The sequence below is a fragment of the Phoenix dactylifera genome, chromosome 9 (assembly GCF_051530095.1).
Source record: "Phoenix dactylifera cultivar Ajwa chromosome 9, Ajwa_hap1_PhDact_Kaust_v1.1, whole genome shotgun sequence".
Lineage (NCBI taxonomy): Eukaryota > Viridiplantae > Streptophyta > Magnoliopsida > Arecales > Arecaceae > Phoenix > Phoenix dactylifera.
Window position 1 is genome coordinate 29,611,262 of NC_143198.1, and position 72,089 is coordinate 29,683,350.

At 43.0% G+C, this 72,089-nt stretch overlaps 2 protein-coding genes and 1 long non-coding RNA gene across 4 annotated transcripts in view; 2 read left to right on the forward strand and 1 right to left on the reverse strand.

The window, feature by feature from the left end:
• The first annotated feature begins 33,469 nt into the window (after positions 1–33,469).
• On the forward strand, positions 33,470–38,186 carry LOC103700016 (uncharacterized). The gene is made up of 4 exons (XR_015969029.2): positions 33,470–33,706; positions 37,011–37,143; positions 37,356–37,778; positions 37,864–38,186. It is a non-coding gene; the product is annotated as an uncharacterized LOC103700016 (long non-coding RNA).
• Positions 38,187–45,709: 7,523 nt separating this feature from the next.
• Positions 45,710–60,136, forward strand: LOC103708933 (vesicle-fusing ATPase-like). 2 transcript variants are annotated; one of them, XM_008794047.6, is made up of 22 exons: positions 45,710–46,043; positions 46,486–46,581; positions 46,664–46,748; positions 46,837–46,887; positions 48,555–48,725; positions 48,901–49,055; positions 49,162–49,270; positions 49,369–49,468; positions 49,540–49,595; positions 51,902–51,967; positions 52,041–52,123; positions 52,683–52,816; positions 55,528–55,738; positions 56,293–56,424; positions 56,504–56,564; positions 56,651–56,710; positions 56,955–57,013; positions 57,280–57,367; positions 57,671–57,793; positions 59,158–59,223; positions 59,647–59,823; positions 59,901–60,136. In XM_008794047.6, the coding sequence occupies exons 1-21, from the start codon at positions 45,856–45,858 to the stop codon at positions 59,794–59,796; spliced, it is 2,244 nt and encodes a 747-aa protein (XP_008792269.3). In that variant the 5' UTR covers positions 45,710–45,855; the 3' UTR covers positions 59,797–59,823; positions 59,901–60,136. The 2 variants fall into 2 exon arrangements, 1 of the variants encoding a protein (XP_008792269.3); XR_015969030.2 differs by having other exon boundaries at positions 45,711–46,043; positions 56,955–57,149.
• A 6,672-nt stretch (positions 60,137–66,808) lies between these two features.
• The window catches only part of LOC120112295 (putative hexosyltransferase MUCI70), a 10,597-nt gene continuing 5,316 nt past the window's right edge, over positions 66,809–72,089 (reverse strand). The window contains exons 6-9 of the mRNA XM_039131136.3: positions 70,536–70,639; positions 67,968–68,155; positions 67,684–67,883; positions 66,809–67,234 (exon numbers count right to left, since the gene is read on the reverse strand). Of these exons, the coding sequence (XP_038987064.3) occupies positions 67,004–67,234; positions 67,684–67,883; positions 67,968–68,155; positions 70,536–70,639 (723 nt within the window). The 3' untranslated portion in view covers positions 66,809–67,003. The remainder of the gene's footprint in view (positions 67,235–67,683; positions 67,884–67,967; positions 68,156–70,535; positions 70,640–72,089) is intronic.

The following is a 72,089-nucleotide window of genomic DNA, read 5'->3' on the forward strand; positions in this document are numbered from 1 at the left end:
AGGACAATGGGTCGAAGACCTATACAATGTCCTGTGGGCTTACCGGACTACGTTCCGCGTCCCCACCGGCGAGACTCCCTTCAACCTAACATATGGGACGGAGGCCGTCATTCCACTAGAGATTGGGCTCCCCTCTCCAAGAGTCGAGCACCACGATGCCAGCTCCAACTCTTCGCAGCTCAGAGGCAACCTCGACCTGATCGAGGAAACAAGGGAGGTCGCCCGAGTGCGTATGGCGAGGTACCAGCAAAAGACAGCTCAGTACTACAACGCCAGGGTCAAAGTCAAATCTTTCAGACCAGGGGACCTTGTCCTAAGAAGAGCTGAAACCTCCCGACCAACTGAGCGAGGGAAGCTGGCCCCGAATTGGGAAGGACCATACCGAGTCACGCGCATTCGCCGACCCGGAACTTATCAATTGGAGTCTCTAGATGGGACTCCCATTCCGCGGAGCTGGAGCTCTGAAAATCTCCGCGTGTACCACCAGTAGAGCCCTAAGGGGTTCCTCATTATTCAACCATTGAATTTCATTCTGTGAATTTCATTTCACAATAAACTGATGGTTTGCGAACTTATTCCGAGCTCACCAATTTTTCTGATTATCTCATGGCATCAGGTTTATTCTTCTTTCCTGACCACGGTTGGGATGCTCCGATGCCTCGGGATGATGGAGTACCTGCGTGGACTCCCTGAAGATGTCCGTGAGTTCGTGGTGCGCTCTCCATCAACCAACGAGCTCGGCTCGTTCTCCTACCTGGCCACGGTCAGGATGCCCCGAGACGTCGGGATGCCCCGGTTACCGGGAAGCTCGAGACGTCGAGATATGAGTAGCGGTCCTCTCTGACCGGACGAGCTCGGCTCGTGCTCCATCAACTATGAGTAGCGGTCCTCTCTGACCGGACGAGCTCGGCTCGTGCTCCATCGACTATTGAGTAGCGGTCCTCTCTGACCGGACGAGCTCGGCTCGTGCTCCATCTACTGAGTAGCGGTCCTCTCTGACCGGACGAGCTCGGCTCGTGCTCCATCGATTATTGAGTAGCGGTCCTCTCTGACCGGACGAGCTCGGCTCGTGCTCCATCGATTATTGAGTAGCGGTCCTCTCTGACCGGACGAGCTCGGCTCGTGCTCCATCGACTATTGAGTAGCGGTCCTCTCTGACCGGACGAGCTCGGCTCGTGCTCCATCTACTGAGTAGCGGTCCTCTCTGACCGGACGAGCTCGGCTCGTGCTCCATCGATTATTGAGTAGCGGTCTTCTCTGACCGGACGAGCTCGGCTCGTGCTCCATCGACTATTGAGTAGCGGTCCTCTCTGACCGGACGAGCTCGGCTCGTGCTCCATCGACTACTGAGTAGCGGTCCTCTCTGACCGGACGAGCTCGGCTCGTGCTCCATCAATTATTGAGTAGCGGTCCTCTCTGACCGGACGAGCTCGGCTCGTGCTCCATCAATTATTGAGTAGCGGTCCTCTCTGACCGGACGAGCTCGGCTCGTGCTCCATCGATTATTGAGTAGCGGTCCTCTCTGATCGGACGAGCTCGGCTCGTGCTCCATCTATTGAGTAGCGGTCCTCTGACCGGACGAGCTCGGCTCGTGCTCCATCTATTGAGTAGCGGTGCTCTGACCGGACGAGCTCGGCTCGTGCTCCTACCCCGACCTCGGCCGGGATGCCTCGAGACGTCGAGATTCCCCGGTTCATCGGGATGCCCCGATACGTTGGGATGTGGTCTTTATTGGCCAAACGAGCTCGGCTCGTTCTCTACCAGCTTCAGCCAACGAGCTCGGCTCGTTCTCCATCGCCGGATTTCTCTGCCGACATCCCCAAAGAATGGAGTCCGAGCAGAGAAGCGTCTTTAGTCGCCTCGGCGCCAGGACGCACACAGTACAAGGTACCCATTTGCTTAATGTTTCTACATTAATGTCTATATTGTCTATTCTATTCTTGGATTTCTCTGCCGACATCCCCAAAGAACGGAGTCCGAGCAGAGAAGCGTCTTCAGTCGCCTAGGCGCAAGGACGCACACGGTACAAGGTACCCATTTATTTAATGTTTCTATATTGTCTATTCTATTCTTGGATTTCTCTGCCGACATCCCCAAAGAATGGAGTCCGAGCAGAGAAGCGTCTTTAGTCGCCTCGGCGCCAGGACGCACACGGTACAAGATACCCATTTGCTTAATGTTTCTACATTAATGTCTATATTGTCTATTTTATTTTTGGATTTCTCTGCCGACATCCTCAAAGAACGGAGTCTGAGTAGAGAAGCGTCTTTAGTCGCCTCGGCGCCAGGACGCACACGGTACAAGGTATCCATTTGCTTAATGTTTCTACATTAATATCTATATTGTCTATTCTATTTTTGGATTTCTCTGCCGACGTCCCCAAAGAACGGAGTCCGAGCAGAAAAGCGTCTTTAGTCGCCTCGGCGCCAGGACGCACACGGTACAAGGTACCCATTTGCTTAATGTTTCTACATTAATGTCTATATTGTCTATTCTATTTTTGGATTTCTCTGCCGACGTCTCCAAAGAACGGAGTCCGAGCAGAGAAGCGTCTTCAGTCGCCTAGGCGCAAGGACGCACACGGTACAAGATACCCATTTATTTAATGTTTCTACATTATCTATTCTGTTCCTGGATTTTTCTCTGCCGATGTCCTCAAAGAACGGACACCGAGCAGAGGAGCGTCTTCAATCGCCTCGGCAAAGGAGTGCTCATGACACCAGTACATTATTATACTAAGTCCGGTGAATTCCCGTCACGAGCTGACGAGCATTCGACCCATTCGTTGGAAACGAATCTGGTCCGCCCCGGCAACGCGAGGATCGAAGTTCACTAACTTCGCAAAAATTTTAAGTCCTAGAGACCGCCTTAGGGCTCGGTCGAATTCTGGACTGAGCTCGGGAAGACTCTCCGAGCCCAAATCCTTGGTATAAGTACAAGCGTTGCTATACCACTGGTTGAAGGACCAAGCAATGGAGCTCGGCAAGCCAAACTTAAACTCAAACCCTATGGCGGGTAAAGCTCAGGCCCTAGAGCCCATATCCTCGGAACCTAAAACGGATCCGAGCAGAGAAACTTAGACTACGATAGACGAGTTTCCAGAAAAAAAAAATGTATATTCATTTCAAAAAGGCCCGTAGGCTAAGTACAAAATTCGAGTTCGGCCCTTACAAGTACGGGAGGCCATCCCGACTTTACAAAACAAAATAAAATTACACTCTAAAGCCCGAGCCCGACCACTTCGGCTTCGGCAGTGTCGGGAGCGGCGGGCTCAGCAGTCGGGACCTCCTCGGCCTCGGCAGCGATGGGAGTAGCCTCGGGGGCGGCTTCGGTCGCCTCGGCCTCCGGAGCATCCGCCTCCGCATCCGGCCTTTCGACCCCTGCTCCCGGTTGGAGCAAGTTCACGTCAAAATCCGGGAGGAGCCGCCGCAATTGATTGCGGAAATTCCGGAAGCCCTGGATCAGCCCATTCACGCCCTCCTCTTCTAGGAGGTCGCGGAACTCCTTCGACTCGCGAAAGAGCGCCACCGCGCTCTGAGCTTGCTCCCGAGCCTCGTGGTAGGTGGCCTTCTTCTCGAGGGTTTTTATTTCCCGCTCGAGCTCCGAATGTCGGAGGCGGGCATTCCCCACCTCCTGCTCGCGGGAGGCCAGCGCCTGCTCGACTTCGGCCAATCGAGCCTCAGCAGCGCGCAGCTCGGACCTCGCCAACGCATGCGCGCCCTTTTCCTCATCGAGCTCGGCAGTAAGAGCTCGAATTCTTCCCTCGGATGCTCCGACCTTTTCTTGGAGCACCTGTCGTTCGGCCTCAGAGGCCTGGTACTTCGCTTCGGAGGCCTGGTACTTCACCTCGGTGGCCGTGTACCTCGTCTGGGCCTCGTCATACCCGCGCTGGCACCTCCGGGCCTTCTCCCGGTATTCTTGTACTAGGTGCATCAGCATCTCCGTCTCGTGCAAATGCTGTAAAAGAGACGAAAAGAAAAACATAAGGCGCCACTAGTAGAAAATCTATACAGATTACACAGGTGGAGAATTTTACTTACCCGGACGGCGTTGCAGCGGGTGAAGTCCATGAAAGCATTATAGCTCATGGACTACATCATGGCCCGGTCGGCTGGGAGCAGCGCGACCCGGAATATCTCAAGCGCTACTCGAGGGTTTTCGAGGGCTGAATCACCCTCGAACACCGACCAGGTGGGTGCAAGGGGCACCCGTTCCACCGAGCCCGATGGGCCCGGGAGGCCAGCATCGACTGGCCTAGGCGGAGCCGACCCCGAGGCTCCCTGACTGCTCCCCGGCTCGGAGCTAGGGGGCTGGGGTCGCACAAGCGGCCGATCTGACCGCCGCACAACTATAGCGGGGCGTGCAAGCACGGGACCCGCGGAACTCCTCCCCTGGTCGGCAACTGAAGCGTCCTGCCGACCAGGAATCTGCGCTAAAGGCGCTGGGCATGGGGGCGCCACCGAGGCTCCTCTGGAGCCCGAGCCCCCGGAATCCGCGCCCTCCCTCCGACCAGCTTCGTGGCGCGCGGGCTGAGAAGGGCCCGCCTCGGAGTGAGCGGGGCGAGAAGGACCCGCCTCGGCCACCGCTGCCGCCGGGGGCGCTGAGGTCGCCGAGACCTTCTGTTTCTTCCTCGGCTCGGTGGGCTCGCCCGAGAGCTCGGCTGCCCTCTTTTGGAAGCGGGCGTAGAGGACTTCGCTTTTCGTCACCATCCTTGCGATATCTGCAAAGGCAAAAAGGATTAGAACATTAGAACAGTAAGGAAATAAATACACCTTGAAATTACTCTTACCATGGGGACGCGCCGAGCTCAAGCCCACGTTTACCAAAGCGTCCTCACATATGAGGCCGTTCAGTAAGATGCCGTCCCCGAGGCTGCGGATGGCGTCGAAGATCCCCTGCTCACGCGGAGAAAGTCTGGGGGGTTTGTTGATGGACTTGAGCTGAGCCGGTCCCCACCGGGGGTCAAACCCCCAGGACTGTGCAGAACCAAGGAAGAAGAATTTCTCCTTCCAGCCATGAATGGACGAGGGGGCACCATGAAAGAGTGGCCGACCCGCCCGAAGGGCGATGTAAAGCCACTCTCCGTCTCCCGGATTCGACTTAAAAATAAAAAGTCGCCGGAAGACGTTGACAGAAGTCGGAATCCCCTGCAGTAAACACAGGGATAGAAAACCGACCACCGTCCTCCAGGCGTTCGGAGTGAGTTGCGCCGGAACCAACTGGCACACCGTTAGCAACTCATTCACGAAGCCGTGAAGAGGAAATCGGAGGCCGGCCCAGAGCGATTCCAGATGCACTCCAATCCGGCCTACCGGAGGATCGGTTATCCGGTCCCTCCGCCTGGCGGGCTCCAAACGGAACCCGTGAAGAGGGAAGAACCACTCTTCGGTCATCTCGACCTCCAGGACGCTCATGGTGGACTCAACTTCGCTAGGGAGTGAACCCATTGCAAGCGAGAAAAAGAAATCAAAAAGAAGAGGGACCTGAGGGAAATGCCGGAGAGAAGGAACTTCGGCCTGAGGAAGACTGAAGGAAAGCTGGAAGCAGAAGGCAATAGAAAGAGGACAAGGGGCCAGGGGAGAGTTTAAATAGACCTCCCCAACGGCCCAGATCAGCGAGAAAAATGCTGTATCCTGTTTAGATGGCGACGCGTGTCGGTCCAAAAGACAGAACGACGCATTTAATTAGGGCTAGCGCTTCGGACGCCGAAGCGCCCCATCGGATCGTCCGGCCCCATCATGAGCCCACGACGAGAGGACGCTTCGCAAAAAGTGTCCCAATAATGAGACTCTTCGGGAAAAGAGAGACGCCGCCTATTAAAGGCACCTCAAAGCGCTCGATAATTCAAAACGCGCAACAAATTAAAATTTTCGGAATCCGTAATGCCCCAACTAAAGCTACTTCCCACGCTCCAGCTGGTAGCCAACTGAAACTCGGAAGTCGGGGGGTAGTGTTGGGGGAAAAACTCCAAGTCATACCGCCACGGAGGCGCTCGGCTAGAGAGCGCCGACCGGAAAGGCGCTCGGCCAAAGAATGCCGACCAAGAAGACGCTCGACTAAAGGGCGCCGACCAGAGAGAGCGCCAAGAGGCGCCCAATCAAAATAACCAAGTAGAGATGCTCGGATAGGAACAGCCGACCAGCGGACGCCGACCAGAGAAGCGCTCAACTAGAAAGCGCTGACTAGAGACAGCGCCAAATAGAGGCGCTCGGCTAGAAGGTGTTCGCCCAAAGGGCGCCGACCAGGAGTACTCGAAGCAACCCCGCCACAGGGCACCCCTATGGGCAACCGGCTCGGCTCGGCACCCTTGCCGAGCCGATGCCTTCACTAATACTCCTCCCCGCCTAACTTTCTCGAAAGGCCTGGCGGCTATACACGCGACTCTACTACAACCTGCCACTATCTCCCAACCATCAAGGCATAAGATCTCCGCAGGTATTCGGCACGACCTGCCATTAATGCATGAGACTCCCTCAAGTCTCCGATGCACTCAGTCATTTAATGAGCACGGCCCAAGACGATCTCCGGATCACTGAACCATCAGAGCGTATGGCTCTTCCTGACCGCCGGTTCATTCGGTAATAAATGCACTTACCATCTACGGACCCCAGGCCCACCACAGCCGGCGGTTCAACCACTCCAACAGGTCCGATCGACCGTGACAACTCCCTGATTCCGGTCCGATTCGGTCCCGTTCTCTACTACGCCATTAATGGGCCAAATCGTGCCCAATTATTACGAAAGAGGACAAACCTCCTGTCACCTCCCAGGTAACAAAAATTCTTCTATAAAAGGAAACCTGGGGGAAAAAGGAGGGGGCCGGGGACAGAACCCTCCTGGACCGGGTAAAAAGAAGCAAACAGCACAGACACAAGGGAGGACATCATCCTCTTCATCTTCTTCATCTTATCCAAATATTCCTGCTGTCTTCTCCAGATACTCTCTTCCTTGCTCTCTCCACATATCTGCCCCCCTCTGACTTAAGCATCGGAGGGCCGGCGCCGGGAAGCCCGGCCACCGGCTTTTTGCAGGACTTACACCCCTCCAGGAGGACGTCACCAGTCGGCGCGCCGCCGACCACCACCCTTCCGGCAGCAGAGCTCCTCCTTCCCCGGCTTCGCGGCAGCCCCCGGGTCCAATTTCCAGCAACACAAACTGTAGATGCTTTAAAATTCTTTTTTTTTTTTTGGTCTTCTACCGCTTAGGTTTCACGATTCTAGCATAATAAACGGAATGGATGGATATCTGGACGGTGTACCCAAAGTCTTCGTTCATTACCTTGTTTTTTCAAGAGTCACAGAGGTAAAGAGATATTATTTGACATTATCTTTTAAACTCATATTCGGATCGTTAGTTAGATGCGTCTGAAGGTGGAAATTCCATAACCAGTATAGTGTTTGTTGGGGGAAAAACCCCAAGTCATACCGCCACGGAGGCGCTCGGCCAAAAAGCGCCGACCGGAAAGGCGCTCGGCCAAAGAGTGCCGACCAGAGAGCACCAACCAGAGGGGTGCTCGGCTAGAGAGCGCCGATCCGAAAAGATGCTCGGCCCAAGAGTGCCGACCGGAGCGCCAAGAGGCGCTCGGACGAACCAACACGACCAAGTAGGGATGCTCGGCTAGAAAGAGCCGACCAGAGAACGCCGACCAGAAAAGCGCTCGATTGGAGGGCGCAGACCAGAGAGGAAAGAGCGCGAAATAAAGGCGCTCGGCTAGGAGGCGCTCGATCAAAGGGCGTCGACCAGAGGCATTAGAAGCGACCCCGCCACAGGGCGCCCCGTTGGGCGACCAGCTCGGCTCGGCACCCCTGCCGAGCCGATTGCCTTGACCAAATGTTCAACCCCTATCTAACCCCCTGAGGGACTTGACAACTCCACTACAACCTGCCGCTATCTCCAAGCCGTCAAGGCATAAGATCTCCGCAGGTATTTGGCACGACCTGCCATTAATGCATGAGACCCTCTCAAGTCTCCGATGCGCTCAGTCATTTAATGAACACGGCTCAAGACGATCTCCGGATCACTGAACCATCAAAGCGTATGGCTCTCCCTGACCGCCGGTTCATTCGGTAATAAATGCGCTTACCATCCATGGACCCCGGGCCTACCACGGCCGGCGGTTCAACCACTCCAACAGGTCCGATCGACCGTGACAACTCCCTGGTTCCGGTCTGAGTCGGCCTTATTTTCCACTACGCCATTAATGGGCCAAATCGTGCCCAATTATTACAAAAGAGAACAAACTCCCTGTCACCTCCCGGGCAACATAAAATCCCTCTATAAAAGGGACCCGGGGAGGAAAGAAGGGGAGGCCCGGACTAAGACCGAAACACAAGTAAACAGCACAGACACAATTAAGCACAATATCCTCTTCATCTACTTCACTCTCTGGCTTGCTCTCTCCACATATTTGCCCCCTCTGACTTAAGCATTGGAGGGCCGGCGCCGGGGAGCCCGGCCACCGGCTTTTTTGCAGGACGGGACAGGACAGGACGCACTCTCCTCTCCGCTCTCTCACACCCCCCAGGAGGGCACAGGAGGACGCAGCCGGCCGGCGCACCGCCGTCCGCCCTCCCCGCGGCGGAGCTCCTCCTTCCCCGGCTTCGCGGCGGCCCCCGGGTCCAATTTCCAGCAACAGTTGGCGCTAGAGGAAGGGCCCGAGTTCGCTGCCATGAAGCTAAGAAGCAAAGGGGCTTCCAACGCCTCTCGACGTCCTCCACCCAGCCCTGAGCATTCCGTCCGAAACTCACCACCTCCGGCTGAGCCAGTTCATCAAGTTCGGCCGGAGCAGTTTGATGCCCTGGTGCAACAGGTGCAGGCCCTGGCTACCGCTGTCCAAAGCCTGCAGCCCAGGGGCATCCCAACGGCACCGCCTCCTCCGGCTCCAGTTCAACCGGAGCCCCCTACAAGCGGACTTCCCCTTCGAGGTCAGGACTCTCAAGTCCAGGCCTCCCTATGGAGAGAGCACCCAGCCAGGGGCTACGGAGGCTGGCCACAGCCTTCAGAAGCTGAGTCGGTTCCAGGGCAACCTGCGCTCGAACGAACCGCTGCAGCGATCTTCCAGAATGACGAACTCGACAAGAAGGTCGAGAAGCTGGAGCGCCAAATCCAGGCACTCCACGGGAGAAAATCAGGACGTGACGGCGACTTCGAGTTCACTACGAAGTCACCCTTCTCCCCGGAGATCGAAGATGAACCGGTTCCGCTACGGTTCAAGATGCCCCAGGTGGAGCCCTACAACGGCAAGGCTGATCCCCTTGACCACCTGGAAAGCTACCGGGTCTTGATGGCCCTACAAGGAGCCTCGGAGGCCATGATGTGCAAGGCTTTTCCGGCGACACTCCGAGGGCCAGCCCGGCTGTGGTTTACCGGGCTGAAGCCGAGTACTGTCTCCTCCTTTGAGCAGCTCGGCAGACAGTTTGCCGGCAACTTTGCCGCCAGCCAGCCCCAGCGACGGACGTCCGACTCCCTCCTAGACATTAAGCAAAAGGAGGGAGAGTCCTTCAGGGAGTATTTGGACCGGTTTACCGCCGCAACCTGGGAGGTCCGGGAGCTTGACCAATCAATCGCCATGTCAGCGCTAAAGACTGGATCCCGGTCTTACAGGTTCCTCTTCTCAATCGAGAAGAGTTTCCCCTCGAACCTCACCGAAATGTTCGCTCGGGCGCGGAAGTACGCCAAGACGGAAGAGGCCATGGCAGTTAGGCTGGGCGGGACCGAGCAGAACCCCAAGAAGAGACACCGCGAGGAGCGCGGCCAGCCCAGAAGCCCGTCTCCGCGACAAGCTAAGAATCCGCCCCGCCCGAAGAGTCCACCCCGACTGAGGGGACCGCCACAGCAGAGGTCACCACTCCGCCCAAGGTTCCCACTACGGGCCCGTGCACCCGAGGAGAGGTATGAAAAATACACATCCCTTAACGCTCCTCGGGCTGAAATCCTCATGGAGATTGAGAGTCGGGATTGCATCCGGCTCCCACCTCCGAAGCCAGACACCAGAATCCGGCGTGATCTCCGGAAGTATTGCCGTTTCCACCGGGATCACGGCCATGTTACCGAGGAGTGTTACCAGCTCCGAAATGAGATCGAAGCACTCATCCGCCGAGGGGTGCTCGATCGGTTTGTGCAAGGCCGGCGTGAAGGAAAGAAGCCCGCCGAAGGAGCAGCACAGCCTGAAGGTTCAAATGCCAACAGGCCCATCGCCGGCGTCATCAACACTATCCGAGGCGGGACCTCGGCTGGGGAAGCCTCAGGGGAAGAAGCCTCCTCGAAGCGCCCGCGCACCTCTGAAGCCGTCTCCTTCTCAGATGATGATCTAGAGGGAGTCGAAACTCCCCATGATGATGCCGTGGTCATCTCCATGATCATAAATAAATTCGATGTAAAACGCATCCTGGTTGATAATGGAAGCTCGGCGAATGTTTTGTATTTTGGTGCTTATTGTAAAATGGGGATGACAAAAGAGCAACTACGGAGGATGAATGCTCCGTTGGTTGGATTCACTGGGGATTCAGTCCCAGTAGAGGGCGAGATCGACCTTCTGGTCACAGCCGGGCTCGCCCCTCGTGAAAGTACCGTGGGTATGAGCTTCCTTGTAATACGCCTGCCCTCGGTTTACAACGCCATCCTCGGAAGGCCAGGACTCAACGCCCTCCGAGCAGTGGTCTCGACTCACCACCTGCTGATGCGATTCCCTACCAGCCAGGAAATCGGTGAAGTTCGAGGGGACCAAATGGTGGCAAGGCGATGCTACCTAGCGACCCACGAGGCAAAACGACCAGCCGAGGTACCTGCCCCAACAACTGACCAGCCCTCAACGGAAGTTATGGAGGCACGGGTCAACCCCCAGAAAGAGCGGGTAAAGCCTGGTGAGTTGTTAATTCAAGTTCCCTTACGAGAGAACTTTCCCGAGCTAACCGTGCAGGTCGGCTCTGGCCTTGGCGAACACGAGAGGAGTCGCCTCGTCAACTTCCTACGGGACAATATGGATGTCTTCGCATGGTCGCCTGTAGACATGCCGGGGATAGATCCGGAGGTCATGGTCCACCGGCTTCAGGTGAAGCCGACCTACAAGCCCGTGCGACAAAAGAAGCGAGGCGCCGCCCCTGAACGACAACGAGCAGCAGCCGAGGAGGTCGGCAAGCTCCTTGAAGCCGGCTTCATCCGGGAGATATCCTACCCGGAATGGCTCGCCAATGTGGTCCTCGTCAAGAAAGCCAGCGGAAAGTGGCGTATGTGCGTGGACTACACCGACCTGAATAAAGCCTGCCCGAAGGACAGCTTTCCACTCCCCAGCATCGACCAGCTCGTGGACTCCACCTCGGGTCACGAGCTGCTGGCATTCATGGACGCCTTTTCCAGATACAACCAGATCCGCATGGCGCCAGAAGATGAGGAAAAAACAGCCTTCATCACCGACGGAGGAACCTACTGCTACAAGGTAATGCCATTCGGCTTGAAAAATGCCGGGGCAACTTATCAAAGGCTGGTCAGCCGAATCTTCAAAGACCAGATAGGCCGGAACATGGAGGTCTACGTGGATGACATGCTAGTGAAAAGCAAGGTGGCGCAAGACCACATAGCCGACCTCAATGAAGCATTCTCCGCACTCCGAAAGTACCAGATGAAGCTCAATCCAGCTAAATGTGCATTCGGGGTCACCTCCAGCAAATTTCTCGGCTTCATCATTACACAACGAGGAATTGAGGCCAATCCAGAGAAGATCCGAGCCCTCCAAGAGATGACGCCTCCCAGGACGGTCAAAGAGGTACAACGGCTCACAGGCCGAGTCGCAGCCCTCGGGAGATTCATCTCCCGCTCGGCCGAGCGCCGCCTTCCATTCTTTGCAACCCTCAAGAAGCCGAAGAACTTTTTGTGGTCGGACGAGTGCCAGCAATCTTTTGAGAAGCTCAAGCATCTACTGGCTTCCCCTCCCCTGCTCACAAAGCCTCAACAGGGAGAGCTTCTTTATCTATATCTAGCTGTCTCCCCTATAGCAGTAAGCTCGGTCTTGGTCCGAGAGGAGGGTAAACTCCAAAAGCCAGTATATTATACCAGCCGGGTCTTGAGGGACGCCGAGACCCGATACTCCAAGCTTGAGAAGACTGCCTATGCTTTGGTCATCTCGGCTCGGAGGCTCCGACCCTACTTCCAAGCTCATACAGTGGCTGTGCTGACCGACCAGCCGGTCAAGCAGATCCTGCAGAGATCAGATCGTGCGGGTCGGATCACCAAATGGGCCATTGAGCTCGGGGAATTCGACATTGAGTACCGGCCCAGACCGGCGATCAAAGCACAAGCGCTCGCAGACTTTATAGTCGAATGCATCATATCGGACGAGGCCGAGCCCGAGCCTGAGCCACCAACGGAGCCGACCCCGAGTTTGACATGGACTCTGCATGTCGATGGCTCTTCAAACTCGGGGGGTAGTGGAGCGGGACTTATCCTCACCAGCCCGGAGGGGGTGGTCGCCGAGCAAGCCTTGCGCCTCGAGTTTTCCGCTTCCAATAATATGGCGGAGTACGAAGCGCTTGTCGCCGGGCTCAAGCTAGCCAAGGAGTTAGGAGTGAAGGACTTGAAAGCCTTCAGTGATTCTCAGCTCGTCGTCAACCAAATTATGGGCGACTTCGAAGCCAGAGACCCAACCATGCAGAAATATCTTCAGAAGGTACGGGATCTCGCCTCGACCTTGGACTCTTTTCACATTCAACATGTTGCCAGGTCGGAGAATCTCAGGGCCGACCAGCTATCAAAGCTAGCGTTCTCTCGCATGAGCGAGCTTCCCAAAGAGGCAGTACTGGAATATCTCCAAAAGCCCAGCACAGACAAGCCCGAGCAGACCCTCTGCACTGAGTTCGAGCCAAGCTGGATGGATGAATTCACCAGCTACCTGCAAGACGAAGTCCTCCCCATCGATGAACGAGAGGCTCGCCGAATCAAGCGCTCCGCCACCCGATACATATTGTATGAGGGAAGGCTCTATCGGAGATCTTTCACATCTCCCCTCCTCAGATGCCTCCGCCCAACGGAGGCTGATTACGCCATGCGCGAAGTCCATGAAGGAATTTGTGGAAATCATTTGGGAGGGCGAGCATTGGCCCACAAAATTCTACGCCAAGGATACTATTGGCCGACACTCCAGAAGGATGCTATGGGCTTCGTCCAAAGATGTGACCGGTGCCAAAGGAACGCCAATGTTCAGCGCCGGCCCTCGGCTCCTTTGACTTCTATCAGCTCCCCTTGGCCTTTTGCCCAGTGGGAAATTGACATCCTCGGGCCATTTCCACTGGCCACCGGGCAAAGAAAGTTCCTGGTCGTCTCCATCGACTATTTCACAAAGTGGGTGGAAGCTGAGCCCCTCGCCCGGATCACCGAGCAGAAGATGCGGGATTTCGTCTGGAAGTCCATTATCTGCAGATTCGGACTTTCCCGCATCCTTATCTCTGACAACGGTCGCCAGTTCGACAACATCCACTTCAGGAAGTTCTGCTCCGAGCTTGGCATTGACCATCGCTTCACCTCGGTCGCGCACCCTCAGACGAACGGAGAAACCGAGGTAACAAACCGTACTATTTTGCAGGGTCTCAAAGCCAGGCTCGACAAATCCAAAGGACAATGGGTCGAAGACCTATACAATGTCCTGTGGGCTTACCGGACCACGTTCCGCGTCCCCACCGGCGAGACTCCCTTCAACCTGACATACGGGACGGAGGCTGTCATCCCACTGGAGATTGGGATTCCTTCTCCAAGAGTCGAGCATCACAACGCCAGCTCCAACTCTTTGCAGCTCAGAAGTAACCTTGACTTAGTCGAGAAAACAAGGGAGGCCGCCCGAATTCGTATGGCGAGGTATCAGCAAAGGACAGCTCAGTACTACAACGCCAGGGTCAAAGTCAAATCTTTCAGACCAGGGGACCTTGTCCTCAGAAAAGCTGAAGCCTCCCGACCAACTGAGCAAGGGAAGCTGGCCCTAAACTGGGAAGGACCATACCGAGTCACGCGCATCCGCCGACCCGGAACTTATAAATTGGAGTCTCTAGATGGGACTCCCATTCCGCGGAGCTGGAGTTCTGAAAATCTCCGCGTGTACCACCAGTAGAACCCCAAGGGGTCCCTCATTATTCAACTATGGAATTTCATTCTATGAATTTCATTTCATAATAAACTTATGGTCTGCATACTCATTTCAAGCTCACCGATTTTCCTGGTTATCTCATGATCCCAGGTTTATTTCTCCTCCCCTGACCACGGTTGGGATGCCCCGATGCCTCGGGATGATGGAGTACCTGCGTGGACTCCCTGAAGATGTTCGTGAGTTCGTGATGCGCTCTCCATCGACCAACGAGCTCGGCTCGTTCTTCTATCCTGACCACGGTCAGGATACCCCGCCACAACGGGATGCCCCGATCCGTCGGGATGGCCCGAGACGTCGGGGTGCGGTCTTAAGTGACCAGACGAGCTCGGCTCGTTCTCCATCGACTTCCACCGACGAGCTCGGCTCGTGCTCCATCGACTATGAGTTGCGGTCCTCTCTGACCAGACGAGCTCGGCTCGTTCTCCTACCCTGACCACGGTCAGGATGCCCCGAGACGTCGGGATGCCCCGAACTTCGGGATGCCCTGAGACGTCAGGATGCCCCAATATATTGGGATGCCCTGCCACAACGGGATGCCCCGATCCGTCGGGATGGCCCGAGACGTCGGGGTGCGGTCTTAAGTGACCAGACGAGCTCGGCTCGTTCTCCATCGACTTCCACCGACGAGCTCGGCTCGTGCTCCATCGACTATGAGTTGCGGTCCTCTCTGACCAGACGAGCTCGGCTCGTTCTCCTACCCTGACCACGGTCAGGAAGCCTCGAGACGTCGAGATGCCCCGATCCGTCGGGATGCCCCGAGACGTCGGGATACCCCGGCTATAGGAAAGCTCGAGACGTCGAGATATGAGTTGCGGTCCTCTCTGACCAGACGAGCTCGGCTCGTTCTCCATCGACTTCCACCGACGAGCTCGGCTCGTGCTCCATCAGCCAACGAGCTCGGCTCGTTCTCCTACCCTGGCCACGGTCAGGATGCCCCGAGACGTCGGGATGCCCCGAGACGTCGGGATGGCTCGAGACGTCGAGATACGGTCTTAAGTGACCGATGAGCTCGGCTCGTCCTCCATCGACTTCCACCGACGAGCTCGGCTCGTGCTCCATCGGCCAACGAGCTCGGCTCGTTCTCCTACCCTGACCACGGTCAGGATGCCCCGAGATGTCGGGATGCCCCGATCCGTCGGGATGGCTCGAGACGTCGAGATACGGTCTTAAGTGACCGACGAGCTCGGCTCGTCCTCCATCGACTTCCACCGACGAGCTCGGCTCGTGCTCCATCGACCAACGAGCTCGGCTCGTTCTCCTACCCCGACCTAGGCCGGGATGCCTCGAGACGTCGAGATGCCCCGATTCTTCGGGATGCCCCGATACGTTGGGATGCGGTCTTCACTGACCAAGACGAGCTCGGCTCGTTCTCCACCGGCTTCAACCAATGAGCTCGGCTCGTTCTCCATCGCTGGATTTCTCTGCCGACGTCCCCAAAAAACGGAGTCCGAGCAGAGAAGCGTCTTCAGTCGCCTCGGCGCCAGGACGCACACGGTACAAGGTACCCATTTACTTAATGTTTCTGCGTTAATGTCTCTATATTGTCTATTCTATTCTTGGATTTCTCTGCCGACGTCCCCAAAGAACGGAGTCCGAGCAGAGAAGCGTCTTTAGTCGCCTCGGCGCAAGGACGCACACGGTACAAGGTACCCATTTATTTAATGTTTTTACGTTATCTATTCTGCTTTTGGATTTCTCTCTGCCGACGTCCTCAAAGAACGGACACCGAGCAGAGGAGCATTTTCAATCGCCTCGGTGAAGGGGGTGCTCACGACACCAGTACAATTATACTAAGCCCGGTGAATCCCCGTCACGAGCTGACGAGTATTCAACCCATTCATTGGAAAAGAATCCGACCCCCCCCCCCCCGGCAATGTGGGGCTCGGACCCAAAGTTTACTAACTTTGCTAAAAAGTTTAAGTCCCAGTGACTGCTTTAGGGCTTGGTCGAAATCTGGGCTAGGCTCGGAAAGACTCTCCGAGCCCAAATCCCTTAAGCACAAGCGTTGCTATACCACTGGTCGAAGGACCGAGCAATGGAGCTCGGCTAACCAAACCTAAAACCAAACCCTGTGGCGGGTAAAGCTGAGGCCCTAGAGCCCATATCCTTGGAACCTAAAATGGATCCGAGTAGGGAAACTTGGACTGTAACAGACGAGTTTCCAAAAAAGTATATTCATTTCAAAAAGCCCATAGGCTGAGTACAAAAATTCGGGTTCGGCCCTTACAAGTATGGGGGGCCATCCCGACTTTACAAAATAACAAAAATTACATCAAGGCTCGAGTTCGACCACTTCGGCTTCGGCAGAATCGGGAGCGGCAGGCTCAGCAGTCGGGGCCTCAGTAGCCTCGGCAGCAATGGGAGTAGCCTCAGGGGCGGCTTCGGTCGCCTCGGCCGGGCCTCCCTGGTCGGCCCCCGGAGTTTCTGCCTCCGCCTCCGGCCTCTCGACCCCTGCTCCCGGTTGGAGCAGGTTTACATCGAAATCCGGGAGAAGCCGCCGCAGTTGGTTGCGGAAGTCCCGGAAGCCCTGAATTAGCCCGTTCACGCCCTCCTCTGCTAGGAGGTCGTGAAACTCCTCCGACTCACGGAAGAGCCTCACCGCGTTCTGGGCTTGCTCCCGAGCCTCGAGCTCCCGAGCCTCGTGGTATGCGGCCTTCCGCTCGAGGATTTTTATTTCCCGCTCGAGCTCTAAGTGTCGGAGGCGGGCGTTCCCCACCTCCTGCTCGCGGGAGGCCAACGCCAGCTCGGCTGCGGCCAAACGAGCCTCGACGGCGCGCACTTCGGACCTTGTTAGTGTGTGCGCGCCCTTCTCTTCATTGAGCTCGGCGGTCAGAGCTCGAATTCTTTCCTCGGATGCTCCAATTCTCTCTTGGAGCACCTGACGTTCGGCCTCGGAGGCCTAGTACCTCACCTCGGCGGCCAGGTACCTCGACTGGGCCTCCTCGTAACCGCGCTGGCACCTCCGGGCCCGCTCCCGGTAGTCTTGGACTATGTGCATCAGCATTTCCGTCTCGTGCAAGTGCTGTAAAAGAGACGAAAAGAAAAACATAAGGCGCTGCGAGTAAAAATTTTTTACAAATTACACAGATGAAAAATTTTACTTACCCGGACGGCGTTACAGCGGGTGGCGTCCATGAAGGCATTGTAGCTCATGGACTGTATCGTGGCCCGGTCGGCCGGGAGCAGCGCGACCCGAAATACTTCGTGCGCCACTCGAGGGTTTTCGAGGGCTGAATCGCCCTCGAATACCGACCAGGTGAGCGCAAGAGGCACTCGCTCCCCCGAGCCTGATGGGCCCGGAAGGCCAGCATCGGCTGGCCTCGACGGAGCCGACCCCGAGGCTCCCTGACTGCTCCCCGGCTCGGAGCTAGGGGGCTGGGGTCGGACAAGCGGCCGATCTGACTGCCGCACGACTGAGGCGGGGCGCGCAAGTGCGCAACCCGCAGGACTCCTCCCCTGGTCGGCAACTGGAGCGTCCTGCCGACCAGGAACTTGTGCCAGGGGCACCGGGCATGGGAGCACTGCTGAAGCTCCCCGGAAGCCCGAGCCCCTGAAATCCGTGCCCTCCCTCTGACCAGCACCGGGGTGCGCGGGGCGAGAAGGCCCCGCCTCGGAGTGCGCGGGGCGAGAAGGACCCGCCTCGGCCACTGCTGTCGCCGGGGTCACTGGGGTCGCCGAGACCTTCTGTTTCTTCCTCGGCTCGGTGGGCTCGCCCGAGAGCTCGGCGGCCCTCTTCTGGAAGCGAGCATAGAGGACTTCGCTTTTAGTCACCATCTTTGCGATATCTGCAAAGGCGAACAGGATTAGAACATTAGAACAGTAAGGAAATAAATACACCTTGTAATTACTCTTACCGTGGGGACGCGCCGAGCTCAAGCCCACGTTCACCAAAGCGTCCTCACATATGAGGCCGTTCAGTAAGATGCCGTCCCCGAGGCTGCGGATGGCGTCGAGGATCCCCTGCTCACGTGGAGAAAGTCTGGGGGGTTTGTTGATGTACTTGAGCTGAGCCGGTCCCCACCTGGGGTCAAACCCCCAGGACTGTGCAGAACCAAGGAAGAATTTCTCCTTCCAGCCATGAATGGATGAGGGGGCACCATGAAAAAGTGGCCGACCCGCCCGAAGGGCGATATACAGCCACTCTCCGTCTCCCGGATTCGACTTAAAGATAAAAAGTCGCCGGAAAACGTTGACAGAGGTCGGAATCCCCTGCAGTAAGCATAGTGACAGGAAACCGATCACTGTCCTCCAGGCATTCGGAGCGAGTTGCGCCGGAACCAGCCGGCATACCATCAGCAACTCATTCACGAAGCCGTGAAGAGGAAATCGGAGACCGGCCCAGAGTGACTCTAGGTACACTCCAATCCGGCCTACCGGAGGATCGGTTACCCGATCCCCACGCCTGGCGGGTTCCAAGCGGAACCCGTGAAGAGGGAAAAACCACTCTTCGGTCATTTCGACCTCCAGGACGCTCATGGTAGACTCGACCTCGCTGGGGAGAGAACCCATTGTAAGGGAAGAAAGGGATTAAGAAAGAAAAAAGGACGACCTGGGGAAGACGCCGGAGAATAGAACTTCGGACCGTGAAAGGCTGAAGGAAGAAAAGCTGGAAGAAGGTGATAAGAATGGGACAGAGGGCCAGGGGAGAGTTTATATAAACCTCCCCAACGGCCCCGATCGGCAAAAAGAAAAGCCGCACCCCGTTGAGATGACCACACGTGTCGGTCCAAAAGACAGAACGACGCACTTAATTAGGGCTAACGCTTCGAACATCGAAGCGCCCCATCGGATCGTGCGGCCCCATCATGAGCCCACGGCGCGGGGACGCCTCGCAAAAGGTGTCCCAATAATGAGGATTTTCGGGAAAGAAGAGACGCCGCCTATTAAAGGCATCTCGAGGCGTCCGATAATTCAAAATGCGCAATAAATTAAAATTTTCGGAATTCGTACGGCCCAATTGAAGCTACTTCCCGCGCTCCAGCTGGTAGCCAACTGGAACTCGGAAGTCGGGGGGTAGTGTTGGGGGAAAAACCCCAAGTCATACCGCCACGGAGGCGCTCGGCCAAAAAGCGCCGACCGGAAAGGCGCTCGGCCAAAGAGTGCCGACCAGAGAGCACCAACCAGAGGGGTGCTCGGCTAGAGAGCGCCGATCCGAAAAGATGCTCGGCCCAAGAGTGCCGACCGGAGCGCCAAGAGGCGCTCGGACCAACCAACACGACCAAGTAGGGATGCTCGGCTAGAAAGAGCCGACCAGAGGACGCCGACCAGAAAAGCGCTCGATTGGAGGGCACAGACCAGAGAGGAAAGAGCGCGAAATAAAGGCGCTCGGCTAGGAGGCGCTCGATCAAAGGGCGCCGACCAGAGGCATTAGAAGCGACCCCGCCACAGGGCGCCCCATTGGGCGACCAGCTCGGCTCGGCACCCCTGCCGAGCCGATTGCCTTGACCAAATGTTCAACCCCTACCTAACCCCCTGAGGGACTTGACAACTCCACTACAACCTGCCGCTATCTCAAAGCCGTCAAGGCATAAGATCTCCGCAGGTATTTGGCACGACCTGCCATTAATGCATGAGACCCCCTCAAGTCTCCGATGCGCTCAGTCATTTAATGAACACGGCTCAAGACGATCTCCGGATCACTGAACCATCAAAGCGTATGGCTCTCCCTGACCGCCGGTTCATTCGGTAATAAATGCGCTTACCATCCATGGACCCCGGGCCTACCACGGCCGGCGGTTCAACCACTCCAACAGGTCCGATCGACCGTGACAACTCCCTGGTTCCGGTCTGAGTCGGCCTTATTTTCCACTACGCCATTAATGGGCCAAATCGTGCCCAATTATTACAAAAGAGAACAAACTCCCTGTCACCTCCCGGGCAACATAAAATCCCTCTATAAAAGGGACCCGGGGAGGAAAGAAGGGGAGGCCCGGACTAAGACCGAAACACAAGTAAACAGCACAGACACAATTAAGCACAATATCCTCTTCATCTACTTCACTCTCTGGCTTGCTCTCTCCACATATTTGCCCCCTCTGACTTAAGCATCGGAGGGCCGGCGCCGGGGAGCCCGGCCACCGGCTTTTTTGCAGGACGGGACAGGACAGGACGCACTCTCCTCTCCGCTCTCTCACACCCCCCAGGAGGGCACAGGAGGACGCAGCCGGCCGGCGCACCGCCGTCCGCCCTCCCCGCGGCGGAGCTCCTCCTTCCCCGGCTTCGCGGCGGCCCCCGGGTCCAATTTCCAGCAACAGTGTTTTAGTATTTTCTAGGGTGTAAAACAGGTAAGGCATGTGTTTAGTATTAGTCTTTATTTTGTGAGAATTATGTAAAGGCAGAAGACGATGGAAGAAAATATGTCTACACCCCGAAAGAAAGTCATTTTAGAACAATTTTTTTCATGCTGGATTGACACTTGGCCCATGAGTCTTCCCACTTTGGAGAGGCTAAGAAAAACATCAAATTTGCAGCCCATTGCTTCACATCTTTTTATTTGTAATGACATGAATACTCATACATATACATTTCATATAAGGGTTAGAAAAAAGATAAAAGATGTATAGGGCAGAAACAATAGATTTCACGTATGTCTCTTGTGCATGGTCTTTTTGGCGCAACAGTATGGTTACTCTATTGTAACTTGGGTGATGAGTTTGAAACAAGGAAACAACCTCTCTGCATGTGGGGATAAGGCTGCTTACACCTAACCCCCTTCCAGACCTCATAGTGGCTAGAGCCTCATGCACATAGTTTCAATCTACTCTCCATTCGAGTTTATGCATTATTATATGTTAGACATTCCAATTCTCTCAGCAAATCGAGTCTCTTATTGCATGCAATGCACAGCCAGCAATATTTGCACGTTGCCATGGCTCGCTGCCCTTTTTGAATTCAAACTAATGCTAGAACAGTAGGAAGAGATGGATGTTTGGACCAGAACTCTTGGCCTTCTGGCTGGGTTAAAATTCTTGAGTGCATACATTCATAAAACCCAATGTTCTATTAAAAAGGATGATAATAACAACAAGAGGCTGCTACGTGAAATGTTATATAATCTTGAGTACCCTTAAATATAGTTGGATCATTTACTGCACACCCTTAAACATAATCCTGAGCACTGAACATTAACATTCTCTATTTCATATGCTCTACTACTTCCACTAGGTATTTGCATAAGAACAGCAGTAATTTTAAAATGCTTCATGAATTACCTGATGTTTTGTCCTGTCCCACATGGCAGTTGAACTAGGCCCAACAGGCTTGTGTTTGACCTGGCGTATATTGAATTATTTTATGGGACTATCCCCTAGTTACTTGGTCAAGACATGCTCCGTATCATTGGTCATTCAATGCAGTTTCTAGTCAAGACTTCACTTTGCCAGCAGTATGTGTAAGCTGATGTTTTCTGGTTTTCTGGTTTGCATATCCCAGTCCCCTCTAATTATTATTCGTCCAAACTTTATCCTGTGAAAGTTATTTTATTTTATTGGTACCTGTCTTTGTCTCCTCCATAATTCTTCCTAGAATAACAGCTTTTTAATAGTTCTTTTTGCCAGGATTATGTCCCTCAATTCTTTCAAGTCCATCAGGAGAATAGAAGACAGTCATGCATATTAGCTGATGCATCTTTTCTGAAATTTTCTTTTAAAGTAGAAAGAAATGAACCAGGGTCATATAGTTTCTGACTAGTTGCACGTCATACTATTTACTATTCCATCTGTCTGATCAAGAATATTTGCTATCTGTCTTACGCATGGAACTGGCCATGATGATGGAGCAGCAGGTCCATCTGGTGGCTTTACCTTCTATACATGTTTGGCTTTGTTGCATATCTTGGCAGTAATTATCCCATAATTAAGCTCAAATAATTCCCTTATTTTTTTGCGGGGGAATGGGGTGGGGAGGGACTCAGAGACTTTACAGTTGCTGTCACGTAACAGAGGTTGAGGATACTCATGATAGGCTGTCATTTTTGGATGGCAGTGCAATCTTGAATTTGCCAATGTTTTATCTTGAACGTATATTCTGCCTTAATTACTTATCAAAATACCATGTCTTGCTCTTCAAAGGCTAGCTTTCTAGTGGCATTATATTTCTCAGAATTCAGTCACTCCATCTGCTAACATGCCCTGACATTTAATCATAGTTTTCCTTCCAACAGTCACATGCAATATCCATCATATTGGTCAAGGAAAAAGGTGAATGTCACAACAACTTTGACAAAGGGAATCTCTCTCTCTCTATAGAAAGAAAACTAGGTTCAGTTTACTTGGAAATTCAAATATCATCCATTAAGATGCTTCCACTGGACCTATTATAAGATTAGCTGCATGATTTCCAATATTAATGACAACATAAACCATGAAATGGGCTTAATCAAATGCATCTGAAAAATGACATAAACTTGTTCAGCCAAGCAATTTCACTTGGTTTATTAATTTGTCTTAAATGATGCAAGGTTTAATGAATACAACGATACAAATCAATTACTTTATATAACTTGCATTTTAGTGCTAAACATGCATCCCTGGGGCTTGTCACACAGAACTTTGTATAGGCTGGACATGAGTCTAGCTGATGTCAAGATGAATTGGTCTGATCGATGCTTTTCGAAGTACCCTCTATAGAGATGTTGATAGTTGACCGCATGTTTACCGGAGATCATTTAGAGGTAGATTCTTGTTAAGTGCAGAATCAAGCAATGTAGGCACATGCTATGCATATGTACTTTGTTGAAGCATACTTAAGTTTAAAGGATATAACCATAAAGACACTTGAGATGTGTTACCATGTGCTATTCTTAAAGTACATTGTTTATACAAACTGGCAACTGGTAATGCTATTAAAGCTATCTTACATCTTGTATCAGCCTAGTTACAACGTCTCGAGCTAATAACAATTCAAATAATAATAACTACTGCAGTCATTAACCTGGAGGGTTGGCTAATAAAGGAGCTGTTTATTATATACTGACTAAGAAGGTGAACATCCACCTTGTTTTTTTCCCCTGCCTTTGTCCAGTCGTAATCTTGATTTATCTTTCCTTCGTTTTGGTCTATTCATATTTATGAAAGCCTAGCAAGTGTTTGAGTTCTGGAAACTATCTTATAGGACCCCTCGGGCATTTTTTCTTAAATATTGGGTACTGCTGTCACTCGATGTTCAAGCTGCACAACCTCAGGTGTCAATGATTGCTTTGTGGAGGCTGGTTTCAACAGTCTCATGGAAAAGTTTCTTCCACTTGGTAAGAGGAGATTCGATGATAGTATATAATAGTAAAATTGCTTTTCTGGTTATATACTGCATGCCTGCCATAGATATATTGATTAGATTGTCAAGAATGTGATAATCTTTGTGTAGCTTTGCTGTTGAATGATTGGTACGATGCATTTGGTTGTCGTTGTAAGATGAATGTTCTTATATGTACTTGGCACACATTCTCCATTTAAATTGCAGGTGTGCATGGATGATCACCTTGGGGATCCGTAGTTACAGATCAATGATGATCCATAATGAGAACTGAAACAAGGAATAAAGGAAAGATTTTTTGTTCCTTACTTTCTAGCCAAATGTAATCTGTATGTAAGTGCATTTTAATTACCAAGAACAGGATGTATGCTTATTCAAGCATGGTGTTTCAGGTGCGCATGTCAGGAGTGCTTGCTGCATATCAACCTCTGATGAAAATGCGTTATGTGTCTGAATGCATTGTGATATCAGAACCCAATAGTACTTTTTGTTGTTATGATAAGCTCGTTAGAGATTTGGTTTTCCTTTTTTAAGCCAAATAGGCAGTTCCTGACATTTGAACACCTCGATCATGTTGGATGGGAACTGTTCTCCATTTGTGAAACGGCAGGTAAGAGTTTCGGCATTCTTAGTTCAGGAATGCTTGCTGAATACTTACAGGGTTTCTATGTGCTTTTGTTACATGCGAATTTGTAGACTGAAGCTTGGAAACCAATTGGAAGTTGGCATTTCAGAGCTTGGCTTCGGGCAGTCTGAGGCCTGTTTTATCATTCAGAGAGATTTTGGGTTGAGTTTTTAATATTTTGAGAAATCAGCTTCCTTGCGGTTGTTCCCCCACCCTCATAAGAACACGGTAACAATCAATAGGGTCTAAATATCCCACCAAATTCTGAACCTCCTCCAAGACGAAGAGTCTCTCTATAAACATAGTCAAAAACAGATCTGCTGCTTCTATTATTGTTTGAGCTGATTCAAACTAAAATGCTTTTATTCTGTGCCGGATATCTCTAAATAAATTACTATTTGATTTGACTTATATTCTCAATGGCAGTATGGGAACAAAGATCATAGTAGAGAAATTTAGAAAAAAATAAAGAAAAAAAAAAAGAATTTTTTAGTTGCAAAAAAAATCGAGATTGGAACTTTCATTTTTTTCATTAAAATTTATTTTGTGTTACCTTAAAAAATTTAAGGAATAATCATGCAAAAAATTATAAATTATATGAGGTTTTCAATTTTCTCTTGGGCTTTATTGCAATCAGGTCATAAAATTTTTAAATTCGTTCAATTCGGTCATAAAATTATCATGTAATGTTATATGACCAGCTTATATGGTAGAGGAGGATGATTACTTATGTGACAATTTCGTCACGACAGCTAAACAGAATTTATAGCCTGGTTTTGAATTGAGCGAATTTAAAAGTTCGATGATCTGATTGTTCTGAATTGAATTTAGAAGAAAATTGAAAATTTTCAAATAGTTTGGAATTTTTATATATTATTTCAAATATAAAAGGAGAAAAAGGATGCGCTTGTCTAACACTATAAGAGCGGTTGAAGACCTACTCTGATTGCTAGCCTTTTATCGGCTTATGAGAGGCCCAATATTGGTGTATTAGAGGCGAGGCCATCCTGAGGGCATTTCTTTGGATCGAGTGAGTAGCATCCGAAGGCACAGCTATTGGCGTATGAGTTTGAGTGATTGCTATTTTCAATAGCAGATTCTTTTGATGGGGTTTTGGCCATAACTAAGAATCGCAAATGTTCTCCCATCCCACTTTTTCCTCTCTTGTTCGGATCAAAAGCGCAAAAGAAGGGGTTGTAGCGATGAGCGGCGGCCTATCTGACCCGTCGATGACCCTATGGCTAGCGATAAACACATCGAAATTTTTCTTCTTGTTTTTTCCATCAATTTCAAAACCTGTTTCTATCCTTTTACCCCATAGATTCATGGCAGAACAGCATGAAATTGAATTGGAGGTTAATACACCAAAATTAAAATCAAAGTATAAAATTGCACACAGAAGATTTTAACGAAGTTAGGTGGTGAAGGGGTTTTGACTCAAGCCGAATAAACTTTTTTACTCGGTTGATCTACCAAAAGCTAAATTGAAGTCCAAGTTCGAGTAGAAATATGGATTTGGGCCTTCACAAAATTAGACTCATTGTTTTAATCCAAAAATTAAAAGATAAAATTTTTAATTATCCAGTTCTTAATCTTGCAATGAGATTAGAATTTTCGTAGACACCATGGATTAATCTTTCCTCTAGTACCTAGTAGAAGTTGTTTTGGCCCTTTTTTAGGTGGTTAACCCAGCAAATGCTTTAACAAACTTCGGACACAAAAAGGAAAAGAACAATTTTTTTATATTATCAAAAAAAGTTGACCGATGATCTCGATGGATCTAACAAGAAGGACAAGAAAAATATAAACAAAATTATTTAATAAATATATTCTTTATAATATTTTTTGTTTTGCATCATGATGCCCAAATCAAAGTAGCTATATAAGAGCAAATTGAATAAAAACTTTTACATGATATATAACAACAGGCACTAGAGCATGCTGGAGGATATAACGGTGCACATCATATGCTCTTATTTATTGAAAAAGGACACCGCGTGCATAGCGATTGTAGAACTTGGTGATCAAGCCATCAAGTTGAGACCGGTCCCAAGGGCAAAGGTGAAGTATGAGATCGTCAGTGTAACCCACATGATGCGCTTCGTGAGTGGTTTCATGGTGCCAGTCAAAAGTTGCATGAGATGGACTATGAGAACCATAATGAGGGTGAAATTGATGAGGCTGACTAGAGCGTACAACTTGAAAGCCAGCTTGTGGGACTTGGATTCGGCGGGCACCAAGGTTGCTCCAGAGAGGCACATCTGGAGTATTGGTGGCAAGGCCATTTCAAGGAGGATCGTCTGGGCAGGAGGAGGTGGAGGTGGCAAGGCCGTTTCAAGGAGGATCGTTTGGGCAGGAGGAGGTGGGAGGAGGTTCGCACTGGTTTGGGCAGGAAGAGGTGGAGGTGGCAAGGCGGTTTCGAGTGCAGGAGGAGGTGGGAGGAGGTTCATGCTGGTTTGGGCAGGAAGAGGTGGAGGTGTCAAGGCCGTTTCGAGTGCAGGAGGAGGTGGGAGGAGGTTCATGCTGGTTTGGGCAGGAGGAGCTGCCGCTGACATGTTCGTTGAGGAAGTGTTCTGGGGTGGAGGAAGTGTTGCTGCCACCGGGATTAAATGGGCTTAATTGTCCGAGGGATAGGGGAGTGTTCATTGTCCTTGAACATTTGTTTATTCTTTGGTGCACGACTCTGGGATTTGTTTATACTTTGGCGATGTTCAAAAGAGGAATCAAGGAAAAAGGAAAACCATCCCCAAAGAATAAACAAATGTCCTTAAACTTTTTTTAGGTGAACATTTGTTTATTTTCTTTGGTGAATTATTCCCTTTTGTTTCCCTTTCTCCCTTTACCGCATGACAACACGAAGCTTCCTCGTTATTCCATAACAATATACGAACCTTTTGGTGCCCATTTTTGGTGGTGGCCTTTTCCATTCCCACAACGACTCTTCACGCGAAATTAACGGGGCAGTTACTAAATCAAGCAGGATCTCTTTTCTTACCCGATGCGGGACTATGACCTAGCCCCATTTATTTTTTTTAAAAAAATTCCAATATGCCTGATCTTTTATATAAAAATAATATTTTATATATTCTAACGGATCCTATAAATAGATCAGATTTTTGCTGGAGCACTACTGGTAAAATGGCCATCAAAACTAAAACCAGCAAATATGGTGCATAAAATTTGGTTTGGCGCCCATTATAAGCACTAGCTGGGTACGCAAAGGAGTTCTTCCTATACATTGGCGGACCAGGGACTTTCAAGCTCGTTCTGGCTTTAACAAAATAACCTTATGAGATCATCGGATGATGGATGAAAGTAGTGTTCTTATGACCATCACGGCTCTAGCAGCTGGCTCGAGAGTCATCGTCTATCTGGCTAACATAACCTTTGGCCAGGTGCTTCCAGTTTCTATTTCAACTTGTATACGAAGTTGAATGTCGCCCCAAAAACGTGCTACTTCTCTTTTTTTGTTCTTATTTCAAGCATACAGTACAACATGCAAAAAACCAAGCACAAATGCTGAGTTGTTTACATAGAAAAATTTACAAAAGACCTGCCGCTCAAATTCCATAAGAAGAAAAAAAAAAGATCTGCCGTTCGAATTCTATAGAAAGAAGAAAAACTTTAGATGATTCTTTTTTCTCCCTGTAAGATTCTGGCCAATCTACTCCAAAGTTATTTTTTGGTATTTATGAATATAATTTTTGAATTTTACTAGTTGTATTGGCTCAATCCATGAATTTAATAAAATTTTCAGCCCAATTATCTGAAGAAGCCTTAAATTACAGGGTAGGAACGCGGTCAATTTGGACTTTTAGGGAGCAGGAGGAAGTGGACGCGGAGAGATAAGGGATAGAAGGGATGTCCAAGCATTAAAACAGTGTTGGCGCAACCACTTGGATCTATGTCCATGAAGGCTCGCACTATTGTGTGGGAAACGACACCATTGGCACTCTCCGGGAATAGTAGCATTGCAATAACCTGCCTCTGTGAAAGTAATTTGTGCCTTACTGAGCTGCAATGCTAGTGTATTTAGGGACCGTTAGTCCTGTCTATAATCGTCGCAGGAAAAGAAATGAGCTCAATGGATCATGTAATATATAAATGAGGCATAGCATAGTGCATGTGATTATCACAGGATACTTGATTGAAGGTGCTAATTGCCGGCATGCTTGCAAGATCTATTGGAGTTTGTAGCATTTGCATATGACATTGAATCTTGACTTCATTGAGGCTGGAGAGGTTTAAGAGTACTGAGGGAGCCTTGGAGTGCTCTCGTTACTCAGCCCAATGTCAAAATATGGTGTTACATTGTACTTTTGGACTGTTGGCTTCCATCTTAATTGTTGCTCGGGACCACTCGTTGTCATTGTGTATTTAGTGTGAACCGATCAACATACTGTGCCCATGTTTTAGCAATCTCAATAGAAGATATTGTTGAACAAGGATAATGTAGACCGACGGAAAAAATGTTCATAGGATAATGTGGATTTGGCTATGCTACACTTGATTGCAGCATATAATTGAAACAAATTATATGTGATTATACTAAGATACCTAATTTTCTTTTCAGGCATTCGTAAGATACCTAACTGAAGGCGCCAACTAGTATGCTTATAAGATCTCTGTGGCTGGACTGACCCAACTATCCGTTAGAAGAAAAGGATGGCCAATTTAAACTTTTGGGCCTTGGGACTGAGTCCGAGTAGCTATGTAACTGTATATCGTTTACAGACAAGCTGATACCCAATCTTCTACTACTCTTTCATGTCAACAAAGGTTGCAAATAGACTGTTTAGCAATGAAGCCAATAAAACTTCATGATGTATCGGATTTGCGCATGAACATGATTAACAAGACCTAGGTTCCCATGCATGGATATCTAATAAGGCAAGGAAGAGAGAGAAGTTGAAATCACAATGTCCTTGGTTCCTCACTCCTTGCACCCATGTGCATTGGTACATGTAGAGATCATTGATGCACCCTAATCGGCATACCGATTGAGGTGATCAGGACCTAGTTTGTATCCTTAATATGTTGCCAATTACCTCTCAGAATAATTGCCAACTTCTCTCCAAGTACACTAGCATTTACAAAAGCATCAACATGACATGTCATGGAAAGAGCAAGGGACACTAGCCATCAGAAAGCTAGAGTTTCAGTACAAATTGGACATATTCATATTAGCCAGCTGCAGCCTCTGCCCATCTGCGATCCATATCAAACTCAGTCCTAACTTTTGTCAGATTAATCGATTGACTTTTTTCAAGCTAACTGGGGCCTAAATGATCTGAAGTGTACTGACAATATTCCACTAGATTCATTTCAACAGAAGCACTCTGATTCAGGCTACATGGCCCTGATATTTTCCTTTCCTCTCCTCTATAAATTTGTTGTTCAATTTTGGGAAGCTAGGCGAGCCCGCTAAGCTCAACCTCACATGGACATGGATTTGGCATAGTTGCTTACTGACCCGTGCATGTGATGATGTATTTGGGCCCACATCTCAAACCTACGCCAACAAGATTTATGGTAACATGGGCAGGCTATAAGGCCGATTCATGGCTCCATCAGACTTATAGCTCATCTGAAATGGCTATCTTAGGGTCAGAAATTTTTAAGGCAGGATCAGAGATTGTACTTGATAAATTGAGGTATATAAGGCCGATTCATGGCTCCATCAGACTTATAGCTCATCTGAAATGGCTATCTTAGGGTCAGAAATTTTTAAGGCAGGATCAGAGATTGTACTTGATAAATTGAAGTAGATAAGAAGAGAGAGTCTCTCCTAAATATATCCTATAAGTTAGAGGCATTATGCTCAAAATAATAAAGCAAATAGTTCTCCATATGATGTCTTCCATGCGGCTATTTGCAGCTTTGTTGGCTTGCTAAGAGGAGACTTGCAAGCGAAAATTTGTGAATCCGCTAATGATTTGCACTAAAATCTTCTATTATGATGTTGTGATAGCTTGGAATATCGTTTTTCGACCAGCGACGTATATATTGCACTAAATCTTTTCTTATAAATCACATCAAACCTCTCATGCCATGAGAAGCTTTTGTGTAATTAAGCAGCACCCTATAGCACTAGTCAAAGATGAGCATGAAATTTGGTAAATGTGTGATGTAAGAAGATAATCAACCAACCAATTTGTTGGATTAGAGCAGATTGGAGCACAGATAATAAGAAAAATAATTTGGAATAGCGAGTCTCTAGCTAGACTTGCAATTTCAAAAGTTTAACTCGGAGAGAAAAAAAAATGATTTAAGTTAGTTTCTAATTAGACTTGCAATTGCAAAAGTTTGAATAGAAGTGTATCTTTGTGCTAGGGTGTTGGTGCTAGGCTGAAGTCTCTAAATGATGAATGCTAATAAATTGATCCAATGTACATGTAATTAGGATCTTGCTATATGATAACCTCTAGATATATTTTAATGGTGAGTCAATGCAAACTTTTGGAACATATAAACATAAAGGAATATATGAAATGAATAACTGATAGACATAAGCATGCTGATCATGACACATGTGATGCAAGTGTACACCGAATGATTTAATCATAATCATTCACTTAACATTTTGGGGTTCACACATACATCACATATAAAGGTTGATGAATCTTATGTGAAACCCATCATGGATACTACTTTGTATAACGCATGAGGTAGATCTTACAATACTTTTTATCAAAACTTCTCCGGGTAGATCATAATGCTAAGAGATGAATTTCGTACGATTTTGACAAATCATGTACAAAAAGATTTATTGAAATAAAGAAGCCATCCGTCCAAACACACTCCCCACCGTTCATAAGGCTTAAGCTCTAGGACTTTTTAAGAAGATTTATTTCAAGATTATTACCTATAAACAAAGCAACAAAAAAAATTAAAATGACATAATGACATCAAAACCTTCATTTGTGTGATTTGGCATTTTAACTCAATCCATCATTTTTCTCTTTCACAAAAACAAAAATTTATGTGGCTGGACCTCAACACCCTCTCTTCAAGACGGTTGGTTTGGTCATGCTATGTAGCGAGAATAAGATGTAGAATGTCGGCACGCATAATGAATTCTAAGATCTGTGTTTATAAAAATCATATGTAAGTGATTATTTATAAGATGGATTTCAATTTGCTTCATCCATTAGTTCTTATTGTGGTAGAAATTCTTGAATCCTATTACCATTCAGCCAAAATTGGACTCCTCTTCACGCTTTTTTGCATGGGGGCTGACTCAATTTGAAATGCCACTAGGCTGGCCTCCAATGGAGCAATTACAAACAACTTCATGCGCCCATTTGATGATTGGAATAGACCCATGCCAAGGAAAAGTTAGTTTTGCATGAAATTATAAAACTGCTAACTTCATAAGCATTTTTTAGTGTGTGAGATTTTGTTGCGATAACATTTTGATTATTAGGCTAAATATTATATGAGCCGAGCTATTGATGCTTTCTAGCTGGAAAAGGATCTAAAGAAACCGACAAAACCGGCTAGGAGCCAGCTCCAATGAACAAAGTCGAGAAAAACTTGGCTTTTCGGTTTCCACCACGAGATCGTAATGCGACTTCTCTCGACAAAAATAAAATAAAAAACCACGGAGGGAGCAAAACAAATTTCCATCCAATTTGCTCGATTGGGTTATCTCCACGCATAGAATTTTGAACCCAATCTCCATCACTGTCACGACACACAAGGACGACGACCTGACGAGCCATGCACTCAGAATGTGAACGTATGAGCTTGCGTGTGCCAGCCGTATGATCTTTTTTATTTGGAAGAAGCAGAAGAAGATGTGGCTTGAGAGGTTTGTAGGAAGCCACGTCCCATTATAAATGCCAACCCAGTCCGCCATCCCCCAGCAGCATATAGCGTGACCAAAACCATCCGAGTTACAAACATCCCCTTTGGTTGCTCAACTTCAAATCTTTTACTATTAATATAAAATATTGATGTCGAGAAATGCAAAGGTGTGTTCTAGAATCAGGCCGGAGAGATTCTTAACATATTGCCACATGAGCTTATCCTTTTGACCACAATAATTATTATATCTGATAGAAAAAAAAGTATGAGCCTTTTTTGCACAAAACTATTAAATACTGACAAACTATTCTAATCAAAAGCACCAGACACGTCACACTTCTCATTGCTTTATTGATAAGAACATATGCGAACACTTTTTTAAGGTCGTTTTCTTGCATGCGTGTAAACATGGTAACTTTGTCGGAACAAAATAAATAGCAATAATACGGTCTAAACAAAATAATATATGTCATATCCAAAAGGCAGCATTGCACCTGTTAAGTGAATTATTGGTGGCTTAGCCAGCTAGGAAAAAAATAGTTAGTTTCTTCGCAAGTCAAATTAACATGTAAGGCTTGTTTTGACGTGGAATCTATGTTATCTAGCAATAAAAACCCCAAGAATTTCAAAGAAGCTTGATGTTATTGAAGAACAGTTGAAGAGATCTCGATTGGTTGATGATCCTTCAAATTTCAACATCCTCAAAAAGCTAATTCAGTTGCTAAAATACTGTCCTTGGCCATCCTTTCTTTTTAGTTTTTTTTTTCTTTCTTATGTGAGAAGATCTTGCTTCACAAGTTTCCAAAAATGTTTGCTAGACTTGGAAAGATATGACTCCTTAGGAGACCGTCGGATGTTGTGAAAAAATATTGCTTCTTGAAAATCTTATAATCCTGCAATGGTGGATGTAAGAGAGAGAGAAATAGAAGGAAGGGTAAGGCTACAATATTCAATAATCTGACCAAAAATAGTGTATCAAAACTTGGATTTATGGTGAGGACACACTTATCTTGTATGGGTTTCGGAAGGGCCATTCCTTGGGAGCAGACTTCTTATCAGTTGGCGGGATTGAGTGAAAGATGTTCAAAACATTAATAAATTCAGCCCAATAATTTGGCTCGAACAAAGTAAAATTTGCTGGCAGGCAGGTATACATCCTTACCTATTATTATTATTATTATTATTATTATTATTATTATTATTATTATTATTGCTAATGCTGGTGGATCATACCTAACGGGAACGGATATACCCAATAAAATCAAAAAATAAGATACCTCGAAGCGCCAAGGGCAACTCCCCATCACCAATCCACAAGGTGCCTCCGGAGTAACAAGCTACATACGCAGCTACCCAATCCGCAGCACCATTACCTTCACGGTAAATATGATTGGCCTGAAAGGCCCATCTATCCCTCGCCTTAGCCCAAATATCATGGAGCAAGGGATGGTCACTACCGCCACCCCTTGGACTCCCCGGATCCAACTGATGTCGGTGGCTGAATCACCCTTCAGGATGATGGACATCCTTACCTATTTTTTATCCAACATTTTTTTATGAGATAAATTTCTCTCACTCGAGCGGAAAAGGAATATCTTACCGGGTCGGATTAAGATCCGAAAACCTGCTATTTTCACCGTAAGAGAGGGTCCCCCACGCGTCGCGTCCAGCCAAGGGAGAAAAAAATGAAACAGGAGATATCAAACTGGGAGCGGCGAAAGCACCGTCCCTCGGCACTCGCGGTAGAAGCGGGGGAGAGCGACGGAAGAGGAGAGCGTTGAGGGGATTCTGGAGCGTGAGAGGCTTCAGATGGAGCAGATCAGAGAGATTGAGCTTTAGATCAAAGAAGCCGACGATGATCGCTCCTCTTCTGACGACGACGTCCTCCTCATCAGGTTCCTTTCTTCTCCCCTTTCCCTCTGTTATCAAGATCGAGGGTTTCGATTAATAGAGCGAAAGAAAGAAGCCTCTGAACTTGTAACCAGTTCTTGATTCTTGAATCTGTGATTCTGGCGAAAAAGAGGGGAAGAACCTTAATTTTGGATTGGTTGCGAGTAGGTTTTGATGTTCGTCATTTGTGAGTAAATCAAAGAGAAATAAAGAAGCAAACTGTAGATGCCTTAAAATTCTTTTTTTTTTTTTGGTCTTCTACCGCTTATGTTTCACGATTCTAGCATAATAAACGGAATGGATGGATATCTGGACGGTGTACCCAAAGTCTTCGTTCATTACCTTGTTTTTTCAAGAGTCACTGAGGTAAAGAGATATTATTTGACATTATCTTTTAAACTCATATTCGGATCGTTAGTTAGATGCGTCTGAAGGTGGAAATTGCATAACCAGTATAGTGTTTTAGTATTTTCTAGGGTGTAAAACAGGTACGGCATGTGTTCAGTATGATTCTTTATTTTCTGAGAATTATGTAGAGGCAGAAGACAATGGAAGAAAATATGTCTACCCCCGAAAGAAAGTCATTTTAGAACAATTTTTTTCATGCTGGATTGACACTTGGCCAATGAGTCTTCCCACTTTGGATAGGCTAAGAAAAACATCAAATTTGCAGCCCATTGCTTTACAGCTTTGTATTTGTAATGACATGAATACTCATACATATACATTTCATATAAGTGTTACAAAAAAGAAAAAAGATGTATAGGGCAGAAACAATAGATTTCACGTATGTCCCTTGTGCATGGTCTTTTTGGCGCAACAGTATAGTTACTCTATTGTAACTTGGGTGATGAGTCTGAAACAAGGAAATGACTTCTCTGCATGTGGGAATAAGGCTGCATACACCTAACCCCCTTCCAAACCTCATAGTGGCTAGAGCCTCATGCACATAGTTTCAATCTACTCTCCATTCGAGTTTATGCATTATTATATGTTAGACATTCCAATTCTCTCAGCAAATCGAGTCTCTTATTGCATGCAATGCACAGCCAGCAATATTTGCACGTTGCCATGGCTCGCTGCCCTTTTTGAATTCAAACTAATGCTAGAACAGTAGGAAGAGATGGATGTTTGGTCCAGAACTTTTGGCCTTCTGGCTGGGTTAAAATCCTTGAGTGCATAGATTCATAAAACCCAATGTTCTATTAAAAAGGATGATAATAACAACAAGAGGCTGCTATGTGAAATGTTATATAATCTTGAGTACCCTTAAATATAGTGGGATCATTTACTGCACACCCTTAAACATAATCCTGAGCACTGAACATTAACATTCTCTATTTCATATGCTCTACTACTTCCACTAGGTATTTGCATAAGAACAGCAGTAATTTTAAAATGCTTCATGAATTACCTGATGTTTTGTCCTGTCCCACATGGCAGTTGAACTAGGCCCAACAGGCTTGTGTTTGACTTGGCGTATATTGAATTATTTTATGGGACTATCCGCTAGTTACTTGGTAAAGACATGCTCTATATCATTGGTCTTTCAATGCAGTTTCTAGTCAAGACTTCACTTTGCCAGCAGTATGTGTAAGCTGATGTTTTCTGGTTTTCTGGTTTGCATATCCCAGTCCCCTCTAATTATTACTCGTCCAAACTTTATCCTGTGAAAGTTATTTTATTTTATTGGTACCTGTCTTTGTCTCCTCCATAGTTCTTCTTGGAATAACAGCTTTTTAATAGTTCTTTTTGCCAGGATTATGTCCCTCAGTTCTTTCAAGTCCATCAGGAGAATAGAAGACAGTCATGCATATTAGCTGATGCATCTTTTCTGAAATTTTCTTTTAAAGTAGAAAGAAATGAACCAGGGTCATATAGTTTCTGACTAGTTGCACGTCATACTATTTACTATTCCATCTGTCTGATCAAGAATATTTGCTATCTGTCTTACGCATGGAACTGGCCATGACGATGGAGCAGCAGGTCCATCTGGTGGCTTTACCTTCTATACATGTTTGACTTTGTTGCATATCTTGGCAGTAATTATCCCATAATTAAGCACAGCTTTTTTTTTGTGGCGGAATGGGGTGGGGAGGGACTCAGAGACTTTACAGTTGCTGTCATGCAACAGAGGTTGAGGATACTCATCATAGGCTGTCATTTTTGGATGGCCGTGCAATCTTGAATTTGCCAATGTTTTATCTTGAACGTATATTCTGCCTTAATTACTTATCAAAATACCATGTCTTGCTCTTCAAAGGCTAGCTTTCTAGTGGCATTATATTTCTCAGAATTCAGTCACTCCATCTGCTAACATGCCCTGACATTTAATCTTAGTTTTCCTTCCAACAGTCACATGCAATATGCATCATATTGGTCAGGGAAAAAGATGAATGTCACAACAACTTTGACAAAGGGAATCTCTCTCTCTCTCTATAGAAAGAAAACTAGGTTCAGTTTGCTTGGAAATTCAAATATCATCCATTAAGATGCTTCCACTAGACCTATTATAAGATTAGCTACATGATTTCCAATATTAATGACAACATAAACCATGAAATTGGTTTAATCAAAAGCATCTGAAAAAATGACATAAACTTGTTCAGCCAAGCAATTTCACTTGGTTTATTAATTTGTCTTAAATGATGCAAGGTTCAATGAATACAACGATACAAATCAATTACTTTATATAACTTGCATTTTAGTGCTAAACATGCATCCCTGGGGCTTGTCACACAGAACTTTGTATAGGCTGGACATGAGTCTAGCTGATGTCAAGATGAATTGGTCTGATCAATGCTTTTCGAAGTACCCTCTATAGAGATGTTGATAGTTGACCGCATGTTTACCGGAGATCATTTAGAAGTAGATTCTTGTTAAGTGCAGTATCAAGCAATGTAGGCACATGCTATTCATATGTACTTTGTTGAAACATACTTAAGGTTTAAAGGATATAACCTTAAAGACACTTGAGATGTGTTACCGTGTACTATTCTTAAAGTACATTGTTCATACCAACTGGCAATTGGTAATGCTATTAAAGCTATCTTACGTCTTGTATCAGCCTAGATACAAGGTCTCGAGTTAATAACAATTCAAATAATAATAACTACCGCAGTCATTAACCTGGAGGGTTGGCTAATAAAGGAGCTGTTTATTATATACTGACTAAGAAGGTGAACATCCACCTTGTTTTTTTCCCCAGCCTTTGTCCAGTCTAATCTTGATTTATCTTTCCTTTGTTTTGGTCTATTCATATTTATGAAAGCCTAGCAAGTGTTTTGAGTTCTGGAAACTATCTTATAGGACCCCTCGGGCATTTTTTCTTAAATATTGGGTACTGCTGTCACTCGATGTTCAAGCTGCACAACCTCAGGTGTCAATGATTGCTTTGTGGAGGCTGGTTTCAACAGTCTCATGGAAAAGTTTCTTCCACTTGGTAAGATGACATTCGATGATAGTATATAATAGTAAAATTGCTTTTCTGGTTATATACTGCATGCCCGCCATAGATATATTGATTAGATTGTCAGGAATGCGATAATCTTTGTGTATCTTTGCTGTTGAATGATTGGTACGATGCATTTGGTTGTCGTTGTAAGATGTATGTTCTTATATGTACTTGGAGCACATTCTCCATTTAAATTGCAGGTGTGCATGGACGATCACCTTGGGGATCCGTAGTTACAGATCAATGATGATCCAGAATGAGAACTGAGACAAGGAATAAAGGAAAGATTTTTTGTTCCTTTCTTTCTAGCCAAATGTAATCTGTATGTAAGTGCATTTTAATTACCAAGAACAGGATATATGCTTATTCAAACATGGTGTTTCAGGTGCACATGTCAGGAGTGCTTGCTGCATATCAACCTCTGATGAAAATGCGTTATGTGTCTGAATGCATTGTGATATCAGAACCCAATAGTACTTTTTGTTGTTATGATAAGCTCGTTAGAGATTTGGTTTTCCTTTTTAAGCCAAATAGGCAGTTCCTGACATTTGAACACCTCGATCATGTTGGATGGGAGCTGTTCTCCATTTGTGAAACGGCTTGGAGCTTATTGTTGCCAACAGGTAAAAGCTTCACCATTCTTAGTTCAGGAATGCTTGCTGAATACTTACAGGGTTTCTACGTGCTTTGTTACATGCGGATTTGTAGACTGAAGCTTGGAAACCAATTGGAAGTTGGCATTTCAGAGCTTGGCTTCAGGCAGTCTGAGGCCTGTTTTATCATTCAGAGAGATTTTGGGTTGAGTTTTTACTATTGTGAGAAATCAGCTTCCTTGCAGTTGTTCCCCCACCCTCATAAGAACACGGTAATGATCAACAGGGTCTAAATATCCCACTAAATTCTGAACCCCCTCCAAAGACCGAGAGTCTGAACAGACCTGCTGCTTCTATTATTGTTTGAGCTGGTTCAAACTAAAATTCTTTTATTCTGTATCGGATATCTCTAAATAAATTACCATTTGATTTGACTTATATTCTGAATGGCAGTATGAGAACAAAGATCAGAGCAGAGAAATTTAGAAAAAAATAAAGAAAAAAAAGAAATTTGTTAGTTGCAAAAAAAATCTGAGATTGGAACTTTTGGTTTTTCATTAAAATTCATTTTGTGTTATCTTAAAAAATAAAGGAATATTCATGCAAAAAATTATAAATTATATGAGGTTTTCAATTGTCTCTTGGACATTAACTTAGTGCAATCAGGTCATAAAACTTTTAAATTTGTTCAATTCGGATCTCAGCTATGAATTTTGTTTGGCTGTCGTGACAAAATTATTACATAATGTTATATGACCAGCTTATATGGCAGAAGAGGATGATTACTTATATAACATCATGTTACAATTTTCTCACGACAGCTAGACAGAATTCATAGCTTGGTTCTGAATTGAATGAATTTAAAAGTTCAAAGATCTGATTGTACTAAATTAAAATTTAGAAGAACTTTGAAAATTTTCAAATGGTTTAGAATTTTTTATATATTATTTCAAATATAAAGGGAGAAAAACGGTGCGCTCGCCAAACACCATAAGAGCGGTTGAAGACCTACTCAGATTGCTAGCTTTTTATTGGGTTCTGGGAGGCCCAATATTGGTGTATTAGAGGCGAGGCCATCTTGTCATCAAGAGGGCATTTCTTTGGATCGGGTGAGAAGCATCCGGAGGCACATCTATTGGCGTATGAGTCTGAGTGATTGCTATTTCCAATAGTAGGTTCTTTTGATGGGTTTTTATCCATAACTGAGAATCGCAAATGTTCTCCCATCCCACTTTTTCCTCTCTTGTTCAAATCAAAAGCACAGAAGAAGGGGTTGTAGCGACGAGCGCGGCCTGTCTGACCCGTCGATGACCCTATGGCCAACGAACACGTCAAAAGCAAAACAACATGAAATTGAATTGGAGGTTAATGCAACAAAATTGAAATCAAAGCATAAAATCGCATGCAAAAAATTTTAACGAATTTAGGCGGTGAAGGGGTTTTGGCTCAAGCCGAATAAAATTTTTTACTCGGTTGATCTACTAAAAGCTAAATTGAAGTCCAAGATCGAGTAAAAATATGGATTTGATCATGGAGAGGAGAGATGATTCGGACCTTCACAAAAATAGACTCATTATTTTAATCCAAAAATTGAAAGATAAAATTTTTAATTATCCAGTTCTTAATCTTGCAATAAACTTAGAATTTTCGTAGACAGCATGGATTAATCCTTCCTGTGGTACCCGGTAGAAGTTGTTTTGGCCCCTTTTTGGATACTTAACTCAGCAAATGCTTTAATAAACTTTTGACACAAAAAGAACAGAACAAATCTTTTGATTTGATAATTTGATCAAAATTTAATATCCAAACAAAAGATAAATAGAAAAATTTAATATAGCCTCCAAATAAAAAAGTTTGACATCATCTGCAAAAGTTGACTGATGATCTCAATGAATTTACCAAGAAGGACAAAAAAAAATGAACCAAATTATTTAATAAATATATTCTTGATAATATTTTTCGTTTTGCACCATGATGCCCAAATCAAAGCAACTATATAAGAGCAAATTGGATAAAAACTTTTACATGATACATAACAGTAGACACAAGCTTGACTATAGTGATCAATTCAAAATAGAACTAATACAAACAATGGTGCGGTGACATAGGGACAATAATATAGAAAAAAACACCATGTGAGCATGCTGGAGGATATAACAGTGCACATCATATGCTCTTATTTATTGAAAAGGGACGCCACGTGCATAGCGATTGTAGAACTTGGTGATCAAGCCATCAAGTTGAGACCAATCCCGAAGGCAAAGGTGAAGTATGAGACCACTAGTGTAACCCACATGATGCGCTTCGTGAGTGGTTTCATGGTGCTGATCAAAAGTTGCATGAGATAGACTATGAGAACCATAATGAGGGTGAAATTGATGAGGCTGGCTAGAGCGTACAACTTGAAAGCCAGCTTGTGGGACTTGGATTCGGTGAGCACCAAGGTTGCTCCAGAGAGGAGCATCTGGAGTATTGGTGGCAAAGTCGTTTCAAGGAGGATCGTTTGGGCAGGAGGAGGTGGAGGTGGCAAGGCCGTTTCGAGTGCAGGAGGAGGTTCATGCTGGTTTGGGCAGGAGGAGCTGCCGCTGACATGTTCTTTGAGGAGGTGTTCTGGGGTGGAGGAAGTGCTGCGGCCACGGGGATTAAAAATGGGCTTCATTTTCCCTTGGAATAGGGGGGGAGTGTTCATTGCATTTGTTTATTCTTCGGCGGTGATACTCGCGGGACTGATTGTTTGTTTTTGGTTACAACTTACAACTAGCCGGGACTGATATAGTTTGTTTATTCTCCCTGCTTTGTTACTGCATAACAATACAAATTTTTTGGCGCCCATTTTTTGGCCTTTTCCATTCCCACAACTAAGTTTTGCGCGATATTAACGGGGCAGTTACTAAATCAAGCAGGATCTCTTTTCTTACCCGATGCGGGACTATGCCCTAGCCCCATTTATTTTTTTTTAAAAATTCCAATATGCCTGATCTTTTATATAAAAATAATATTTTATATATTCTAACAGATCCTATAAATTGATCAGATTTTTGCTGGAGCACTACTGGTAAAATGGCCATCAAAACTAAAACCAGCAAATGTGGTGCATAAAATTTGGTTTGGCGCCCTTTATAAGCACTAGCCGGGTACGCAAAGGAGTTCTTCCTATACATTGGCGGGCCAGGGACTTTCAAGCTCGTTCTGGCTTTAACAAGATAACCTTATGAGATCATCGGATGATAGATGAAAGTAGTGTTCTTATGACTATCACGACTCTAGCAGCAGGCTCGAAGAGTCATCGTCTATCTGGCCAACATAACCTTTGGCCTGGTGCTTCCAGTTTCGATTTCAACTTGTATACGAAGTCGAATGTCGCCCAAAAAACGTGCTACTTTTCTTTTTTTGTTCTTATTTCAAGCATACAGTACAACATGCAAAAAACCAAGCACAAATGCTGAGTTGTTTACATAGAAAAATTTACAAAAGACCTGCCGCTCGAATTCTGTAAGAGAGAAAAAAAAACATCCGTTGTTCGAATTCTATAGGAAGAAGAAAAACTTCAGATGGTTTTTTTTCTCCCTATAAGATTCGGGCCAGTCTACTCCAAAGTTATTTTTTGGTATTTATGAATATAATCTTTGAATTTTACTAGTTGTATTGGCTCAATCCATGAATTCAATAAAATTTTCAGCCCAATTATCTGAAGAAGCCTTAAATTATAGGGTAGGAAAGCGGTCAATTTGGCCACCGTGGGCATAGAATTTGCTTGTCTCTCCGCGAGTAATTCTAACAGATTTTTTAAATAGAAGAAGATGGATCTTAGAGAAGAAAAGAAGAGCAATGAGGAGGGGAGGCTTTCTTTCTCGTGGATCAAACTGGGACTTTTAGGGAGAAGGAGGAAGTGGACGCGGAGAGATAAGGGATAGAAGGGATGTCCAAGCGTTAAAACAGCGTTGGTGCAACCACTTGGATCTATGTCCGTGAAGGCTCGCACTATTGTGTGGGAAGCGACACTATTGGTACTATCTCGGAATAGCAGCATTGCAATAGCCTGCCTCTGTGAAAGTAATTTGTGCCTTACTGAGCTGCAATGCTAGTGTATTTAGGGACCATTAGTCCTGTCTATGATCGTCGCAGGAAAAGAAATGAGCTCAATGGATCATGTAATATATAAATGAGGCATAGCATAGTGCATGTGATTATCACAGGATACTTGATTGAAGGTGCTAATTGCCGGCATGCTTGCAAGATCTATTGGAGTTTGTAGCATTTGCATATGACATTGAATCTTGACTTCATTGAGGCTGGAGAGGTTTAGGAGTACTGAGGGAGCCTTGGAGTGCTCTCGTTACTCAGCCCAATGTCAAAACATGGTGTCACATTGTACTTTTGGACTGTTGGGTTCCATCTTAATTGTTGCTCGGGACCACTCGTTGTCATTGTGTATTTAGTGTGAACCGATCAACATACTGTGCCCATGTTTTAGCAATCTCAATAGAAGATATTGTTGAACAAGGATAATGGAGACCGACGGAAAAAATGTTCATAGGATAATGTGGATTTGGCTATGCTACACTTGATTGCAGTATATAATTGAAACAAATTATATGTGATTATACTAAGATACCTAATTTTCTTTTCGGGCATTCGTAAGATACCTAACTGAAGGCACCAACTAGTATGCTCATAAGATCTCTGTGGCTGGACTGACCCAACTATCCGTTAGAAGAAAAGGATGGCCAATTTAAACTTTTGGGCCTTGGGACTGAGTCCAAGTAGCTATGTAACTGTATATCGTTTACAGACAAGCTGATACCCAATCTTCTACTACTCTTTCATGTCAACAAAAGGTTGCAAATAGACTGTTTAGCAATGAAACCAATAAAGCTTCATGATGTATTGGATTCGCGCATGAACATGATCAACGAGACCTAGGTTCCCATGCATGGATATCTAATAAGGCAAGGAAGAGAGAGAAGATGAAATCACAATGTCCTTGGTTCCTCACTCCTTGCACCCATGTGCATTGGTACATGTAGAGATCATTGATGCACCCTAATCGGCATACCGATTGAGGTGAGCAGGACCTAGTTTGTATCCTTATATATGTTGCCGATCACCTCTCAGAATAATTGCCAACTTCTCTCCAAGTACACTAGCATTTACAAAAGCATCAACATGACATGTCATGAAAAGAGCAAGGAACGCTAGCCATCAGAAAGCTAGAGTTTCAGTACAAATTGAACATATTCATAATAGCTAGTTGCAGCCTCTGCCCATCTGCGATCCATATCAAACTCAGTCCTAACTTTTGTCAGATTAATCAACCGACTTTTTTCAAGCTAACTGGGGCCTAAATGATCTAAAGTATACTGACAATATTCCACTAGATTCATTTCAATAGAAACACTCTGATTCATGGCTACATGGCACTGATATTTTCCTTTCCTCTTCTCTATAGATTTGTTGTTCAATTTTGGGAGGCTAGGCGAGCCCACTAACTCAACCTCATATGGACATGGATTTGGCACAGTTGCTTATTGATCCGTGCATGTGATGATGTATTTGGGCCTACATATCAAACCTACGCCAACAAGATTTATGGTAACATGGGCAGGCTATAAGGCCGATTCATGGCTCCATCAGGCTTATAGCTCATCTAAAATGGCTATCCTAGGGTCACGGATTTTTAAGGCAGGATCAGAGATTGTACTTGATAAACTGAAGTAGATAAGAAGAGAGAGTCTCTCCTAAATATATCCTATAAAGTTAGAGGCGTTATGCTCAAAATAATAAAGCAAATAGTTCTCCATATGATGTCTTCCATGGGGCTATTTGCAGCTTTGTTGGCTTTCTAAGAGGGGACTTGTAAGCGAAAATTTGTGAATCCGCTAATGATTTGCACTAAAATCTTATATTCTAATATTGTGATAGCTTGGCATATCGTTTTTCGACCAGTGACGTATATATTGCACTAAATCTCTTCTTATGAATCACATCAAACCTCTCATGCCGCAAGAAGCTTTTGTGTGATTAAGCAGCACCCTATAGCACTAGTCAAAGATGAGCAGGAAATTCGGTAAATATGTGATGTAAGAAGATAATCAACCAACCAATTTGTTGGATTAGAGCAAATTGGAGCACAAATAATAAGAAAAATAATTTGGAATAGCGAGTCTCTAGCTAGACTTGCAATTTCAAAAGTTTAACTCGGGGAGACAAAAAATGATTCAAGTTAGTTCCTAATTAGACTTGCAATTGCAAAAGTTTGAATAGAAGTGTATCTTTGTGCTAGGGTGTTGGTGCTAGGCTGAAGTCTCTAAATGATGAATGCTAATAAGTTGATCCAATGTACATGTAATTAGGATCTTGCTATATGATAACCTCTAGATACATTTTAATGGTGAGTCAATGCAAACTTTTGGAACATATAAACATAAAGGAATATATGAAATGAATAACTGATAGACATAAGCATGCTGATCATGACACATGTGATGCAAGTGTACACCGAATGATTTAATCATAATCATTCACTTAACATTTTGGGGTTCACACATACATCACATATAAAGGTTGATGAATCTTATGTGAAACCCATCATGGATACTACTTCGTATAACGCATGAGGTAGATCTTACAATACTTTTTATCAAAACTTCTCCGGATAGATCATAATGCTAAAAGATGAATTTCGTACGATTTTGACAAATCATGTACAAAAGATTTATTGAAACAAAGAAGCCATCCGTCCAAACATACTCCCCATCTTTCATAAGGCTTAAGCTCTATGACTTTTTAAAAAGATTTATTTCAAGATTATTATTTATAAACAAAGCAACAAAAAAAATTAAAATGACATAATGACATCAAAACCTTCATTTGTGTGATTTGGCATTTTAACTCAATCCATCATTTTTCTCTTTCACAAAAACAAAAATTTATGTGGATGGACCTCAACACCCTCTCTTCAAGACGGTTGGTTTGGTTATGCTATGTAGCGAGAATAAGATGTAGAATGTCGACACACATAATGAATTCTAAGATCTGTGTTTATAAGAATCATGTGTGAGTGATTATTTATCAGATGGATTTCAATTTGCTTCATTCATTAGTTCTCATTGTGGTAGAAATTCTTGAATCCTATTACCATTCAGCCAAAATTGGACTCCTCTTCACACTTCTTTTGCACGGGGGCTGACTCAATTTGAAATGCCAATAGGCTGGCCTCGAATGGAGCCATTACAAACAACTTCATGCGCCCATTTGATGATTGGATCAGACCCATGCAAATATTCACGTGGCCGCCCCCCCCCCCCCCCCAAAAAAAAAAAAAAAAAAAAAAAAAGAAAAGAAAATTTACAAGTCAAAATTTCAAAAACAACAGTATTTTTTTTTTTTTTACGGAATCATGCATAACATGTCCTCATACAACCAAGGAAAATCAAAAAGCAATACATTACGGAGAACAATTGGCAACTCCGCCTCTTCCACCCACAGATGGTCTCCTGAGTGATTGGCGACAAAAGATGCCACTCAATCCGCAGCCCCATTAGCCTCTCTAAACATATGCTTCGTCTGAATAGCCATCACATCATAAACCATAGCCTAAATATCTCTCAGTAGCGAGTAGCTATCGTCAACCCTCCTAAAACCTGCAAGATCCACCTAACGACCGTCGCAGAGCCATCCTCTAGAAGGATCTCTCTTTCTGCAAAGCACACCATACATAATGTAAGTCTGGCTAACCGCTCTCAACTCCGCCTTCGGCACCGAAGTGTCAAACAACTGGCTGCCCAGCGATCATCCTGAAGTTTGGCCCTAACAACAACATCTCCTTCAAGGCACTCATTTACATAACTCCCGAGGTTACACCATCCTCTTGAAACGTGGGCCCCATCTCATGCGACCCGCTTTCATTGGGCAAGCCGTAGGTCGGTTATTATAAAAGCGGTATATTTATTACAATTCTTTCCGTCCGTTTGTTCTTCGGGTCGAAGGAATCGTCTCTCCCCTCTTCCAGTCCTTCTCCCTCTCTCTTTGAGACTCTGACCTCGTGCCTTCTTCTCTCCCCTTCGGAAACCCTAGCCCCGATCCGTATTTACCCCTTCTGCCTCCTATGGCGGGGATATTTGGGTTCGGGCCGTCGTCGACGGCGAACTCCATGGTCGTGGTGAGCACGCCGAAGCAGGAGCTAGCCCTCACCAACTTCGCCTACTGCTCCGCTGGCGATATCCGGAAGTTCTCCATCCCCGGATCCAGCGTCGCCCTTGCCCTCGTCGGAGACTCCGTCGTTCTCACCTTGCGATATCCTTTCTTGATCCCTGTTTCTTTCTTTTCTCTCTCCACCCATTTGATTTGAATGCCGGATTGCTGGAACCATCGATTTCTTTTTAGATTTGATTTTGGTGCTGGAATTGTCGATTAGGATCGTAGTATTTCATTTTCTTGAAATTTCTTGACGGGAGATAAGAAAATGATTCATTTTCATGAATTTAAGTGAAAAGACGATTCTCTTTTCTTCCGAATTAAAACTTGATTCTAGGGTTTGGTAATTTTGAGTCGTATTCAAGAATGAGTTGTGTAGGATCAAAGAATTGGATGGTGATAATGTTAATGTCGCTTCCAATTCTTCTATTTATCCAAAGATCGATCTGGATTATCTTATTGTTATTGATTCAAGTGATTTTTTTTTTAAATTAAAGTATCTATTATTCCACTATGAGGTGGATCCTTAACGAAGTCACACTGCTCACGAAAGCATTCGAGATGGTCATATTGCTTTGAATGCCATTCAACGTCGCCATACAAAAGTTTCTGCGGGTGACTCAATATGTGTTAGCAGGTTTGACATCTTCGATTCTTGAATGTTTGATCCAATTTGTTCATCTCATCCCTAAATGTTACTTGGTGAATTTGCATTTTAGGTTTGTTCCTCCTGATAATTTTAAGCTAGCACTGCTGACACTAGAGTTGGACTTTGTTAAAGGAAAGACTAATAGAACCGAGCAAGTAAGATTTTTTCTTGAAATTCAGGTTATCAATGTAACTTGTGCTTGAGAGTTGGAATTCTTATGTGTGAACACTCATTGCTTTGCAGTTAGATGCTGTTGTTCTTGCTCAACAACTTCGAAAAAGATTTATTGACCAGGTAAGACAGCCCTATTTTCTCCATGATTACTAGTGCCCCAATTTCAATGCCTTTGCCTTCCTTGCCTTGTACGTTCTAGCAGTCAAATTATGTGGTCATAGACTCATACTTGTTCACATGAATCACTGTTGCTTGGCCTATTTGCTGATGTTGCTTAACAGCCGTTGTATTTATCTGCATTGTGTTTGGATTAATGAATATACACAAAGTCTTGTTTCTTTCCATATTTCTGTAATTTATGCTTTCGACTTGGTCTTAGTTTTTGTTATTTATACATAAGGAGCTTTTTTCACAATCAATTCTGCAATTGAGGTTTTCTGTAATCTATGGAAAATGTGGCTGGGTTTCTCATCTTGTAAGATATCTCTCATGTTGACAGCATTAGAGTATGAATTTACCAAGTTTTGCCAGTCTGATGGTGAATTCACCAAGATCTGTTCATCAAATTATTGATATACCGATATCTCTAAAGTCCAGATGGTAAATAGGATAATTCCCAAATGTCCATTTTATCCACCCCTTGATGCCATCACCGAACAGTTTGGCCAAACTAGACATATTGGGGATGGATTCATTCCAGGGGGGAGTTCGAACTTCGTTTTAAGCAGCTTATGTGAGAAAAACTCAGAGAGAAATTAGAAAATGACCAAACCACCTTCAATGTTTTCTTTCTTGAATATAGTAATAATATACCAATTTATTTTTATATTATTATAATACTTATTACTATGCTATAATATTATCATATTGATATTTATTATAACATGATATGATATTATTACTATATTATAATATAATATTATATTATATTAATACCAATGCCAATAGTGACGTCATACTAATATATTGATGTTAAATAATTTTAAGTTTTTAATACTGTTATTATCAATATATTATATTAAATTAAGATACTATATCTTTCTTATATATTTGTGTTAATATTATATTAAAATATAAAAAATGTTCTAACATTGGAAGCGAAAAAAATTGTATGATTAAAACAGTTTTTTAGTTATAATAATCAACATCATTCATTAATTTAATAATATTTTAGTTATTTTTCAAAATAATCTATATTACGAACAAATGAAGGATAATGGTATTGCAAGGGAAAATTTGACCATTGTGGAAAATTTTTGACCTTTTTCAATACATAATTGTGACATGGGATTATAACTTTAATCCCAAACAAAAATAAGGCGGAGTCCCCACTAAGCCTACCAAATTCAACCTACACGGTATAAAGTCTATTTATTCGTAAAATCCCAATACCCTTTTCACACTGAGCCTCAAAGTAGTGGGCATTAAACCTTACTTTCTAAATTTGGAGGATATGTAGGTGACAAGCCATGGCAATTTTTTTTGGCTTTTGCAACTCTGTTGCAATTTATTGTACAAACATATATCTGATATTGTTTGGAAAAAGAATCTATATTAGTTTTACACAATGTTTACAAAGGTATCAGTTAAGCACTCTGTGTTTTCCTTTTTTGTTTCTTATATCTTTCAATCATAGTTTGAGTGCACCACATTTCTACAGGCTGTTTCAAATAAAAATACAATAGCATGAGCATAACTAAAATTTGGTTTCGTTCTGTGTAATGTCATTAATTGGATTGAGTGTTATTAGATTTACAGTTTAGTGCTGAACTGTATATCGGTTGCAGGTTATGACAACTGGCCAGAGAGTGTCATTTGAATTTTGTGGAACAAATTATATCTTTACAGTCAATCAGGCTATGCTAGAGGGCCAGGAAGATTCCAAAGCCATGGAGAGAGGAATGATATCCAATGATACATACTTTATTTTTGAAGCTTCTCCAGCCTCTGGCATTAAGGTTCTTACTTTCTGTGCTTTTTTGATTTCTTCCTCCTGTTCCTTTAATTTATAATTGCTCAATCATTAGCTCGATGGTTCATTTTGTGCAGTTAGCAGTTCTGAGGATCTTAAATAAAAACATTAGTTATGTTTCATGAAAGTCTGGAGATCTGATATGGTGATTGTGCATGCAGATTGTCAATCAGCGTGAAGCTACCAGCAGCAACATTTTCAGGCATAAAGAGTTTAATCTTGAGAAACTGGGGATAGGAGGACTGAGTGCTGAGTTTACCGACATTTTTCGAAGAGCATTTGCATCTCGAGTTTTTCCGCCTCATGTTGTTAATAAGTATGCCCTATTTGAATTCTATGCTAGCATATTTCATATTCCAATTTTTTTCGCACAGTATACATGTGTAATATTTTGATCTTTATCTGATAATTATGCACTGCAGATTGGGTATTAAACATGTCAAGGGAATGTTGCTTTACGGCCCTCCTGGAACTGGAAAAACTCTTATGGCTCGTCAGATTGGGAAATTATTGAATGGAAGGGAACCCAAGGTTTGACTCTATTTTTAGACTTTGAAGCATTCTTTCAAACTCTGTCAATAGAGCATGTATCTTATAATTAACTACTGACCTGTTCTGTAACATTTTAGATTGTTAATGGGCCTGAAGTGTTAAGCAAATTTGTTGGAGAAACGGAGAAAAATGTGAGAGATTTATTTGCTGATGCTGAGAATGACCAAAGGACTCGAGGTACATAGATACTATGACGTGTTATATGTATGTTATGCTTCCAGTATTTAATGCTTTCCGCTGATTATCAGGTGATCAGAGTGACCTGCATGTCATCATTTTTGATGAAATCGATGCTATTTGTAAGGTAGACACTTTTCTGTCAAAGCATTTCCTGCTTTCCATGTAGTGAAGGGTTGAGCATCGCATCATTGATAAGATTCAATGTAATTCATATTATTCTGTTGTAATTCAATATGTACTTCAATTGCAGTTCTTATTGTCTAGTGGTATTGTTTCGATGCTACAAATATACTGCTGTTGATGGTATTGAGATGCAATTAATAACCATTTTGACATGTTATTCAACCCTAAATAATGTGCTTAATAGATACTGGATTCAGTGCTCTCACATATGTGCTGTTTGCAACTTAACGCTGATGGTGAGGAAAACTGGACAAGGGTAATTTTGACTGCATGATACTATGCTAGGGTCAGGGTCATGCATCGCACTTGAAATATGTATTGGATAATTATATAGTCAGTACAGTGATTTACGAATTGAGGTTACATGGTATGGATGATATTGTACTATGCATAAATAAAATATTGTTGCTTAAATATGTATATTAAATCGGTAGATACGAGTAAAGATTATCTGGGGCAGAGCTGCACTTGTAAGAAGGATAAACGGAAGATGAGAATGTAACTGGTGTTGTAAACGATGCACTATTAATGCCTACACAATATAAGGGGAATTGGATGAAGGGACTGAAAGACAGATCTTTGGCAATGGACAAATTAATGGAAGAAATTCTGGGGAGATGGATATTTTAGGTAGAATTATCATGTTAGGAAAGAGATAAGGGCTGTGAGAGGGTACACAAGTGGAAAAAAAAATATAAGAAATGGTGCAGATGGGAGATGCAATACTTGAGTTAGCTCTCTCAAATGCATACAAAAATGAAAAGAGCATTTAGTGACTTTCAAGGTGGTTTCATGTTACAGTCACAAATATAATTTTTTTTCTTAGAGTGGTTGTCAGAACACTTCAATTTACTCTGAACTTATACCACGAGGTTGCAGCATAGCTTGGTCATTGGTTGATACACTAGGTTCTTGATTGGGAAGAATGAAACCAGAAGAAGCCCAAACGATGATATAGTGAAATTGAGAAGGCAAATCATACGTTGATTAGAGTTAATTTATTAAATGAGGGAGTGTGAATGTTACAATTGTATGAAATAAAAATATGTTCTGTTTAAGGGTTGTTAGGTATGGATCTAATGGAAGTGTGGTTCATTACAAAATCAGAGGTGTTAAGTTGGGCCCCTACACTGGGGAACACATCATAAGAAAACGCTAACGACCATGGAAGCTATCAAATAATCACAATCTTAAATGTTGGAGATTGCTAACAGCTAAAAGCAGGATCTGCTTAGTGTGCATTCAGATTTGTTCTTGTGTAAGCTTAAAGTGGATGATGGGGACTGCTGCAGTCATATCTGAAGATAGCGGCCAATAAAGTTCTAATGTATTCTGATGCATTGAAAACCTTTTCTATGGGGTATGGTCTAGTTGAGTCTAGTGGAGTCAGTTCAGAGTCCTATTATGTCATCTTTATTCTGTTCTGATCTCATCTTGTCGCCTTGTTCTATCCTGATCTGTTCTGACTTGATCCATCTGGGCATCAAGCAATGAGGGTGTCTCAATGCACTACCAACTGAAATAGGAAACCTGTAGTTTGATTTAATTTTTTCCTCAAGTAATTGTAGCGTACTAGATTTTGTCATGAGGAATCTTCGAATCAATTGGATTGGATGACTAAATCAGCTTGGATTTATTGTTCCTCTTAATTTTCCTCTCTCCACCATGCAATCTGTCAGTTGGCTGGTTTTTCATCCCTCAGAGGATGTTATTTATTGGTATTTTGGTTTCCAATCTCATACAGTGTCTATGGTTGTCAAGAACTAAAAACTATTGTCCAATCTCTTTAGTTCCATACATAAATATACTTCATCAATGCATTAGCTTGCTAGTAGATTTTAAAAGGAGATCTCATAAATCACAATTTTTTGGTAGTTAGAGACCAGCAAAGTGGACCCTGCTGGAAAAGGAGTTGTCAAATTTAACTCAGTCAACTTAGGGATTTCGTTGATGTTTTAGATATATTGATTTTTGTTTTGCTGAATGAGCAAAGAGATTACATTGGCTTAGTGAGAGCTTCATCTGTAGCTTACAAAAATGTTGGCTGAAGTTCTTTTAGTATGAAAATCTTGCCCATGTACCAAGGTTTGTTAAAATGTGTTGCTTCTTATAAAATGTCCTCTGAAACATTGTACTAATGTATATTAGTTCCTCATGATGATATGATTATGTTCAATTATGTAAAGACATTTGTTGCTGTTGAGGCATCTGGAATTTGTTATTAATATTTTGCATTTGAAATTGCAGTCTAGAGGGTCAACGAGGGATGGTACAGGAGTACATGATAGTATAGTTAATCAACTCCTTACAAAGGTGAATTTTCCCAAGTATTATACTTTACCATTATCAGTCATTGTTGAATACTAACCGAGTTACCATGTTTTAGATAGATGGTGTTGAGTCTTTAAATAATGTGCTGCTTATTGGAATGACCAATCGGAAGGACCTGCTGGATGAAGCCCTCTTAAGGTCAATTTCTTGCCTTTGCTGGATATAATTTAGTAGCTTGCCAGTACATCTGTAATTAACTACCTAGAGGAATATGATAAATCATCACTGGTAGGGTTCTTTATTTTCAGAAGTGGTTTTGGTCAAAATAAGCCACATTGGTTCATGCTGTAGTATGTACATATTATTTATATTCATAAATGTACAAGTCACATTGTGACAAATATTTATCAAAGCTAGAGAAATTCTATAGATGACCATGAAAATAGAAGCTTGGACATTTCTAGGAAACGTTCCAATTTATTGTTTATATTCTGTTTCTTTGTTGCACAGACAGCAACAGGATTTGATCGTTACACAAACTCTAATATATGTGTTAAAGGTGGATGAAGTTAGTATGCGCCTCTTTTTTTTGCATGTACTTGGTGTTGATAATGAATGCTCAGATTTTGTTGCATCTAATTCTTTTTATTAGGTGTGAAAAGTATTTGCCAGTTCTGTTATCATATAGTTTCCCTTCTCTTTTCTTGTTGCTTACACTTTTTCTGTAATGTGATTTTTTGATGTGTTCCACATGCAGACCTGGACGGCTGGAGGTTCATGTTGAGATTAACCTCCCTGATGAAAATGGTCGCTTGCAAATTCTTCAAATACATACAAATAAAATGAAAGAAAATTCTTTTCTTGCAGCAGACGTGAACCTTCAAGAGCTTGGTATGTGATTGTACTTTTTCCATAACTTTTATATGGTTCGCATTATATCTAATTTACGTAATAACTATGGGATACTTTTTTTTTAATAAAAAATGTTATAGCATGGCACTTAACTTGATTGTTTGAGATTATTCATGGAGGCAACTTTTTGTCAAATTATTAGGAGTGTAGGAAATCAAATTAAAAGTTGAAACATTGTATCATTTCTCATTTACACTACTAGTGCTTTGGCCCATGCAATGCATGTGCACAGAAGATTCGAGGGAAAGGAGTCCACCCATGCAAAAATAAAGAAGGAAAGACTTTGCACATGTGGATATGTTTCCCCACTGAACATTGGCTAAAAAAAATCCACCGAACGTTTCTCATTTATATGTACTAGTGTTTTGGCACATGTGATGCATTTGCACAGAAGATTCGAGAGAAGGGAGTGCCCATGCAAAAATAATAAAGGAAAGCCTTTGCACATGTGGCCCAAAACCCTGTGTGCACACGAGCCCAGAAAAAAACACGGAACATTTCTCATTTACATATACTAGTGTTGTGACACGTGCGATGAATGCGTATGGAAGATCAAGAGAAAGGAGTCTGCCCATGCAAGAATAAGAAAGGAAAGACTTTGCACATCTAATTTATAACCCCCTGATGTAGCCTCTCTAAAGATAGGTGGCTGCAAGTTTTAGAGCAGCAGTAATTCAAGCGAAGGTTGAAGTTAGATCTGAATTTGAGCACTTTTGTATCAATTCTTTCAGCTGCTGATACAAACATTTTCTGATATGATCTCAGATTTTAGCAGCAGTGTTTTGCACGGCAGAGAGAAAGGCAGGTTGAAGAGAGTGTTTTCACAGTAATGTTTTGCATCGTAGTAACTCCTGGACAAACTTTCAGAAGATTGGCCTAAACAGCCAGCCACAATCCCTTTTAAAGTGTAAGCCCAGTCGCTAATTCTACTCTGAGTAGCAATGCTGACTCTAAACAACTGAGTAGCACTCCTATTAGACAAGCACCAGCTGGCCTACAAATTCGACAGCACCTAAGACTCCTAACCAATAAAAAAAGACTAGAAAACTATGACCAGATTACCCCAAAACCGGTGCACTTACTGTTCGCGCTACTGTATCATAAATAATACCTGTGAAGGGTAGCTAAGGTACTGGTGGGTTTAAATGGGCTTCTTTGTTCCACCAATTTGCATCCAATGAATAGAGGCTCGTCCTTGAGTTTGTGTAAATTCTTAAATTTGGCTTCCATGGCCCGATATGTCTTTGCCTCGACTAAGTGTTGTTTTCATGGGTAATCCTGATTGCTTTTGGTTGTTGAAAATCACTACTGAATACTGATGGAGTAGGTTGGAGAGTCAAAATCTGCCTTTTGTACATGAATATATAGGTGTTGAACATTGTGATAATACAACCTCAGTCGCCCCAATAAAATACGTGCAGCTGACATAGGAACCACATCACATAGCACCTTCTCGGTATAAATATTCTCATTTGAAAAAGTAAGACATTTATGGTCACCAAGCCACGCCGACTGATGTGGATGTTCTTTTCACTCTATCTTCTTGTTCAGATTTTCAACCAAGTCACTGGAGACCACATTTTTTGTAATTCCACCATCAGTAATGAGATTGCAAAGTTTCCCTTGGCATGTCATGCATTTCTTCAAGATATTAGATTTCCACCAAATCATGATTAAGTTGCTACTTCTGAGCATGAACAGCCATTTGTATGAAAAATGTCTCACCTCCAACGTCTTCTCCAAGTGTCACATGGGCATAAGAAACCAAGCTCCGCCGTACCGGTACCGGTCGGCGTACCGGTGGCGGCCCGTACTGGTCCGAACCGGTCCCATACCGGTTCTTCAACAATAAACTACCGGTACTGGATTCCACGCTGACGGTACCGGTCTCAGGCCAGACCGGTACGTACTGGCCGGTACGGACCGGTATGGCAGACCATGTAAGAAACTCTTCTTTCTATTTTTCTTTCTAAGAATGCCAACGTCACCTTTTTCTGAGGACAAATACTTGAAATATGCCCCACTTACACCTGATGCCCTCTCTCTTGGTTTGATCATCTGAGTTTTTGAGAATTGTCTTTGTAGTGATTGATCCAGGTTTGAGTTTCTGGGAAGATTCCAAAGTGGGGATGCACCCTAAGTAGAAGTTCCCTGCTACTAAGTTTTTTACATGATGCTTGCATGCTAGCTGGTAATTTTTTTTTTTTTGCTTTTGTTTTTGCAGTGGTAAATCACTTCATTAGCTTCTTGTTGATTTTAAAAGAGGATGCAGGTGGCTGTTGATATTTCACACATATGATCATAGTAGACTTATGAGACAATATCTGCAGCAATAGTATTTTTGATGAGTAGAGTAGTGGCTGTTTTGGTATCTCTGCTACCTTTCTCGGTTCAGTGAGTGGCCATAATGAAGGTGTATGTGCTAGCGGTAATTTGAGTTTCAAACATGTTGACACTGACTGCAATCCATTTTCCACAGTATTTTCTATCTGAAATTAAAAAAAATTTAATTGCAATCGCCATCCTACACCTTTTGTGAAAAAACAGAAGGCATGCCCTTGCAAATGACTTGCTTTCAACTTATGGACAGTCATATATATGACTAAATATATATCAGATTTTTGTGGATGTGAGGTTATACATAATGGGGATTTGTTATTGCTAAAGTGCTTATTCATATCTTGATGCAGCTGCACGTACAAAGAATTACAGTGGAGCTGAACTGGAAGGTGTGGTCAAAAGTGCAGTCTCATTTGCCTTGAATCGGCAAATAAGCATGGATGATCTTACTAAACCTTTAGATGAGGAGAGTATAAAAGTTACAATGGATGACTTTTTGCATGCTCTGCAAGAAATTGTCCCTGCCTTTGGTGCATCCACAGATGATCTTGAACGATGCAGGTACAGTCAAGTTCCTACTATTAATAAATTGTGTTTTGAAATTCACTTAAATGATACTCTTCTTTTGCATCACAATCCAAACTGGATGTATATGTTGTCTGTAGCTTTTTTTTTTTTTTTTGAAGACATGGAAGTAAATTAAATTAGTTTCCAACAAACTTTTCAAGGTTATGGATCTAAACATATTATTTGTTTCAAGTGATGTGCTTTGCTTTCAAAACTAGTTGCATGAAGCTTGCTCCGTGGTCCAAATGTAATATCATTGATCATTTTTTTCTCAACCAGCCTAAACAGTTATAAGGTATTTTCATAGATAATTGTTTGATGTCATTGAACTGGAACATCTGTTTCATCGTGCTTTCTAATTATCAAACTTAGACTTGGTTAGGTCTGTTCAGTAACTTCAGTTAGCTTCACAAAAAAACACAGTATCAAGTTGTGAGAGATCCCTATCATTTCAAAGTTCATGTTCATGCATGGTTCCAAGAAGCATATATATCTCTCCTGTTTTTGGATGGCATAACATTATATTTTGAACCATAAACGGCATGCAGGCTTAATGGTATGGTTGACTGTGGTGAGAGGCACAAACACATTTATCAAAGAGCTATGCTTCTTGTGGGGCAAGTTAAAGTAAGCAAGGGCAGCCCACTTGTTACTTGCCTTCTAGAAGGTCCAAGCGGCAGGTAGCTTATCATATACTTGTTCTTTCCACCTATCTTCATTGCAGTGGGTATGTTATCTGATGTGTATTTCTGTTGCCAGTGGTAAGACAGCGATGGCAGCTACAATTGGCATTGACAGTGATTTCCCCTATGTTAAGATAGTAAGTATCTTCTCATTTTTCTAATGATCATCCACTCTTCTAAGTTTTCTTCCTTCTAGTGACATGACACATTTTTGCGACTATAGATCTCAGCAGAAACAATGATTGGTCGCAGTGAAAGCAGTAAATGTGCACAGATTGTTAAGGTTTGTTTATATTTGAATTAGCCTATACTTTTTTTTTCGTGGACAAACTTTCCGGTCAGGCCTATGGATGGATCCTTTTAGATCTACGGGCCGGCCGTTCACATGAGCATAGGGAATCTATATGTTAAAGCTTAAGGAAATCTAGAAAAGCTTTTTACTTTTTTGCAAGTAAACGAGCTTAAGTTGATCTTTTATTTTTTTTCCCCTGTATACGAGAACTGACTCATATTCTTTTATGATGTAGGTATTTGAGGATGCTTACAAATCTCAATTAAGCATCATAATTCTGGATGATATTGAAAGGTCAGTCCTTTCTAATGTAACTATTATAGATTTGCTAAAGCTACTAGAGAGAATTGAATAGACAGCCCCTTTGTATTCACTTGTATGCAAAATGCAATTTGCATGAAACATAATTCGTGGCCCACCTCTAAACTTGGTAAGAAAGTGCCCTTGCCCTCTAGGCTAGTTCTCATTTTCTGTGAAAATTAAATGCCATCATATTTACACCATGCTATTTCCTGTTGTTATTGTGTATGCCTGACATTTCCACATATTCCATACTTCAGGTTGTTGGAGTATGTTGCTATTGGGCCACGCTTTTCGAATTTGATTTCACAAACACTATTGGTCCTTCTGAAAAGGCTTCCTCCGAAGGTTCTTATTTCTTCCATTCCCTTTTGCTTTCCTTATGAAACATTTTCTGCAAAAGCTTAGCAAATCAAGAGAAGAAATTATGATATTAAATATACCAAAACTTTTACTTATTATACATGCATATGTCGAACATCACAGCGCCATGATGTTTAACAGTTTATGCAAATTTTCATTAAGGTTTCGTGGCCAGAAGTTGCCGGGTCTTTTATTTTGTTTCCAACATTAACTGTTCTTATGCAGTGAACTATAAATAGGGCTACCTGCATCGTCTTGACATTATGGATATGCCATGTCCTTTTGCAGGGTAAGAACATGCTGGTAATTGGAACAACAAGTGAGGTGGGCTTTCTGGAGTCTCTTGGCATATGTGATGCTTTCTCTGTCACATACCATGTTCCAACTCTAGACAAGGCAGATGCCAGAAAGGTAAAGAAATATGGGAGGAAAATTTATGTAGAAAACAAGAAGGGAATGATTGGTGGATATATAATGAAAGAAGTAAAATTAACCTGTCATTAGGATATTATGCATGTTCGCTAATGGCCTGTTTGGTATTGATTTTGTTTTTTGTTTTTGTTTTCAAAAATCCAAGAAGAAAATAGTAGACTAGACAAATATGCAAGATGAGGCCCTTTTGTTTTTTAAAATGTTTGTGAAACCGTAGAGTGTTTTGCAACAAAGTATTGCTTTTAGAAAAAAACAAAAATAAAAGCGAGGAATGGCTTGCCTCTGTGGTCATATTGCTCTCCTTAGCAACCAGAGAGGTTCTAGGTTCAAGCCTTGGATGGTACATTTTCAAGCAAGTCTGCAATCTTGGTATCGGGTACTGTATTGATATCTTATCAGTTCAGTACGGTATAGTACAGTACACTTCTATGTCGAAATAGCTCTCCAACCATTTGTCTCAATTTTTATCTTGGTACTCTTCGGTACAGACTAGTACGCCTCAGTATGAGACAGTACGCCTCGGTACGGGTGGTGCGGGGCCTGTACCAACTTGAAAGTGTGTTACATATCGGTTTTCTACCGGTACAGTATGGTACATCCCGTATGGGGCGGTACGGCAGGCCATGTTTCCCAGGATTAGGATCTAGGTAATTATGGTGCAGGTGGGCCTCTCTTTCTCTCTCACACACTCTCTCTCTCTCTCTCTCTCTCTCTCTCTCTCTCAAAAAAGAAAAAAAAAAGAGTGGCAGAAGTTCCTTGCAAATACAATCATCAATATCAATCTCCAAGTGGTAATTCACTTATTTGTAGGGAAACAAAAACAAGAAGAGAACAATGTGAAAGAGGCCCCAGATTCGCATGTTTATTGCATTGTCTCTGAAACCTAGTTGAAGTCTGAACTGTATCATAGGCGAGTGCAACACCACATCTCATGCTAGCTAATATTCCTACATCTAGTAAAAACACTTGAATAACTATTCTGCAAATGTTGCTTGCTTGATTACCAGGGTTATGCTTCCATGACCTTTGAGATTTTGTTTTCCATGATTTGGAGGGTGATTTGCTACAGGGAACTATTTGTATTTTCACAAGTTTATACCAAAATGCATGTTAATTTATTTTCAGGAATGCATATGATTTTGCATGCATAAATTAAGATAGCATACACAAGATGGACTTCTGATATTATGCAACTTGGCAGCATTATAAATGTATCATTGGACCTTGAGATATTTTGTTAGATTGACATTATCTTGCAACTGTGCAATTATTATTGCAGGTCTTTAAAATTCATGGTCATAATTTGCTGTGTTAGTCTAGCTCATGAAATCTCCTTTCTGCAGGTTTTACAAGGCCTCCATGTATTTGCTGAAGATGATATTGATTTAGCAGCTGAAGCACTGCATGATGTAAGCTCTATTTCTCTTATTCTCCTTCCAGCCCTTCTATTAACGCATGACTGAGAACTACAAGAAAGAAGAAACTGTGATCAGATTTCATGTCGGTTTGCTATTTAATTTATATTAGATGCGCAATAATAAAGGATGAGATTTTGCTTTTGGGAAATGTTGTTGAGTAATATGAAACACTCATGATTCCCTTTGGATCATGTTGGTTTTGCTTTACATGAAGCCACCAAGTCTGAATCAATTAAAGTGAAAAGTTAGTTCCGTAGATTCTGAACTATTATGGTCCACTTGTTGAGTGAAACGCCCCTGCTGAACCTTAGCGTAGATAAAGTGTTACATTGGTAGAGGCTGACAATAACATCATTTTGTTGGAATGTTAGATGATGCTGTAGTTGGTTCTTACATTATTTGGGATGTTTTCAGATGCCTCTGAAGAAGTTGTATATGCTTGTGGAGATGGCTGCACAAGGATCCATGGGAGGAAGTGCAGAAGCTATTTACTCTGGAAAAGAAAAGATTAGCCTAAACCATTTCTATGATATCATGGGTGACATTGTGTCCATCCGTCTTTGAGAATTTCTATATGTTACTCATAAGCAGGTATTGTTTTGGTGGATTCTTTTTTTTTCCCTCTTGTTTCAGGTTTTTGACTTTCTGATAATTTTCTTATTCTCCAGTTTTTTTCACAATATAAGCGAGGGTGGTTCTTCCTTCCTTCCTGCATTCCTTTCTTTCCTTTTTTTGTGCTGAATAGGCCCAACTACTATAGTAAATGATCTTTGATAATGTTTGAGTGTTGACTGTTGTGATGATAAATTTTATTTTATATTCTTTTGGTCAAGAGAAACAGTTTGCAGCACTGATATGTACTCGGAATATAAAATTAATTGAAATTAGGCTTTCTTTCGTATTATTATTATGAGAGTCACATACTTTTACAATGGATATTGTCATTATATCAATATAATTTTTATATGGTGGCTGAATTAGTTAATCGAATTTTGAATCTGGGACATGAGCTGGACTTGTTTCACATATTGATATATCCTAATCTCCTTGTGTTGTGGCTCCCTTTATGTTGCCTGGTTCCCAGAAGTTTTGATTTTGAAATATTGTGGCGAGTTCCGGGTTAATCTTCTGTAGCAATTAAAATGTGTAGCTTGTGTGGAGGTGGAACCCAGGAATTTGGAAATGATTTTTCATTTTAAAATAAATTTAATACAGACCGGTGGAATAATGAAGATTATAAAAGTGATTCTTATGTTTATAATATTTTCTTTTCTTTTATTTATTTTAGTTCATATGAAATTGGCACAAGAAACTTCTGTGAGGCATAGGAATTTGGAAATGATTTTTCATTTTAAAATAAATTTAATACAGATCGGTGGAATAATGAAGATTATAAAAGTGATTCTTATGTTTATAATATTTTCTTTTCTTTTATTTATTTTAGTTCATATGAAATTGGCACAAGAAACTTCTGGGAAGCATGGTTGGTGGTGGCGGCACCGAGGGCTGGCTAACACAGCGCCATAGTCAGAAAATAGTGAAGTGTGGATCCTAGATCTGGTTCCTATTGGGTCAAATTTGGGTATGATCAGCCTAATACACAACTTCATAATACTTACATGCATACACATTATGCTCTCTCAGCATGTATGAGATGGTAAAATGCTAAGGTTCTTTGAATCTATTCTAGACTTAAATATTTTATTACAAATAGGAATCCAAATTGGATCTAAGAATAAAATCCTAACTTGATTCCAAATCCTATCAACGTTATGAGATGCAATTTGTTTGCAACCTCCAAGATTGGTTCGCACCAAAGAGTAGCCTCGGGGGACGCTTGGAGTCGGAGGGATTCTTTTTTGGAGGAGGTTCGGCGATGGGCTAGTATCCCTCAGATGCAATGCATGGCTATTCGAGCATTTTGTACAGCTTATTAGGTATGGTTGGTCAGGAACACTCGGATTTTTGGCGAGGGCAGCCCGTCACCAAGGTTCGTGATGGAGAGGGCTCGGGCTCAGGCAGCAGAGATCATACATACGGATCCAGCTCATAGACCTTTGACAGCTCGGGACATCGGGGGCTTCCATACTGCTTCGGCAGCTCCACGTACGGTATTTTTTACTTGGGAGCCCTCATCCTCGAGTTTTCTCAAGATCAATTTTGATGGCTCAATCTTGGATGGAGGTAGGAGAGGTAGGGCTGGATTCATTATCAGGGGACCGAGTTCTTGTGCGGTAGCGGCGGAAGACTATCAGATTTTTGATATCTCGGTTCCTGGGGCAGAGCTGCGGGCGGCCTGGATGGGTATGTGCTACGTGCGGCGAGTGCTTTAGGCGAGTTCAGTCTTATTAGAAGAAGATTTGGCCACGGTGATCAGCTGGGTCCGAAAGGGCCCAAGCAGTTATGGAGGAGATCATCCCCTGCTCTGCGATATTTGAGAGATAGGGAGAGAGGATGTCACATTTCAGGCTATGCATGTATATCGTGAGACCAATGGGGCGGCCGACTAGGTGGCAGCTTATGTAGCGAGCCACTTAGGAGGTACCCTATGGTATGGAGAGAGAGAGATGCTCGGAGCACTTCGGGATCTTTTGCTTTATGATTTTCTTGGGTATATTCATACCGGTGATGTTTGAAATGCCCGTTCCAGCACAAAAAAAAGAAAAAAAAAAAGTAGTCTTTGTATATGGTGTCACCTTTTAACATTTTAAATTTTAAAATGTAAAACAAACTATCCTTTTTATGCTTAGTAACCTGTAAGGTTTCTAAAAACAGTTGTATATTTACGCTGCATGTTCATGTGATATTTTTCACAGGACTGATAATATGTGGAGTTGAAGGAATGGATTTGATATTATATATTTGTATCCATTAGATGCTAAAATTTAGATCTATATTTATTTTAAATAAATTTAAATCTAAATTAGATATTGACAATATGGATATTAATTAAATTATATTTATAGAATATTATTGTAGTTTTATATGTTATTAAAATAAAATATGGTTTTTGGTCTTGTAAATTTTTTCTTATTTTTTATAAAAATAATGTAAAATAAAAGGATATTATTATATTAACTTAATCACCAACCACTTTTATTACTTATGGCAATCTTTCTGGGGACTTGGATATAACATGTCTGGTCCACAACTCTAAAATTAGTCGATCTAGCTAAACTCAGAGATAAGTCCAACTGTCCAAGCCGTCCTGGAATTCGTTTCTTATTGAGTCTGATCAGACATGCGCTGAGATATGATATAGACGACGAGAAGCTCATCGGAAGCAACTGTGGCTGGAATGGTCCACGGTCCACAGTGAAGATGGAGGATAAAAAGAAAGTCTACAGGTTGAGGTTATAGCCGCTTGAGAAAGTATCAGCGACACCTGAGCAAAAAAAAAAAAAAAAAAAAAGGTATCATCGACAAGGACGAGCAATATCCGTGCATGACGGCGAGAACTCTTTATTTTGCTTTAATGGTATCGATCAACTAATAGATAAATAAAAAATTATACTGCTACATCACATGGGTTAGTACTTCCTTCAAGGGGGGACTGTGATTTTAGGTCGCAATAGCTTACAACCATGGGCAATAATGGGGCATATCATGAACCATGTTCATATGCTTCCGACGATATCCGATGACTTATAACATCCGGATTTTGATATCCAGAAAAGCCGCTGATTCACCTTGTGCCATTGGATGGTCGTGGATACAGAACGTGGCGTGCGTTGCTGCCCAAAAACGACCATTCAGAGATGGACAATAACAATCAATGGCTAGCTAAGTCAGCTCGAACCCAATGTCCATGTCAAGGAAAAGTTAGTTTTGCAAGAAATTATAAATAACTGCCTACTTCATAAACATTTTGTAAGGTATGAGATTTTGATTATTAGGCTAAATATTATATGAGCCGAGCTATTGATGCTTTCTTGCCGGAAAAGGATCTAAAGAAACCGACAAAACCGGCTAGGAGCCTGCTCCAATGAAAACTTGGCTTCTCGATATCCACTACGAGATCGTAAGGCGACTTCTCTCCACAAAAATAAAATTAAAACCCACGGAACAAGAAAAGGGAGCAAAACAGATTTCCATCCAATTTGCTTGATTGTGCTATCTCCACACATAGAATTTTGAACCCAATCTCCATCACTGTCGCGACACGCAAAGAGGACGACCTGACGAGCCTTGCACCCAGAATGTGAACGTATGAGCTTGCGTGTGCCAGCCGTATGATCTTTTTCATTTGGAAGAAGCAGAAGAAGATGTGGCTTGAGAGGTCTGTAGGAAGCCACGTCCCATTATCGAGATTCCTTTCGGATTGTTCTCTTCGGGCGTGTGCACGGCACAGAGGAGAAGCGTGTTGTGTGGCTCGTACAAAGCTAGCCTCCCATGGCCGCATGAAGGCCTATAAATGCCAACCCAGTCCGCCATCCCTCAACAGCATATAGCGGGAGCAAAAATTAACCATCCGAGTTGCAAACATTCCCTTTGGTTGCTTGCTTCGATACCCCACCATGTCGACCTGCGGCAACTGCGACTGTGCTGACAAGAGCCAGTGTGTGTGAGTAGCCGTCTCCTGTACGAATGTTATTTTTCATGCATTTAGGCGTCAGGTTATGTAGAGTAATAGTCATGGGAAAGCTTGTGTTAATCGTAGCTCCGTTTGGGTTCTCGTATTATGATTACCTTGTCCTAGAACCCCAGTTTCGGTTATGTTACACGTTATATTAGCATCATAGCATATGGTGCCTCCTGACCAAGTTGGTGATATATTTCATGTTGATACATGAACTTGAATTAGATTCCATCATCATCCAACATTAAAAAGAAAAGATTCTACCTCTCTTACTCTCTCATTATATATAGTATAAAATTCGAGCAAATATATAGAATTAGAAAGAAAGTAATCAAGAAATCGTGGCATAAAGAGAATTGAAAGCGGAGCTTTTACATTATATTCCATTATTTCTAAACCTACAACTTCATTTTATCAGAAAACTTACTAGAATCTATCGATTCCAGAATTTTTCTGAGTTCCAATTCTCTCACATCCAAAATTTTGCTAGGCTCAGTTTAGCTGGATTTTTTTTTCTTTTTTTGTTCTTTCCTTCTTCTTTTTTGTGGAGATTTTATCTGGAATAACAGGGCATTTGAACCACTCTTATGATATACACCAAAATTTGGTGGAAGAACAAAGGGAAACATATCGTTAAATGTGATAAATAGATTTTTCTTGTTAGTTTTAGCATACTAATAAAGAAACTGAGCTGAAATTTGCAGGAAGAAGGGAAACGGCTATGGCATCGAGATCATTGAGACTGAGAAGAGGTACAAATCTTTCTTTGCTTCAAGTAAATACATCAGAAAAATCAAACTATAGCCTAATAGTTGAACCAGTCCATATGGTAGGAGGTTTTGGGTTAGAATAATGGTTCTATACTGTTTGACCCAAGTAATTGTGATCGTTGACGTTCTTATCTATTCTTCCCGAGAAAGTAAAAGGTGTATAGCTTAGGCCACGAAATCCTATGATGACACTTTTGGGCTCAAGTTAGGATCAGGTCAACCCATGAAACACTCGCATGGCTATCTCTCTCTTTTTTTTGAGAAAATGGCTAAACTAGAGCTTAAAGACTGATGGAAGGAAGCTTTAGTTTTAATCCTTCATGCGCACAGATCCTAAAATAACGTTTCTTCCATGTCATTTCTTTCAGCTACTTCGACAATGTTGTCGATGCCCCAGCTGCTACTGAAGCCGATGGCAAGTGCAAGTGCGCTCCTACCTGTGCTTGCGCGGATTGTCACTGTGGCCAGTGAGCGACGTCTCTGAGTACTACAGCAAATGACAAAATAAAAGAAGGATGCATGTAGTATGCGTATGTTGGACTAAATAATTTGGATGTGCTTCTGTCATGGTGTGTTGTTGTTGTAAGGCTGGGAGGAAACCAATATCTGGATTCCTTATCTAGCTCTGTATTAATTTCTATTACCTATGTTCTATTAATGGAGTGCTATTAGTATATTTTGGATTTGGCGTTTTTAATCATCTATGCATATTTTGGCCTAGCTTAGTTTGCTAGCTTTTCACCATTCAAGTCCCACGACTAGTATAAGACAGCCAGTTATCGAGATAAGTATGACATAAAATATGCAGCACAGAAGGAGCCCCCAGTAACAGCTTCTCTAGTGCTCTAAGACTACTCACTTTGGAACAAATAATGGCAGTGCATTGATTCTTCTTCCCTCTTTTCTTTGGAGAAAAGGGATCAGAGCTGAGAAAACAGCATAGCGTTCTAACTTCCCAAAGACGACCATATATTTGAGCCAAAAGAACTGAAACAGCGTGTGACTGCGTGCAAAATTGTCTCTTTTCTTAGCCAAGTTTGTCGCCAATGCTTTATGACCTGATGCAGGATGTACAGTTCTTTGTAATATGATTGGATAATATAACAGCGACCCTAGAACATCACCAAATGATATGCTATGATTTCCCATATGATACAAGGATTTACTCCCGATGCATACCCTGATGCATCGTCTTTGATTTCCAAATATCTCTACAAATTGGGTGATATTAGCATTAGTGCTTTGCAGATCAGCCTGTTCAGAAGCTGAAAAGTGTCTCCATATTTCTTCGACCATTCAAATTTCCTCTTTTTTTTTTTGGTCAAACATATAAATGTGTTGCAATCACTAAGAAATGACTAGTAAATTTTCTGGTTCAATTTTTAGCTCCAATGAAACTCCGCACTTTAGTCACTAACTTGGATCTAAGCCAATTTTTGATACCCTTATCTTTTTGGGATCAATTTTTAACTCGTGTCTACCAACCATGAAACCTAGTTACAGCAAAGACTGTTCAACTTCTCAGGGTGATACGAAGGAAAAAATTTATCGAAATCATTTCATCAGGACCATAAGAGAATCTTAGATTTAGATTTCTCCTTTCCTCCTAGTCTCCCCATCTCTACCCCCTCCTTGTCATGCCCTTCTCTTCATGGCTCATTCATTTGGAGCTTAATTTGTAGATGTCTCTTTTTTTTTCCGCATTCAAATACCGCAACAAGTTTCTCAAAAAATCGCACTTTGATTTCCTAGTTCGATTTTCCAGGAAACTCCTACTTTGAGTAGGAAACAGGTTCCTAGTAACTATATATGTGAATGCTTGGCTGCTTGACACCTCGCTAAATAAAACCATGCCTTCTAATAAGATGAGTAGAGGGAAACATCCGCAGAAGAAGATCGAACTCAAGACCACAACAGCCATATCCTACTCAGTACTCTGTGCGCAATAAAGTTGGCGAGAAACTGGCATAAAATGAGGAAGATTCAGCCAATTCACTAGCCCTTACTTTCTCACAGTATCTTTATCTAGTTTTTATCTGAGTTTCCCATCAATCACCAAACAAAGGAATGGAAACAAGACTGTTCAGTATGCATGCTAACATTGTTCATATTGAACTTCGGTTAGTTCTCCAAAAAAGATTGCCTGCCTAATTATTGTGATAGAAAAAACCAACAAGACATAGAGAAGCTCTCCCCTTTTATCAAATCACAGAAGGCAGATTGGTTCTTGGGGGAAGTACTAGCAGCTCAAATGCAATTTATTTTAAATTAATTATTTACAACAAAATGAATGCCTATCAATAATTTTTGACAAAAAAATAGAGCCTTTTGCACTCCATGAATAGAGCCTATTAAGCAATCGTCAAAATACTGTCCCTGAAATGAATAATGTTGGAACTCCCGGTGAAAAAATTCACACAACTTAGATTGAGTAGTTCTCTCTTACTGTGGCAGCTCTCAGACCGTGACGCCTTGAACCTGATCTCCTGTCCCTCGCACGCCTCATGGGCACTTTCCTGGATGGAGGAGCTTTTGCAAGCCCATCCAGAACATTACGTGGAACTGAATTTCCAGGTGATTCATGAATCACCCCAGGGGCCGGTTGACGACTTAAAGAAGCTAGCCTTTGTTCTAGCAAGTCTTTGTGGTATGCCTGCAATGACATCCATGAGAAATGTATTAGACTGAATTTACCTTACTTCCACCAAATCCATTGAAAACATAGTAACGTGGAAAAATTTTAAACATGCTTTCCAGAGAGCAAGTGGAATAATATGTACAACTTCACATGTGCAGAATAGCATTTAATAGACAACACAGTCACATAAACCTCTCGATGTTGAGGATCATAAAAGAACATGACAGAATATATTTCAACTTTTTGGAAAACCATCTTATAGTGACAATCCTACGAAATATGGACATGTAAAGAACAAAATACCTGAACAACAAAGTTACACCTTTCACAGTTCATAAACATCTTGATGCTCCATTTGCTCTAGACACAATTTTGTCCTTTACAGTACATGTCTTTTCGAATTTTTTGAAAACCATCTTCTAGTGATTATCCTACGACATATTCTCATATAAAGAAAGAAATACCTGAACAACAAAGTTGCGCCTTTCACAGTCCATAAACATGCTGATACTCCAGTTTACCCTAAACATAATTTTGTCCCTTACAGTACTGAAACTGAGTTGATCTCTAGAGGTAAAACGATCAACCTCATTAAACCACAGACAGGTGAAGAGATTGGTGATAGGAATATGTTCTCTGATGATCACACAGCCTTCAGGGACATCTGCAGATGACGGAAATTGCATGCACAAAATTTCAGCATTTGCTGGGGAAAGGAATTGAAGAAAAAACAAAATCCAGCACTGACCACTTGTAACAGGAAGCTTAGCTGGGGAATAATGCGTCAAACCCTCCCTCTTATAAAACTCAATTTGGTAGTCAATTGAGGCATTATCATACTTTCCCGCAGCTTTATTTGCCTCTGCTTCCTCAAAAACATCAAACCGTCTGTAGTGCCTGGAGATTGCAAAAGTGGCATTCTTCCGCCACAAAAATCTGAAAGAAATAAGAGAGAAACTTTTGTTAAGTTAAGATAATGACATTAGTCGAGATGCCTAATTGTTGATACTGAACTGAACATCATTTCCAAGCTAGCACATAAATGAGTTAAATCGCACATTTTTATATGAGTAGTTATCAAAGAATGATATCCCAACTACATCAAAGATCTGTCCGTCCAAGTCTCCTGTACTAAGTTCACAACTAAGCTTAAGTATATGGAAGTACCACCAACTCATATTTACAATGAAATTCTAAAGAAATTTGCATTATTGGTAACACATTGTCATATTGAAATGGCATCCAACAGCAGAAAACTGATAAAACCACACATGGACAAGCACACACGCATGCAGATATGCATGCATGCATGCATTTTTATATGTACTACGTACATAACTGAAGGTGAGTGTCAGTGTGCATCTGCATGTGGTGTGCATGTGTCTACTTAGCAGGAAACAATTCAATGCTGCAAAACAAGGGTCCAAAATCGTCATATATGCTATTTAGTAACATAAATATGCTCATGCACACCCTATCAAGAGAATTGGTGGTAATACTTTTTCTCCTAGGTGAACAGAGCAAATGCAAGTGAATTTCAACAGAAACACAGATGACAAAATAATTTCATTCTAAGTTTTAAGCAAACAAAGTACCAAGATGATATCTTCAAAAGGGAAAGTCTGAATTAGCCAGTTGCTGAGAAAATCCAGGACTCAAATACCAAGAACTAACTTTGTGAACTGGCAAACCTACAGTCATATATCTTCTGTATGTAATTCATTCTTCCTAGCGTAACTATTTGAGATGCTTCCAAATGCTGTTATCTAAGGGCAGACCTCAGACCTTATCCCAATGAATCATGGATCAGAAAATTCTGAGGTCGGAAATGTGTTCAATAATAAACATATTACATGTGCAGATTCTAAAAAATTATTGAGATCTAAATCTATAGTTCCTACAGTTCTGCTATTTCATATTTTCCACTTTCCAACCTTTAACGACACTATAAAAGTTTTTGGAGCTAAAGGTCAATTTACCAGTGAAAATAAATGTTTTGTATTATCATTTATTGGTTTCTATTAATTCTTCAAAACAGGAAGATTTTATAATTTTAATATTAAAAAAATTATTATGCTTCATGCCGGGCTAAGGCATAACAGAATATGGCACACATGCCTACATTTGTGTGTGTGTGTGTGCGCGCGTGAGAGAGAGAGAGAGAGACAGAGAGAGAAGAGAGGAGGGGGGAGGGGAATGTAGGAGCCAGAACCAGGAATACCTAATAAGTCTAAAAGCTAAGATGAGGGACATTTTAAGTTTCTAGAAATGTGATACATATAGATTCAAAGATGACAAAACAAGCACATTGCTTATTGCATTTTACTTTGCCCCAATAGAAGTGTATGGTCTAAAAAAAAATCCAAGATCAATAAAAGACCTCGAAACCTCAGAATGCAGATGAGACCCCCAAGCAGGAGTAGCATTCTATCCAAGAAAAGGCAGGTGCAGCATCCTAAGTGGATTCAAAGTACTATGTTTAGAAACTGATAGTGTCAATATTAGCTTAAGCGATGATGATTGTATCAAGAGAAGAATTAAGAATGTAGAACAGAAAGTTGAGGATTGCTACTACAAGTGAAAGTTTTACCTCAAAAAAGAAAATGAAAAGAATTTGTTGCATAATACACTATTTTGTAAGAAGGCTCGTATTTTCCAACACAAGAAAGCTCAACAAAAAAACCAAAATGAATTACCAGAACATGATCCAATTTGGTCGTAAGTAATTAAAAAAAATGAAGAAGAAGAAAAGATGATTTAGCTTATAAGCTAGAGTAATTTCCATTAAAGACTACTGCAACAAGAGTGCTCCTTCATGAAGGTTGATAAACTCCACCTATAAAGGTGTTTTGGCAAAAAAACCTAATTGCAGTATTGGGATAGTGCCTAAAGAAGTTTACATGAAGAAGGCAATGTTTCAAGTACAATGGGCAGATTGCCTAGTCCCTTAAATTCTTATGGCACATTTACTCTCTGCACATTTACCTAGCTGCTTCGAATGTTCGTACATCAAAAAATTACCATTACCGATCTAATCACAGCTAGCAAGCTATTCACTTAGGCGGCGTATACCACCTAGGCTGAGCCTGCTCAAGTAGTAGGCGTAAAGGTGGTTGCAGTGGTTTCCTATACTGGCATAGGCAGGATTTAATGCCTGTAGATCCGCAAATGCTGTGCTGGTTTTGCAGGAACATACATATATATATGCTCATGTTACATTAAGATATATATTTTATATTTATATTTATATTTATATTTGTGTATATATATGGATAAATATGGGGATAAATAGCTAAGCCTTCAATATGAATTATACCTCTCAAGAATTTGGTAGGGATCCACAACAAGCTCGAGCTTTCCATCAATCCAAAGAGAAAACCGTGCATTAGGGAAAAGTCTATGAAGCAGTAGTTTTGGAACCTGCAAAAAGTCTTATTGTCAGAAACCATCAAAATAACTTCTTTAGAAACGCAAAACATGAATTAAGAAAACAGCAAACCGCTGAAAGAAGATTATCTCGTAAAAAATCTACACAGCATAGTTTCCAAGTGTTTGATTTTAAAGCAACACATGGCATCCGCAAATTGATGATTGCTGCAGAAGGAGGAGAAGAAAAAAAGCCTAGGGATATAATCTTTGTGAATATCAAGAACAAACAATATGCAGCAGAAAAGAAGGGATGGGCAGATGAAGCAGTTCTAAGACCCCTTTAATCAGTCAAATCCATTTTACTAGTTTTGATTACTGGATTTATTTTTGCCACACTTCTAACTGTGTAAGTTCTAAACCTGGTCCAAAGTTCAAAAGTAGAACCATTCAACAAAAGATACAGCTGCAGCATAGTATATGGAAAGGTGAGTCTGGGCTCAGCAAGCCACCCTCAAAGTCATAGAAAATCAGATAAAAACCAGAAATTGAAGTCAACATTATGACTATTGATGCTAGTTCAAAAAAATTCTGAACTTCTTGTATGTTTGAATGAGAACCCTAGAAAACAATCAAAGTTATCTAAATCTTTTTAACTAAATGAATAGCCTTTATCCCACACTGATAAGTGTTTTTCGTTTCCCTAGAGGGATGAGATAGCATTCATCAAATGTATATTCACTTCTTGGGTACGTGCAAGGGTTGAAAGAATAATTGGGAGCTCCTAGGAAGCCTATTGAACTTCATTGCTAACACTAGATCGCCTTTATAATAGAGAGGTGATAAACTAAATTATTCCATTGGATCGCAGGGATCAGAGAATTTCTGAGGGCTGGAAAAATTAAAAAGATGGCTGATGGACTCAAGGATGCTAAAACTGTAAAACACCTGTGGGCTTCCAGGACTCTTTAAAACTTTTCAGTGTTTTTTCTTTCTGGGATACGGATTGGTTTTTTAATTTCTTTAAACTTGTGGAGCTTTCAAGGAAACTCCCATTTTCGGTGCTCCAACTCTTAGGAACTTCCAAGCTTGCTCATACTCATAATCAATATGCTCTGCTATTGTTCAATCTAAATTATTTTTAAACTTGCTAGTTCGAGACCTTTTTTCAATTCGCATCAATTAGAATACTCTATTTAAAATCATCATCCACCAACTCCTGGTATAATCTATTTAATGTATAGACTTGATTGAAACACTTCGTGGTGTCTTGAAACAGTCATTATAGGACTTGTCAAAACTGAATACTTGCCTTTGCTTCTCTTCTAAGCATTAAACAGAGTTTGTCTTTCTTTGTCGCTGAGTATTGAGATTTCCTGTTACCAACTAAATATGCGGGCAAAAAATAAAATCCTTCTGCAAACAACATTTATAACAAGTGTATCCAGAAGAAAATTAATAAATTCTCCTCCAAGTTAAAACACATAATTGTATAACAATAAAA

Bases quoted from the DNA above. Each gene is read 5' to 3' on its own strand.
- LOC103708933 (XM_008794047.6), top strand. From the start codon at position 45,856: ATGGCGGGGATATTTGGGTTCGGGCCGTCGTCGACGGCGAACTCCATG. The intron at 51,968-52,040 runs GTGAATTTTCCC...ACCATGTTTTAG, and splicing joins TTAATCAACTCCTTACAAAG to ATAGATGGTGTTGAGTCTTT. The intron at 57,794-59,157 runs GTAAAGAAATAT...TCCTTTCTGCAG, and splicing joins ACAAGGCAGATGCCAGAAAG to GTTTTACAAGGCCTCCATGT.